This window comes from Pleurodeles waltl, chromosome 11, assembly GCF_031143425.1.
Source record: "Pleurodeles waltl isolate 20211129_DDA chromosome 11, aPleWal1.hap1.20221129, whole genome shotgun sequence".
NCBI classification, from domain to species: Eukaryota; Metazoa; Chordata; class Amphibia; order Caudata; family Salamandridae; genus Pleurodeles; species Pleurodeles waltl.
In genome coordinates, this window is record NC_090450.1 from 498930961 (window position 1) to 499003049 (window position 72089).

The window sequence follows — 72089 nt, forward strand, 5'->3', positions numbered from 1 at the left end:
TGCAATTTAAAGCAAGCCAAGATTGAAGCCAACCTGCCAATGTACCACTCCGACCGCCATGGTGGTAACAGCCACCGGGCTGGAGATATCCATCTCCAGCCGCCATTGAGCCGCCCGTGGGATTATAACCCTGCCTACCGCCATGGTTTTCATGGCGTTCGTGACGGAACGGAATTTGTTCCCTGTCACTGATAGGTGCCCCCTACCTTTCCAAAGACACCACCACTCCCCCTACCTCCCAATACATCCACGCCCCCCCTTCACACACACACACATGCAGACACACACTCAGTCACACATACATACACGCATGCATTCATTCAATCACACACACATCCGCACACACTTCCAAACATACACGCAGACATGCATTACGATTTCAAAGATACACGCACTCCTACTTCCATACATGCACATACGCAATCAGCAATCAACACTCAACACGCACCCGCATTCACGCACTCACATACATGCACACACCCTACCCCACACACACACACAACATCCCCCAACCCCTCCCCTGTCGGAGACCCGACTTACCTGGATCCAGGGGGTCTTCTGGCAGGAGACGGGACAGGACGCTGCTACCGCCAACAGAACACTGCCATGCCGTATTATTTGTCATAATATGGCTGGCGGCGGTCTACTGGTGTGGCACTGCTGGTGGTAGCAGCGCCACCTTACCGCCATCCGCCAGGATGGCCACTGCTGGATTTCCACCCTTCTTGTGGTGGGAATCCGGCTGTGGTCATAATTTGACAGCCAGACGGTAGCTGCGGCGACGGTCTTTTGACGGCCGTCACCGCGGCGGTAGGAGGTTTTTACCACCGATGTTATAATGAGGGCCATAATGTCTATTTTATATTAAATAAGATGGAATATATAGAACATCTAACATATGGGTCTCCAACTATTAGCTTGGGAGTTACTGGCAGCTCACCAACACCCTTGAAGCACAGGCAAAGCAGACAGTGAACTTTGTGAAGGGCTGGCCTGGGGGGCCCCTGCACTGCCCATGCCCCTTCACCCTGTCTCTGTCAGCCTTTTCCTGGCGAGGTTACCACCATGAAACTTCTGGCGGGGAGTGTGGTTGTGATCCAAAAACAAAGGTTTTGTTGATAACAACCCAACACTATTTGATGTGATTGTCATCAAGTGAAACTGATTGCCAATTTTTCTGTGTGCATTATTGGGATTCCATTGTGCTGTGGATTTTGTGGTCATTCTACTTGCACTAAAATGGGTGAGGCTATGTGCCAGAGAATGGAGGAGGCACGCAACTTATTTGACGAAACTGCTACTAGTGTGACACCTGGAATTTATGGGAGTAAGGATGGAGGGCCACATGAGGTGGTGCCCCTGAAACAACAATTGTAGCAGTTTGAGAGACTATGGAAGAAAGAGATCAACAGAGCTTGGGAAGTAATTTCACTGAATAACTATATTGAGGTTTGTCGGGTCCCTCGTGGTCTTAGAATACTGATCACTCCAACGCATATTAACCCACATCCCATATTGCTGGAGGAATGGTCACTCTTAATGGCATCAACATGCAAAAGCATGTTAGAACTCTTATCTAAATACACAGTGATGGAATTAACACAGACCAGTGAGGAAATTGAAAAGTTAAAGACAAACTTGGAACTGCATATGGCACAAGATGATATCAAAATTTATACGTGATAAAAATGACTATGCAAAGGGACGTATCCTCACATTCAGTAGGCGGTTTGATCAAGCAAGAAAGGACTATAGACAGGGTGAAGCCTTACGAGTCTAGTGTGGAGAACATTTCAGATATGGAAGAGGCACCGGGCCCTAGCATGTCGGCGGGGCAACCGTTCACAACCTTGGAAGAGTATCGTTTTTTACAAATGAGTCAAAGACCACAGAGAAAACCCCCGAGAGCCAGGGGAGAAGGCGGAGAAATAAAAAGACCAGGAGAGGTGGCATGTCAGCAAGAAAGCAAAAATGGATGCAAAAATATACTCAGAACAGAAGGAAGAGATAAAGAATGATGGAAAGTTGACGGTTGTCAATATCACATCCCACACATTATCTCAGGATGAACAAACAGTATTGGAACTAGGTTTATCGTTTTGCCCGACAGACAGCTTTAATTATACAAAAACACGAATTGATATTTTCCATCTAATCAGGAAATTGAATTTAATTAAAAAAATTGTGCAACAGAAAGATCTATCCACAACACAGATAGAGAAAGTGGATGACACAGATGTTGCCTTGGAATTGACGATTAGTGATATAGATGGTCTAGCTGCTCTACGTGAATTGGAAGTAGGGGAAAGAACTTGGGCAACAGATACTGAGCTATTGGATGATCTGGGTTTGCAAACAGGTAGTATGAGTGGTAGCAAGTTTAAAGTGAAATCAAGATGCAATTCAATTTTGCTGCATGACAATATTGATGCTTTTCACGAAGCAGTGATCTTTGACTTATTGAAATTGTGGAAGAAGGCAGATGATGTGTTTGCACAGAACCTAACTCCAGGTCAACGATCAGCACTAATGTCTCTAAACAAAGCAACTTCTTTTGTTATTAAGCCAGCCGATAAGGGTGGTAATGTGGTGTTGTGGGACGCACAAAAGTATCAACAGGAAGCTAAAAGACAACTGTTAAATTCAAACTGTTATGAGACATCCACTGTGTCAGCTTATCGAGAATCAATAACCAGGTTTCATGATCTACTTTCTGAAAGTGTTAACAGAGGTTTGATTTCTGAGGATGAGTTCAAGTTTTTACTGGTGCGGAAACCACTGGCACCTTGTTTTTACATGTTACCCAAGATACACAAGGACATTTACAATCCCCCAGGTCGACCTATAGTGTCAGCGAGAGGGAGTCTCTTGGAGAATGCCTCTATCTATTTAGACCATTCCCTAAGTCCTTATGTATTCAATTTGACCTCTTATTGTAGAGATACCACGGATTTTTTAACAAAAATACAAAATATCCTGTGGAAAACTAATTACATCATGGTAACCATAGATGTTGTATCATTGTATACTTGCATCCCACATGAGAAGGGAATTCAGGCATGTAGACATTTTTTCAGGGACAAAACTATTAGACTCCTGGAACATTCTGAGTTGCTTTTGAAAGTGTTAAGGTTTTGTTTGGAAAATATTTTTTTCATGTATGAAGATCAGTGGTATAGGCAAACAACCGGGACTGCGATGGGGAGTTGCTTTGCTCCAAGTTATGCCTGCCTCTTCATGGGGTGGTGGGAAACACAATTTGTGATGGTGGATGAAAATTCAAAATGATTCCAGCACATCATCTTCTTGACACAGTACATTGATGATATATTTATGATCTGGGATGGTCCTGAACCACTGTTATTTGATTTTTTTAATTAGTTACCAAAGAATAGTCTGAATTTACATTTCACGCACAAAATACACAAACAGGTCATGGAATTGTTGGATGTGGAGGTCAGGGTTGAAGCAGGCAGTTTACACACCAGATTGTTCAGAAAAACCACGGCTGGAAATAGTATCTTACATGCCTTGGGTCACCATCCATCTAGCGTTAAATGGAGCATACCCTATGGGGAATTGCTTAGAGCGAAGAGAAACTGCAGCACACCACAAAGCTTTGAAAGGGAACAAGAGGCAATGGTACAAAGGTTTAGATCTAGGGGATACCCAAACAAAATCGTTAAGAATGCCTGCCGCAAGGTAGGAGAAGTTCAGAGGGCAACGTTACTAGTCCCAAAAAAGAAAGATACTGACACGAATTTCCCGAGATTTGTGACTACTTTTAACGCGTATTCATTGAAAGTTAAAAAGATTCTAACTAAATATTGGCATTTAATCAAGGCTGATAAGGTGATTGGACAGTTAGTTAGTCCTCTTCCAATGATAACTTACAAGAGAAGTAGCTCCCTGAGAGACATCCTGGTAAACAGTTATGCAAGCAAAATGAAGGGAACCTTTTTGGATAAACAACAAGGTTTCTATAAATGTGCCAAGTGTAAAGCATGGAGACATAGTACAAGTCGGAAGCATTATATGTTACCTACAGGGAAAAAAGAGAGCATTAAGAAATTCTTGAGTTGTACTTCAGATTTCGCTATTTATGTAATTGTGTGCCCATGTGGGCTACAATATGTGGGGAGTACGATTTTTCCCCTCAAGAAACGGATTCTTGAGAATTGGAGAGCAATAGTGAGCAAGGATGCAACATACCCAGTAGCTCGCCACTGTAACTTGGCACATGGAGGGAAGATGGAAGAGATGACATTTTTTGGCATTGATAGGGTGTTGGGAACCCTGAGGGGAGGTGACAGAGAGAGACAACTAAGAAAGATGGAATCGGAGGAACTTTTTGTTCACATTGGCTAGTCAGGTTTTGGAGATATGAGAGAGTTAATTTGTTTAGGGTTTTAGATTAATTTGTATTTTAATCTTATTTGATAGCATTCCATGTGGTCATCCAATCAGCTAAGTAAGCAATGTTGAGGATATGTTGATATTATGTTTAATGGGATAGGTGAGTTTAGAAGTACAGAATAAGAGAAGAAAACAGATAGTAATTAAGGCAGGGGATAAGAATAAGTTCAGAGACATAATACAAGTAGAATACAATATAAAAAAGTTAAAAAAAAAAAAAAAAAAGGATTTCTTCTATGTCCATGATGTGGGGTAGCTGTTATATTGGAAATAGGAGGGGCCACAAGGTTTGTGCACTTTTGTTTTATTTTTTGTGGGCCAAGGAAGAAGACTGTGATGGTTGAAAGGCGTCTTGTTTCTGTGTCATGATGAATTCTTTGATATGAAATGGATTCCTGGATGTGAATAAAGAACAGTAACTGCATGGAGGGCCAGCGTATGAATAATATGTGATGGTTCATATCAAATGGGTCCTGCGCCCATTTTTTGAGCACCAACCTCGATAGGCGAGCGCAGGAAGAACAGCAAGACTTCTTCTCAGTGATTTATATATATATATATATATATATATAGTGGTAGCACTAGGTAGTTATTGTTAGGACCTATTTTCTATAGAAAAAATGTTTTCTGTTTTTGCTAGTAACTTTAGTGCCTTTTTTATGAATCTTCGCTCACTTCAGTTGCTGTCTGGAAAGTTTTGAGGTGATCGATCAAGTAGGGGGCCAGGAAAAAGGGAGTTCCAAAACACTTTTTCCCCATACATTTTTCCATAGTGATTTTGAACTGGAATAGCAGTTGAACCACTGGAAGGATTCACACCAAATTTGACAGAAAGGAGGCAATTGGTCCAGAAAGCACCCTTTTGTTGTTGTTTGGTGTAAATCTTCAATAGTTTTCGAAAAATTGGAGAAAAAACAAATTTGTATTTATAGAGATGTGATGGCTTCACGGACTGATCTCCTGCTGAGATCTGATTGGTTGCCAACACTTCAACAAGGAAGTGAATGAAATGAATCCAGGGGTCTTGCTCAGCCTCCCCCCACAGCTTAAGACAAGTGAATGCAGGGGGCCACATGCCCCCCAGACAGAACTGGGGTCTGCCACCTCCCCAGTGCTTAATTCACAGTGAATGCAGGGGGGGGCATGCAGACCCCTGTCTGGGACTGCAATGCCGGATCCTACAGGTGTCAGAGAGCTGGCTGGGGCCTCGGGGACCTTCAGGCTTTCACCATGGTCCCCAGAGGTGGTGACTGGGTGCCCTAGAGGACACTCAGGTGACAAGGCCAGGCCCGAGGAGATGGGGTCCTCAGGGCCAAAATTAGCCAGGGAAAGGGGTTGTGTGGCCCACTCTACCCTCCAAAAAAAGTACACAGTGAGTCCGATCCCCAGGGGATGGGGTCCCCGGGACCAAAATCGACTAGGGGAAAGGGCTGCATGACCCCATTTGACCCCGAAAAATAGTACACAGTGAGGCCAGGCCCCAGGGGATGGGGTCCCCGAGGCCTAAATTGGCTAGGGAGGTGGCCGAATTACCCCCTTTGCCCCCCAGAAATAGTACACAGTGAGGCCGGGCCCCAGGTGATGGGGTACCCTGGGCTGAAATCAGCTGGGGGTGTGGGGGCCACATGGCACCCTTCCCCCACATTGGACATTTACCCAGCGAGGTAGCCCTTACTACCTAATTGGTACAAAGTGCTCCAGTTGGGTAGACATTTGTAGAAACTGGGGCCGAATGTTGAATAAATGAGCAGATGAGCTTCCGTTCTGGCCTAGATACGCATTTGACAGAAATTAAACCTCAACAGGAAGCACTTACAAATAAAAATGTAGCAGGTGCCCCAGTTAAAGCTGGGGTTGGGTGGTTTTAGGGGGTTGCATGATATGCATTGCCAAAGGCCATGCATTGCGGTAGTTGCATTAACATATAGTAATGAAAATTACTTTTCATTTAAAACAACATAGAAATTCAATGAATGAATCGAAGGTTACGAGGACATTATATTTAGGTTCTGAATTTACTCGCACAAAACCATAGAAATTCAGCAGTTATAGTTATGTTTAACTCAAGTACCTATAACTCATGCCCTAAGGTAACTATAGGTCACACCCGGCCAAGGTTACATGGACGCTATAGTTAGGCTCACATTTCAAATGTACCAAGCCATAGAAATTCACCTGCTACAGTTAGGGTTATCTCAAGTAACTCATGCCCTAAGGTAACTATAACTTGCGACCTCACCATGCACTGCTAATTACCCCACAAATTACAGTACTCATGATGTCTTTGGTAACAGCATTGACAACATCAAATCTAATATTTGCAATAACATTTTTGACGAAATAAACGTGAATGGCCGGGCTATGAATATATAAACACAAATATATACTTTTACATTTACATATATGCACTATATATATACATATATGCACTATATATATACATATATAACCTAGTGACAGTTGTCCCTTGGTATAGTTAGGGTCTAGTTTCTATAGAAAATAGTTTTTTTATTTACCTGTAATCTTTGGCGCCACTTGACAAATCTTCACGAAATTTTCCCAAAGAATTTGACACTCACATGAGCTACTGCTGGTAAAGTTTCGGGGCAATCCATCAAGTGGGGGCCAAAAAAAATTGGGGGACCCAAAATGCTTTTTCGCCATTCATTTTGACATAGTGAATTTCAGTGAATTTCTATGTTTTTTTAACGTTTAGTAATTGTGATTAATATACATTAATCCAATCACTGCCTTGCATGAACCAAAGGCCTGCGACCAGGCCCAGATGCCAACCCCCTATAAGCACCCAACCTTGCACTGTGCACAGCCTTCGCCCGTGCATGGCAGGGGTTGCCCACAAGGCCTGGCTTGCAGCCAGACCCAGAGGCCAACTCCCCTAACCACCCTACACTGCACACAGTCCTTTGGCCATGTGCAGCGGGAGTTGGTTGCAGCCTTTCTCTCTGGTTGTGAGAATAGGTGTCAGAAGGTGTATCTGGGGATGAGAGTGGCTGTGAGAATCTCTATCTGGGAGTGAGAGTGCATGCATCAGTGTCTTAGTGGGTGCGTCAGTGTCTGCACAGGTCTGTGAGTGGGTGCATGAGGGCGTCAGTGAGTCTGTGAGTGGGTTTGAGAGTATCTGAGTGGGTCTGTGAGTGGGTGCATGAGGGCTTGAGTCAGGCTGTTAATGGGTAAACAAGGGTCTGGGTGGGTCCGTGAGTGGGTGCAAAAGGGTCTGGGTGGGTGTGTGAGTGGGAGAAAGAGCTTGAAAAAGAGAGAGAGAGAGATAAAGAGAGGGAGAGGGAGAGAGACAGAGAGTTTTTATGCTTTGATTGATGTTATAATTAGCATGAGATATTTCTGAGCAAATTGAAAAGACACATTTATTTTTTCAATGAAAGAGTGAGATCACCTTTGAGTATGAACCTTAAACTTTTCAAGTTTTGAAGAAATAAAAGGAGGAAAATGATCACAGACACACCTGCAGTAGAACCCTCAACTGTCAGTGTGAGGGTCTGAGACCTTAACTATTTGGCCATAGGTGACTCGTTATTGTGTTTTCTTCAGACATAACTATGACAATCAGCCCACTCACGTAGAGAGGCAAGAGACATGATGAGATGGAAGAGAGAGAGAGAGAGAGAGAGAGATAGAGAGAGTGACAGGCCCCCACTCTCCTAGCTGGCTCCCCACATTCTGCAGGAGCTGTCATTGCTCCCTGAAGCAGGGAGTTGCTTTTAGTAGTAGCTCCCTGCTTTTGAGAGCATTGTTTTCATTTGTCTTCCCTCACGCATATTTGCGTACATAAATGACAGATGAAAACTCTGCTGACTGTCACCTACAGGGAGGTGATGGTCCCCTGGGCTGCAGGGGAACTGGGCAGCCCCCTTGCATTGTTTGTCTTCAGTGCCCAGGGGAGGTGGTGGTCCCTTGGGCTGTGGGGGGCTGCCCTACACCACCACATCACAGTTCTGTAAAGCCCCGGGGAGGTGGTTGTCCCCGGGGCTGCAGGGGGCCATATGGCCCCCACAGTCAAAATGATAAAAGCCCTGGGGAGGTGGACGTCCGTGGGGCTGGGGGGGGGTGGAGTCGGCCCCCCTGCATTAAATTAACAATGCCCCTGGGACTTGGTCCACCCAGGGGCTTTAGAATAAAAATGCGCAGGAGCCTACTTTGTTTTTTTTTTGTATTTTCACCGGATCTGCAAATCCACAGTGAATTGCTGTGAAATTTCTTGTAAAAATGCTTTTTAGCTCTGAGGTGGGGTGGTCCACCAGCACTAAGGGGTCAGGGTGATTCTACACTGGCCCTTTGTTTTTTGTCTTTTACTTTTTTTGTGGGACTCGGCTGAAGCCGAGTCCCAAGATGGCTGGCATCACTTCCTGGTTTGAAGTTTTCACAGCCAATCAGAGCTGTGCATTTCCCTGCACAAGCTCGTCTATTTTCACAAAGTCGTCACGGCCAGAGATATACAAATTTATTTTTCCTTTAATATCTCAAAAACTACAGAACGAATTTACACCAAATAACCAAAACCACAATCTACCTACCAAAAGATAGCTTTCTGCCAAATTTAGTTCCGTCTAGTGGTTCGGGCTGTAGTCGTGTCTAATGGCCCTATGGGAATTAATATGGGAAATGTACCTCAGCCCCCGGTTGACGGATCACCCTGAAATTTTCAGTGTGCAAATGGAATCACCGGCACTCTTCTTTTTAGAAAATTTCATGAAGATTCATCAAACAATGCCAAAGATATAGGCACGTCAGCAAACAATTTTTCTATGGAAACATAGTCCTAACTATAACTACCTTTTGGCCACTGAAAGCAAAAAAGAAAGAAAAAAAACAAAAATATATATATATATATTGAACTGACACGAAGAAAACCAAGGCACCAATCCATGTGAATCTGAGCATTTATTCAGGCTATAAAGCAGTATATTTGTCCATTTCCCTAACGCGTTTCGGCATACATTGCCTTGTTCACAGGTGAGTAGAGGCAAACATTTTTTCACCAGTGCTTTTAAATTCTCAGTCATGTGACTTCATAGTTAGAATACAATTCCCACAATGCACTATTCAATACCTATGTCTCTGTTTCCGGAATGCTTAATCTCAATAACGTTAAAATAACATCACAGGCACCCCAGTCACAGTAATATTTGGTCGTAAAGCAAATGTCTCTAATTAGTATTCCACATACTTGTACTGGTGCTGCTCAACTTAATTACTGCCGCTGCCACAGACTCCGTGAAAAGCTGGAAGAGAGGAAAAATGCCTCTATCCCATCCCTTGCTCACTTCTATCGTTATTTTGGATAAATGCCATTTTTCCCGGGAGTGAACGAATCGGGCCCTTGCAGGTTTAAATCCAAGTTCATCTACTTCACACAAGGGCCACAGATCCTACAGGGCGGCCTTGGTTACAGGGGTGAAGCTTCCCATTGAAATATTGAACTGACACGAAGAAAACCAAGGCACCAATCCACGTGAATCTGAGCATTTATTCAGGCTATAAAGCAGTATATTTGTCCATTTCCCTAACGCGTTTCGGCATACATTGCCTTGTTCACAGGTGAGTAGAGGCAAACATTTTTTCACCAGTGCTTTTAAATTCTCAGTCATGTGACTTCATAGTTAGAATACAATTCCCACAATGCACTATTCAATACCTATGTCTCTGTTTCCGGAATGCTTAATCTCAATAACGTTAAAATAACATCACAGGCACCCCAGTCACAGTAATATTTGGTCGTAAAGCAAATGTCTCTAATTAGTATTCCACATACTTGTATATATATATATATAGAGAGAGAGAGGGAGAGAGTATGAAGATGATGCAGCAAGATGAAGACTCCTAGAGAGCCTGTGTTCATCACTGAGCTGAGCGCCACCACCTGCGGTATTCCTCAACTGAAAGTTGGAAATAAGTCAGAGGAATAGAAATGCAGGCTTCCACGCTCAGTAGGATCGCAAAGACAATTAGGAGGATGCCATAAAGAATGTACTGTTCATGCTCCCACACTGTGGCAAAAATGTATCTGAGCTCCTCGGAGATGGCTCTGAAAGGCAGAAAGCCAACAATGGCCATTTGCACAAGAATAGAGTTGTACAATGGTTGGTGAGGGATAGCACGGACTATATTCTTGGTGCGGCAAGAAGCATGAAAGCTGCCTCCAGCATATATATTTATATACCCATACACACTCCACCCAGTGGCAAGCTAGCGACCCTCCCCCCAAAAAAATAACTACATTTTTGGGGGGCTGGGGTAATCCCCTAAACACTCTTCTTTTTTAATCCACTATCCTTCCCTTACCTCTAACTTCTTATTCCGCTGAAGTTTAGGAACCCTTTACACCCCATTCCCTCTACTCGCCCCTGAACCCTAAACAATCCTTACCTCACTTTACCTCTATCTGCTCTGAACCCTACAAAACCTTTATCCCATTACTTAGAAAATTCAAGTATGGGGCCATCATTTCTATTATTTGAATAATCTGACAGAAAAGACAGTGTACAGGGTTGTGACAAATGGGAGCCCTTTGTCTCACGCCCACCAAACCAGGCGGGACATTGAAAACTGTTACAGAATTATTCATGGGTGATTATAGAGACATTAAAAACTGCAATTTGCTGGTCAGATGTGTTATGTAAGCAAGTTGCATGAGGAGGTATTTGTTTGATCTTAAGAGGTCCTACTAGGGTAAAATTTTTGGTACGGTGCCGGTTGCTCCGACTACATCCACCACTTCTTACACACCCTTCACCTTCTAGGCTGCTAGAACAAACAAAGAAAAATTGTAGTGCTCATCATCCAGAGAAGTCAGGAACAGGACTACGAAGTTGGCCAGTGTTGAACATATGTAATTAGGTTGAAGGAACATGAGACTCATTTTCAGTTACAGTTCTATTTAAAAGTTTGTATTTTATATTTGCTTTTTCCCTAGCCCTCTGAACGTTCTTTTATCTAGTTTCTTTGGTGATACCTAGAAAAAAGCTAACAAATGAAGATTAGAGTGTTAAACAGAAAACGTCTTCAAGTTATGATTGGAAAACATGCAGATAATATAATTAGTAAGCCTAAACTGAGAAAGAACAAAATGTCATTTAGAAATGGAGTTCTAGTAATCCTGCCGTGAAGCATAATCTGCAAATACATAATTTAAGTGTGTCCCATTCAGAAATTTTGGGGACGAAACTGAAAGTGTCAGCGGGGTACCATCTTCTTTGTACCCTGCCTCATGGAGCCCTCACAGTCCCAGAGTTCTGCTTTGCCCCCTTGGAGAACTTTATTGTTAGAAATGGGGTTTCTGGTTGGCTAGGGTATGCACCTCAGCCAGGCAGAACTTACCCACTCTAGTCAGGGCAAGGGAGTTACACGTCCAAGATAACCCCTTGGTAGCTTGGCACGAGCAGTCAGGCTTAACCCGGAGGCAATGTGTAAAGCGTTTGCACAACACACACACACATGTGACGCAATATCCCCACCACAAAGGAAACACAACACCATATTATATGAAAATATACTGTATTGTACACAACGTAATTATCAGACCAACATCACATAACAGTACTATCCTGCTACCTTAGCAGCTTGTCAGAACGTTACACATTAGTTACTCTGCAAACTAGCAGTAGTCACACATAACACACAGGTTACTCAGTATTCTGCAACATAAGCAGTAGTCAGGAAACACGTTATCACATTAGAACACTTGTCATAAGAATATCATAAAACGCCCATAGTAGGAACATTAGAAAACCTATGGCAAGTTAGGGAAACATATTAGCAAGTCATGCCCATAAAAGGAACATGTGCACACATATGTAAAAGCATCATAGAACAGGTAGGCAATATATTATAATTAGTAAAGTCTGTAGAAAGAACTTCAATTATAACTCTATTGGTCCATTTAAAAGTACCTGGTTGATGAGGGGGCACTTCCAGTGCCTAAAACTAATAATGGGGACCCTGGCGCTCTTCTGCGCAAAACGGGGGCCTCCCTGGTCTCCTGGAGTTAGGGGAGGGCGGCACGCACCTCCTCCGTAACAAAAATGGGCCCCTCTGGGGACCGTGAACACTGGGGGCCCCCCTAGGCCTCCACCGGCCCTCTCGAGGGGGGCCCAGGTCTGGGAAACCTTTAACAGGGGAGGGGGGCGCCTCGCACCCCCTCCAAATTGAAACACGGGCCCCTCCGGGGGACCCGCTAACTTCTGGGGTCTCCCTGGGCCTCCGTGGCCCTTCCTCGAAGGGAGACCCCTAAATTAAATACTCCTGGCCCACGAGGGGGCCAACAAGAGAGCCGGGGGCCAGGGCGAGCCTCCGGCGAGGCTGCCGCCCGGCCCGAGGTAACAGGGGAGTCCTCCGGGACTCCTGCATGCGAGGGAGAGGCGTCCTCCTCTCCCTCGCCGACCAGATGACGTCGCGGCACAAGGTGGGGCCTGCTGGTGTCCCGGGGGCGCTCCTCGGAGCGATCCCTACCCCGGGGGCACCGCTAGGAGCAGGCTTGCTCCTGATTCCTTAAAGGTGGTTTCTCTCGTGCCCCGGGGGCACAGAGCTGAGCGCGATCCTCGCGCTCGGAAATAAACAAATAACCCGGCTGCGGCGGTGATCCGGGGGCTCAAAATACAGCGCTTTTCACAGCGCTAAGGTAAAATCTGCAGCCTGGGCTGCGGCGGTGATTCTTCCTTTGGCAAAAGAAAAGCGCTTTTCAAAGCGCTAGGAACCATCTAAAGCCCGGGCTGCAGCGGTGATTTCTTTGGGCAAAAGAAAAGATCGTTGCAGGGGTCAGGGGCCACAGCACCCTGCCACTGGGAACAATAATCAAGGAGAAGGTACAGGGCTGGTGGGTCCAGCTACAGGCCAGCACAAGGGGTGCAGTTGGTGGCAGATCCTCCTAGTGACCAGGCAGGTCACAGGTCAGCACAGCAGCAGCAGTCCATGGCGGTTTCCTGGTGAGTCCATTCATCATCGTTCTGTGTCCAGTTTCAAGTTCCAAGAATGTTCAAATTGTGGGGGAAATTCCCCTGTACTTATAGTCCTGTTTTTACAGTGTTTTACAATGGTAGGGAGAGGAGGTTCCAGCCAGTTACAACTGGTTCTGGGAGTGCCCCCTCTCTCCTTTCAGCACAGGCTCCAAACATCAGTGGGGGGTTAACGACCCTATTGTGTGAGGCCAGGGCACAGCCTTTACAAATGTAGGTGTGCCCCGCCTCTCCCTTCTCTCAGCCCAGGAAGACTATTCAGTATGCAGATGCACCTTGGTGACACCTCCACCCTCCCTGTGTACAGGCTGTCTGAAAAGTATGCACAAAGCCCCAACTGTCACTCTGCCCAGACGTGGATTGGAGTCAAGCTGCAAAACACCAGAATCATAAGCACAGTTAAATGCGCACTTTCTAGAAGTGGCATTTCTGTGATAGTAATAAAAAATACACCCACACCAGTAAGCAGTATTTATTATCACCATCACAACCATACCAAACACGCCTACGCTACCCCTCATAAGTCAGACAATACCCTTTACACATAAGGCAGGGCATTTCTAATGCAATCCTATGAGAAGGCAGCACTCACAGCAGTGAGACACCAAGTTAGGCTGTTTGTCACTACCAGGACAAGCCATGCAATATGGCACATATCCTGCCTTTCTACATACATGGCACCCTGCCCATAGGGCTAGGTAGGGCATACTTTAGGGGTGACTTACATGTAGTAAAAGGGGAGTTCTGGGCCTGACAAGTAAATTTAGATGCCAGGTCCCTGTGGCAGAAAACTGCGCACACAGGCCCTGCGCTAGCAGGCCTGAGACAGGTTTGAAAGTCTACTTCAGTGGGTGGCGCAAGCAGCGCTGCAGGCCCACTAGTAGTATTTAATTTACAGGCCCTGGGTATAGAGATACCACTGTACAAGGGACTTATAGGTAAATTAAATATGCCGATTAGGTATAAGCCAATCATACCAACTTTAGATGGGAGAGCACCTGCACTTTAGCACTGGTCAGCAGGGATAAAGTGCTCAGAGTCCTAGAGCCAACAGCGAGAGGTCAGAAAAACCAGGAGGAAGGAGGCAAAAAGACTAGGGATGACCATGCGTATGGCCAAAAGTCCAACACAACCCCCTACCAGCCAAAAGCCAGGGGAGAACAATCAATACCTTGATGTACTTCCCTGATTGGGGCGATAGAACAAGGACCCAGGCCCACAACAGCAGGGGCATGTTCCAGTTCTACGCCTTCCTGACTCCACTGGGATCTCTCTGTCAATGCGTCCCAGGCAGCCTAGACCAACCCACGGGGATTCTCTAGCTGCCAATGGCCAGAACCAGGCCCCAGGCCATCTAGGAGCCTCTGGTCTCTGAAACCATAATGAGTGGGGGGCGGTAGCCCCAGGTGCAAAGCAGCCTGTCTCCACTCTCTTTCCGATCAGTTCAGGGTCTCTACCCTGCCACTGATCCACCAACCTAGGGTCCGCACCCATAGATTCTACAGGGGCTAGAGGCGAGGCTCTCCTCCCTCTACCCCTCCTTCTAGGATCCCGCCCTCCTCTCCTAGGAGGGGTATCACCAGAATCCACACTTGCCAGGGTGCTGGGTACAGCAGCCCTGCACAACTTTCTCACCAGCCCAGGATCACTACCTGGCGACTGACCACCCAACCTAGGGACGACACCCTTGGGTTGCACCGGGGTCCGGGGCGGGCTTTCCCCTCCCTGAACCCCACTTCCAGAGTCCTGCGTCTCCCCACCTCGGGAGAAGCCACCAGAAGTTTCACACGGGGGGTGAGCACACTAACCGCCCCCCCAACCAGATCAGAGTTTACCCCCTGAACCTGTCTATCTAGTCCAGGGACGACACCCTTAGACTGGACCATTGCCCAGCGAACCAGGACTTCCTTGGGAGCACACCTACCCCCTACCAGATCAGAGCTTACCCCCTGAATCTGGCAATCCAACCCAGAGTCACTACCCTGCGGTTGAACCACTGCCTGGCGCACCAGGACTTCCTTGGAAGCACACGTACTCCCCATCAGGTCAGAGTTTACCCCCTGAACCTGATCATCCAACCCAGAGTCACCACCCTGCGGTTGAATCATTGCCTGGCGAACCAGGACTTCCTGGGGGGCACACCTACCCCCCACCAGGGAAACACTTTCCCCAAGGGCCACACAAGAGTCTGGCTGGCGCAGGTCTCCTGACCTCTGCCCATCGGACAGAGTCTGGATTCCTCCCAGCCCAGAAATGGTCTCACCAAGGTCATTCCTGGGGGGCTCTGCACTCAGAGCTGACCCCTGACCCTCCAGGTTCTCCACTGGGGCCCGCAGCCCCCTCTCAACCCTATGCCTGGATTTCCGCCTCCTCCGCTGTAGAGCGAGACTACCAGACACCAGGACCGGCGGAACGCTATCACCAGCCACCCGCCTAAGTCCTAATGACAAAATGGGATCCTTCTGAACAGCTGGCCCTACGGCACAGGTTAGTCTCACCTCCTGGCGTTCACTCATGGAACCTTCCAGGACCTGGGACGGTATCTTGGGCACCTTGGGCCTCAGCCCAGCCCCATTCCCTCTCCTCGGAGACGGGACATGGGGTCCCTCACCCATCCCAGTCCACTGGGACCTACCTGGGACACTCCATTCCTTTCCCACCACACCTTGTTGGGAAACACCTAGACCACTCTCATTAGGAACACCCCCTAATGCCACACCAGACCCTCTGGTACGCAACCAGAAGTCTGCCTCCTTTGCGAGCTCCCTGGGGTCAGAGAGCTCACACACTGACAAGTGTTGGCGTAACTCTGAAAAACAACAACGAAACAGGTGCTCTCTGAGAATCAGATTAAACAGCCCTTCAAAATTGTTTACTGTGCTACCCTTCACCCATCCATCTAGTGCAATGCAGCAATCCTCCACAAACTCCTCCCAAGACTGGTGGGACAGTTTCTTACCACCCCTAAACCTTTTTCTGTATTCCTCAGGGGAAAACCATACTTCACAATCAGTGCGTTCTTCACAGCGGAGTACCCCTCCCTGTCACTCTCTTCTAGAGTCAGTAGGGCATCCCTCCCCTCCTCAGGAATAAAACTCCCTAGGCCAGTTCCCCAATCCTTCTCAGGGATACTGCGCTCTACCAGAGCCTTCTCATATTCCTTTAACCACTGACCTATGTCACCCCCCTCTTGGAACCTAGGTACCAGATCTATGGGTATGTGAGGAACATCTTTGCTACAGCACTGTACATTGCTGCCACCACTGGACTCCACCTGCAGCGCTGGTGAGTCCAGAACCTTCAGACTGCTCTCTAGAGCGAGTCTTTCTCTGGCAAAGGCCCTCTCTGCCTCTGCTATTCTCTCCTGTACTAAGGCCTTCTCTACCTCAGCCCTTCTCTCCTCAACAGCTAGGCGCGCTAACTGCAACTTCAGGTCCCTCTCTTCCCACCTATCTCTTAGCTCATCAGGCGTCAAGGAATTGAGAGGTAGCCCTGCTTCTTACACTGGACCCAGCAAGGGACTCCCTATCACTGGGGCCCTCCCTGTCAACTGGCGTCCCCAACCGGTCATTCTCACCCTCCTGATCAGTCTCTCTACCACTCTCTAGGGATGAGGTCTGGGAGCCCTCCCATTGGGAACCCTTGCTACACTCAGGATCCTCTGGGTACCCCCTAAGCACACTCCCTCCCTGGGTAAATGTCACAAACCTTTCAAAGAAATTCAGAGATCTCCTGAGGTCCCCTTCTACAGGCAGCCCTCTCTCTCTACAGAACCCCTCTAATTCCCCCTGCGTGTAAAACGGCAGGTCCTCTAAATCAAAGGTAAGCCCCATCTTGAAAAGGTACAAATAACTCAACTGTGACAACCACAATACCCAAGCGTGAGAACTGAAAACAGGAAAAATGACCAAAGAGAGAAAGTTAAGAGAAGCCAAACATGTGATGGTCTAAACGCAATCCTTGTAGTGAAATAATGAGTCACAATGGTATTGTGCAAGCGCAAGTCCTATCCTCACCGCTGACAACCAGTGTTAGAAATGGGGTTTCTGGTTGGCTAGGGTATGCACCTCAGCCAGGCAGAACTTACCCACTCTGGTCAGTGCAAGGGAGTTACACGTCCAAGATAACCCCTGCTCACCCCCTTGGTAGCTTGGCACGAGCAGTCAGGCTTAACTCGGAGGCAATGTGTAAAGCGTTTGCACAACACACACATACATGTGTCGCAATATCCCCACCACAAAGGAAACACAACACCAGATTATATGAAAATATACTGTATTGTACACAACGTAATTATCAGACCAACATCACATAACAGTACTATCCTGCTACCTTAGCAGTTGTCAGAACGTTACACATTAGTTACTCTGCAAACTAGCAGTAGTCACACATAACACACAGGTTACTCAGTATTCTGCAACATAAGCAGTAGTCAGGAAACACGTTATCACATTAGAACACTTGTCATAAGAATATCATAAAACGCCCATAGTAGGAACATTAGAAAACCTATGGCAAGTTAGGGAAACATATTAGCAAGTCATGCCCATAAAAGGAACATGTGCACACATATGTAAAAGCATCATAGAACAGGTAGGCAATATATTATAATTAGTAAAGTCTGTAGAAAGAACTTCAATTATAACTCTATTGGTCCATTTAAAAGTACCTGGTTGATGAGGGGGCACTTCCAGTGCCTAAAACTAATAATGGGGCCCCTGGCGCTCTTCTACGCAAAACGGGGGCCTCCCTGGTCTCCTGGAGTTAGGGGAGGGCGGCACGCACCTCCTTCATAACAAAAATGGGCCCCTCTGGGGACCGTGAACACTGGGGGCCCCCCTAGGCCTCCACCGGCCCTCTCGAGGGGGGCCCAGGTCTGGGAAACCTTTAACAGGGGAGGGGGGCGCCTCGCACCCCCTCCAAATTGAAACACGGGCCCCTCCGGGGGACCCGCTAACTTCTGGGGTCTCCCTGGACCTCCGTGGCCCTTCCTCGAAGGGAGACCCCTAAATTAAATACTCCTGGCCCACGAGGGGGCCAACAAGAGAGCCGGGGGCCAGTGCGAGCCTCCGGCGAGGCTGCCGCCCGGCCCGAGGTAACAGGGGAGTCCTCCGGGACTCCTGCACGCGAGGGAAAGGCGTCCTCCTCTCCCTCGCCGACCAGATGACGTCGCGGCCCAAGGTGGGGCCTGCTGGTGCCCCGGGGGCGCTCCTCGGAGCGATCCCTACCCCGGGGACACCGCTAGGAGCAGGCTTGCTCCTGATTCCTTAAAGGTGGTTTCTCTCGTGCCCCGGGGGCACAGAGCTGAGCGCGATCCTCGTGCTCGGAAATAAACAAATAACCCGGCTGCGGCGGTGATCCGGGGGCTCAAAATACAGCGCTTTTCACAGCGCTAAGTTAAAATCTGCAGCCTGGGCTGCGGCGGTGATTCTTCCTTTGGCAAAAGAAAAGCGCTTTTCAAAGCGCTAGGAACCATCTAAAGCCCGGGCTGCGGCGGTGATTTCTTTGGGCAAAAGAAAAGATCGTTGCAGGGGTCAGGGGCCACAGCACCCTGCCCCTGGGAACAATAATCAAGGAGAAGGTACAGGGCTGGTGGGTCCAGCTACAGGCCAGCACAAGGGGTGCAGTTGGTGGCAGTTCCTCCTAGTGACCAGGCAGGTCACAGGTCAGCACAGCAGCAGCAGTCCATGGCGGTTTCCTGGTGAGTCCATTCATCAGCGTTCTGTGTCCAGTTTCAAGTTCCAAGAATGTTCAAATTGTGGGGAAAATTCCCCTGTTCTTATAGTCCTGTTTTTACAGTGTTTTACAATGGTAGGGAGAGGAGGTTCCAGCCAGTTACAACTGGTTCTGGGAGTGCCCCCTCTCTCCTTTCAGCACAGGCTCCAAACATCAGTGGGGGGTTAACGACCCTATTGTGTGAGGCCAGGGCACAGCCTTTACAAATGTAGGTGTGCCCTGCCTCTCCCTTCTCTCAGCCCAGGAAGACTATTCAGTATGCAGATGCACCTTGGTGACACCTCCACCCTCCCTGTGTACAGGCTGTCTGAAAAGTATGCACAAAGCCCCAACTGTCACTCTGCCCAGACGTGGATTGGAGTCAAGCTGCAAAACACCAGAATCATAAGCACAGATAAATGCGCACTTTCTAGAAGTGGCATTTCTGTGATAGTAATAAAAAATACACCCACACCAGTAAGCAGTATTTATTATCACCATCACAACCATACCAAACACGCCTACGCTACCCCTCATAAATCAGACAATACCCTTTACACATAAGGCAGGGCATTTCTAATGCAATCCTATGAGAAGGCAGCACTCACAGCAGTGAGACACCAAGTTAGGCTGTTTGTCACTACCAGGACAGGCCATGCAATATGGCACATGTCCTGCCTTTCTACATACATGGCACCCTGCCCATAGGGCTAGCTAGGGTGTACTTTAGGGGTGACTTACATGTAGTAAAAGGGAAGTTCTGGGCCTGGCAAGTAAATTTAGATGCCAGGTCCCTGTGGCAGAAAACTGCGCACACAGGCCCTGCGCTAGCAGGCCTGAGACAGGTTTGAAAGTCTACTTCAGTGGGTGGCGCAAGCAGCGCTGCAGGCCCACTAGTAGTATTTAATTTACAGGCCCTGGGTATAGAGATACCACTGTACAAGGGACTTATAGGTAAATTAAATATGCCGATTAGGTATAAGCCAATCATACCAACTTTAGATGGGAGAGCACCTGCACTTTAGCACTGGTCAGCAGGGATAAAGTGCTCAAAGTCCTAGAGCCAACAGCGAGAGGTCAGAAAAACCAGGAGGAAGGAGGCAAAAAGACTAGGGATGTCCATGCGTATGGCCAAAAGTCCAACATTTATCTTAATGTGATACACTAAATTCAGTGATAAAATTGTTCACTGGGATGAAGCATTGCGTTTTTTTATTGGTGCTCCATCGTAGTAGGTCTCAAAATTAACCCTGTACTGGTCAAATGTTCCTCTCATACTGTCATTGAGTTTCGCCTTCCCATTATTTGTCACAGTGGCAGGTGTAAGTCTAGGATTTCTCACTAAATAGTTAACTAACTTATTTTTGATCTCTCCCAGTGAATACCAAGCAATATTCTCTCAAAAAACGTATACACCCTGTGCCTGTAGTAATCAGCAGTCAGCACAGTTGTAGACGGGGCACATATGAATTGCCTTTCCTCCCGAGCACGTGTGACATATTGCTTAAATAACTAGTTAGCAATTCATGTAACTTGATGCAGACAAACGCTGATATGCTTTTCTGCATAATAGACCTGATTATTCACACAACGTTCACAGTTGGTTAGTTATCATTGTTGTTAGAAGCTGCGTTTTGTTTCTGAAGGTGCTATGTTGTTTTCTAGAATTTAATTTTGAATGTATTATATTTTATCTCTTTTGGGTACATGGTGCGCGGATACGTACCAGCAGTCTCCTCTGTACAACTTCTTTCCCAATGCCAGTCTGTTTGGTGCATTTATACAAGACTGTCTTTATCTTCACTGACTCTAATGTGAGTGGTCAGCTTTGTTGCATTGTTTGGAGAACTGATCGGTGCAGTTGCAGCTACTGTTCAACACCATAAGCCAAGTAAAGAGTCACCGTGTGTGGTATGGAAAAATCCGGACAAGGACCCTGAGGCTGCTTGCCATAGGGATTAGAGATCGCCTCACCAATAGCTCTAAACATTTGAGGGGCTGCTTGCGTTGGCACTTTCACATGAACATGGCAAAGTGGTTTGATTGTCCCTTCTGTGATGAGGCCAAGACTAATTTGCATATGATTGGTTGAAGTCTATAATATCAAGGATAAGCTAAAAAGTGACAGTAGAGTTCGTGATTGGTTCATTTTGCAGTGATGTTGTTTCTACATTACTTTGCAAGCTCAGGTGTAAGTGCATTTTGTCTGTTTTTTTAAGTCGAGCAAACCAGCGTGCAAGCGTTGCTCTTTTCGACATGTTGTAATCTATTCTGTGGGATTTGACCACGCCCATCTCACGCCCATCACTTTCATTCGTTCCTTGCCCTGGTTTCAAAAAATCCCTTGATTTTGTTGGTAAATGCTTTATGTTTGTCCCGCCTTGAGGCTGTTTTGTTACACCTTGCACACTGACCCTGTTACATGGATCATTGCACGATTGGCCATATACTTTCGTATGTGCACGCTACTTTTTTTTGTCTGTCCCCTTCGCGCTCCACTGCGGCCATGGTGCTTTGAAGTTTCATATAGCGCAAACTCGATCAGAGGTATTCTTGGAAGCTTGTGTGTTGTGCACTCCTACAACACTACTTGTCTCTTTTGTTCCTGCATTATTTCCTTTGGTTTTCATCACTATTGTTTGCCTCCCTCCTTTCATTCTCTTTCCCTCGTGTGCATTTCATACAATTTTTTTTACTCATTTTCTTTAATACTCAAGGTTTCCATTTAGCCCTCTCATTTAAAACATCTAATTATCTTGAGACTTTCGCTGCAAGCAGTAAGAACAGGTGGCATGGTAAACAAACCCATTTGTTCCACGCTTTAGAGAGCCTGGTTGAGGTTATCTATTAGGACAGTGATGGGTGTATTTCTAGTAGTATTGCTGCGGTTTCAGCTAGGGTCTTCGTGAGGCATAGCTAATGTGTCCTTCTTCTGTAGTCATTACAGTGCAGAGACAGCAGGAGAACAGGCAGATGCACGTTTTCGGTGGGTTACTAAATATTATTTCTCAACGTCAGAATCACTTCGGACCTGCCACTTTATCAAAAGTGGCTACTTGGCTGCATAGTGCTGGGGTGTCGGTCCACTAGCAGTTGCACCACCACTTCCAGAGCAGTGGATCGGCGTCTTTTGGTGCAACAGAAGGGACGCATTCTGCAGGGATTAGGTAGGCCGTCCTTTCCACAGCAGGACATTTATTCTAACCAATAGGAGAATTCAGTGGCACCACTATCTACATGCTGTGGTGCCTCACATGTCAATCGGCATGAAGCTTGGTTTCGATTTCCATTCTCTGCTTGCCTTCTATTGAAGTTTGGCAGTCGAAGCAGTATTACTAGTTTAGAGGCCAATGGATTTTTGACATTTTGGCAAAATGTAATGACCGAGCCTGAGAACCTCACGCTTGGGTTGAGCAGTTTGGGATATGGACGAGGGAAGTCTATTTCCTTGAAACGTTGAAGAACAAACCACCAGGACAGCCCTAGTGGAGTCAAAACAACATGGGTTCAGTACCGCTGCTGCAGGAAGCCATTGGCAAGACCTAATCGTTTACTATGCCACTCCGGCGGGGACACAGGCCGTAACTGTGTGGTGTAACCGCAAACGGGGATACTCCACAACCAGAGTATTAACCAGCATTAGTGAGGAGTCCCCTCTCCCCGGCCTCCGGAGATTGCAGAGGTTGGTACCTTGTCTGTACCTTAAACGTGACTTGTCCATTTATTATTGTGTAAGGACATGTACTGTTTTTATTTGCAAAATTGTCTTAGTCTGTGCTAAAGCTGCTTCAAATAATTGAACCGTACTGTCCATTTATATAGGGTACACCATCTGAGATATAAGGTGTGTTCAGAGTGAGTATAGCTATATACCTGTTTTAGCAGCACTGAAAATGTCACTAGCAGTCCCTCACACATCACCCACATTAACAATAAAGAGAAAACAGTACTAAAACAATCTAAGAAATTTTCAAGGTCATTAGGGCAAGACTATGCAGTAAATTGAGGTGTTTTAGTTATATGCAGGGCCACTGGAATTTTGGTATAGAGAGGACTAAATTATGCGGCAGGGTTGACCAATTTATGTGGCAAGAAAAGTTATGGATTTACAACGCCAATAGCTCTAACTCAAGCAAATGCGAGACGTATTAATTGCAAATGCTTGTTTTAGATACGTCCTTCAGCGCTTGTTACACTGGCATGTACAATATGTGAACTAGTTTTGTGAAACATAGATGTGCAAATAATGATGAATGAATTGCTGTTTGTTCGCAATTGACTGACTTTTAAGCTTAAAGACTTCTCTTTTCAGACCTAACTCCCTAGTTGGAACAGCTCCTCATTCTCACTATGTCCCATCAACCACTACATTTTAATTATCCTATCATATTCCCTCACTTTATTCTTGATGTGTACTCTCTCTTGTGTATTTGTGTTCTCTGACGGATAGATTGTAAAGTGACTTCCCCAAGATTGTTAAGTGGCTTTATCCTTAAAAGCATTGAAGTTAACTATAGTCCTTGATCCTAGGATAATAATACAATTATTTTGGCAAAACAGGGATAAAAGTAATATTTTTAAAGCATGCTCATTTTGAAACATTTTTCTGCAGACATTTCAACACAGTCACTGAACATGTTTGCCTCTGCACACATACTTGGAAGACTCAACAAAGGTTTCCTGTATGTCAGCTGGCACTTTGATGAAGTATGTTAAAGCCTAGTAATACCCTGGAAGAAAAATCATAATTAGTTTCAGTTATGAGGAGATTCGGAGCCTGCACTTCAAACATGAAACAGTGAATAGTTCAGGGTTGGAGATTCCGTAACGCTGGCTGGATTTCTCGGCCTTAAACTGAACTCAGCAGATTAGAGTGGTTTTGAAATTGGTTTAACATAAAAGCCCCCAGGTTAGGTTCGCTTAGGGAGAGCTTTGCATTTTCTCGCCTTGACGAAAGATATTCATTTTTAAGAGGCGGAGTATTAGGTTGATGCCTGCGTCCTCCTGCCCGCACAGGAACCAGGTTCTCCTATTTAGGTAGGGGTCACGTGCAGCGTAGGTTGCATAACATTGGTGATGGGTGTTCTCAAGGGGCGAAACATCAGTCTTATAACTAGGCAGGTAGGAGTAACAAGGAAATGTGCTAAAGAGGCATGGTAACTAAACGTTGCATGGGAGAGAGTGGCTGGGAACCAGAAGTAGACATCATGGCAAAACAAAATAAAACTGAACGTGAAGACGTTCACAGTGTCAGTTATTAGGGCTTTAGAATAGTCAAAAATGTTTGCAATCTTGCATAGTACACAATTAAGTGAACTAGTTACCAGATGCACAGTTCCCACATGGTAGAAGATCACGCTGGTGCTGTCCATGTTTTTCCATGTTGAAGGCTCGTAAGGCTTTGTGAATATCTTTTCACTTTGTAAAATCAAAACAATGGGGGCTTGGGGGGAGCCAAGGTTTTAACCTGGTCTCCCCCTGGGCTTATCGGGCGGTTGGAACGGGCCACGGGGGGATCGGGATAGCCATTGGGTAATTGGACAGGGTGGGGTGGGTCTTTGGGGTGGGTCTTTGGGGTGGGTATATAGTGGGTGGGCTGGGTGTGGGCGGCCTCTTTGGCCATTGTTCACACCCAGGAGGCGGTACTGTTTTTTGGGGCGTTTTTTAGGTCAGGAGTTAATCTAATGTAATTAGAGGAGTTAGGTTGTTTGGGCTGTTGTCATGGAGTCAAATAGTGTGGTGCAGGCGTTGCGTGTATTACAGGAAGCTGGAAGGGAGGACTTGATAAAAGAGGGCGTTCTTGAGCAAGCGTGGGTGGGGCTGAAGCGACCGAAGAGGTCGTCAGCAGAGCGTGTGTCTGCAGCCGTGTTGGCATGCAAGTCGCCCGATAGCCCCAAAAAATTCCAAAAGTTTAAAACAAAGAGTGTGGCAGGTAGCAAGGTTTCGGTTTCGCCGGAGCGTCTAGATTTAATTGAGGAAATACCAGTACAATTACCTGGTGCGAGCGGTGTGCGTGGAGGTGGCACGCGTTTGTTGAGGAGGTCTGGGTCGTCCTTAAGGCAGCGTGTGGCTGCAGCTGGTAGAGGTTCCTCCGCTGAACTTGCGGTGTGATTGGGTCGCCGTAAGGTGGCGAGTGGGGTTCGGGCGCGCGCGCCCAATGTAATGCATGCGGTGAGCTCTGGGAGCCAGATGGTGGCGTGTGGGAATAGCGAGCGCACGTTTAAACGTGTGCGTGCGCACAGAAAAGCATGTAGACAAGCCGCACTCCCTTTAGAAAGCGGTGGGGAGCGCAGTGATGTTTTTTATGAGGAAAGCACCTTAGGAGGGGCGGCCAAGATGGTGCGCCCTCGGGAGACATAGTTTCAGGCTCCGTGGGGGAAAATGGTGCTAATTTCGTTGTCGAGCAAGAGGGAAGGGGAGAATTTTTTGGATCAGGAAATTGTCATTTTGGATTCAGAGGAGGAAGGTGAGATTGAGGAGGTTGAGGGCGGGGGGGAAGGGTATTATTCAGTGGTCTGAGGCAGGTATTAGTGCAAGTGGTAGTAGATCTTTACAGTGGGTGCCCCGGGTGGTTAGTTCCATGGTGCGTAGAGTGCAGGAGTGGGAGGTGGCCAATCAGTCAGTTTTTAGAGCAGAGGAGCAGATTGAGTTTGTGGATGAACATGGTTCTGTGCTGCGGGGTACTATTTCAGGGGTGACCAGAGAGCATGGTAGTGCAGGTTCTGTGCAGGTGCGGTTATATTGTTGGCAGCAAGATTCAAGGGCGTACCATTCTGGGTGTAAAGCTGCCCATGTTCATGAGATCGGCAGATCAGCGGCTCGGGCGGCCAGCTGGTTTTCGGGTATCGGTGGAGGTCAGGGCGCCTCCGGTACATCGGTTTGAAGAGAGGGCGCAATCTGGAGCGGGTCGCCCGACTTCGAGGGAAATACCATCTCAAGAAAGGGGATCTTCGGATCCTATTTTGCGCATCACGCAGACGATTCCTGCTAGCCGGAGCGCTATTTCAGGTCTAGTCACTGACGAGGAGGAGTTGGATTATGAGGACGAAGTTCCGGTTTTGGGTGTGCGGGCTGCGGCGGCCCAGAAGGCAACATCGAGTGGGCGGGCGGTCCAGGGCGATCGTCTGTCATCACGTCGAGAATTGGCTGGCAGTTTACGTAGAGGTGAGGTCTCAAAGGAGACAAGTTTGGCAATGTGGGGGAGACTCAATCTTGGTGGGGCTCAATTAAAAGAATGTGGAGGTGGCTATTCAGGTGGAAACAGGGGACGGGGTAACTGAGAGTAAGCCGGAAGGTTCGCTTAGTTCTACTCAAGTGGCTACAGGTAAGTCAGTAGAGGGTCATGTGAGTATGGGGGAGTCGGGTGCGGTTTGACAAGGTGGTTCTAAAGGAAAGAAGCTACCATATATGGGAGTGTCGATGCCTTTGGGGGCGCATCTCACTCAAAGTTTAAAGGAAAAAATTTGGAAAGGTGAATTCATTGATGTTTTTAAATTACTCAATAGGGAAGTACAGGCAAAGGAAGGATCTAAGGAAGAAGAGTGGGAGTTGGCACGTAGACCGAAGGTGCCAACGAATATAGAGAATTGGACGTCTGTCTTTTTGATTTATGCAAGTGTCTTGTGTGAATGTTTTCCGGATAATTGTGTGGCTCTGTTCAAGTATATGGATGTAGTGAGAAGGGCTCAGATGGATTATGGGGGTTTTGGCTGGTTTCGTTATGATGAGGAGTTTCGAGCCCGTAAAGCTATTTATCCAGAGAAGGTTTGGGGGGAGATTGACAACGAATTATGGATGCAGTGGTTAAGAACTGCCAGGAATGCACCTACCACACATACGGCTAGTGGCTTACCGGTTCAATATAAGCCCTTTCAGGGCCATCCCACCCAATTTGGGATGGGTTTTGGACAAAGAGGTCAGTTCCCCCATAATGGGGCATGCTGGTCATTTAACAGTGGATTGTGTACTAGGCAACAGTGCAGATTTAGACACGATTGTGCCAATTGTGGAGGCGGGCACCCGGCATACCAATGTTTTGGCGGATTTAATTGGGCAGGACAAGGGATGCAGGGCAGAGGCACGGATAGAGGGAGGGCTCACGGGCAACCGTTGGCAGGTAAAGGGCCCTACTCCTATTAATTTAGAGGTGGTAGGCTATTGGTTGCAATTTTATCCGCATTTGGAAGAGGCAAAGACTTTGTTAAGAGGTTTTCAGGAAGGATTTAAACTTTGTTACCAAGGTCCGAGAGTGAGGAGATGGGCTAATAATTTTAAGTCAGCAAAGCAGTTCCCGGATGTGGTGAGGGCAAAACTACAGAAGGAATTGGGTTTAGGTAGGATTGTAGGTCCCTTTCACAGTTGGCTATAACTAATTTAACGATTTCACCTCTTGGCGTGGTACCTAAGAAACAGAAAGGGGAATTTCGCCTCATTCATCATTTGTCCCGGCCTGCCAGAGCGTCCGTAAATGATTTTATCGCGCCGGAAGATGCGGTGGGTCACTATGCATCAGTGGATTATGCAATTTCTTTGGTGAGAAGATGTGGGCAGGGTTCTGAAATGGCTAAATCAGATATTCAGTTGGCTTTTCGACTTTTGCCTGTGCACCCAGAGGATTTTTCATTGTTGGGTATGCAGTTTGAGGATGCCATTTATGTTGACAGGATGTTACCAATGGGTTGCTCGGTACCTTGTTCTCTTTTTGAAATGTTTAGCACATTTTTGCAATGGTTTACGCAAGGTCAGTGCGGGGCGAAGTTTGTTACTCATTACCTGGATGATTTCTTATTTGTGGTCAGACCTCAGTTTGGTGAATGTGGCAAGGTGCTGGCAGTTTTTGAAAGGGCTATGGCTCAGTTTGGTGTTCCTTTAGCTCGAGAAAAGACTGAAGGGCCTTCAACTTGCCTGAGTTTTCTGGTAATCGAATTTGACTCGGTTAAGATGGAAGTGAGGTTGCCACGAGAGAAAGTTCAGCTGTTGAGATCTTTGTTGGAGGAAGTGGTAAGGAAGCTAAAATTGGAGTTACGTCAGGCTCAGAGTATCCAGGGCCATTTTAATTTTGCTTGTAAAGTTATTCGGGTTGGCAGAGCTTTTTGTAGGCATTTAGGATTTGCGTTGAGAGGGGCAGTACTGCCTCACCATCATATTCGGCTTCGGGCGAGTGTCAGAGAGGATTTGAGGATGTGGATTGGTTTTTTGCAGCAGTTTAACGGTGTTACCATGTTGGTTGATTATGTAGATTGGATTTGGCAGATTCAAGTTTTTTCGGATGCATCTGGAGCCCATGGTTTCGGGCTATTTTGGGACGATCATTGGGCTGCAAAGAGTTGGCCTTTGAGCTGGAAGAAGGCTAAGCATAGCATTGCCTTTTTGGAATTCTTTCCTTTAGTTGTTGCTCTATCTGTGTGGGGTTCTACCTTTGCGAACAGGAATGTGTTGTTCAATGTGGACAATCAGTCAGTGGTTAATTTAGTCAATTCACAGAGGGCAAGGGATGAGAAGGTTCTTAGGCTTCTGAGAGTCTTTTTGCTAAAATGTTTGCAATTTAATGTGATGTTCAAGGCAAAATATGTTCCGGGTGTGAATAATGATTTGGCTGATGCGTTGTCTCGTTTCCAGTGGCAGAGATTCCATGGGCTGGCACCGGGAGTGGATGTGCTGAAGACGGCGGTTCCCAGGGAGTTATGGGAATTAGGAGAGTGAGGATGCTGGAGCTGGTTCAGCAGTCCATAGCTCCATCCACTCGGAGGAGTTATGAGCAGGCCTGGTTGGAGTTTTTAAAGTCAGGTGCAGTAAAACAGGAGGGGGGCGTTGAGGCTTGTGAGATACAGAGGGAGGATGCAATCCATTTTATAATGCAGCAAATTGAGTTTGGCTTGTCAGCGGTTACTATATCAGGTAAGTTGTCTGGTATTTCTTTTTATGGGAAGTATTTTTGGGGTTATGATCCTGTTGAGGGAGAGCTTTGTAGAAGATTGATTTCGGGTTGGGCCAGGGAAGGGGGGGCACAGAGGGATCGTAGGCGGCCTATTACATCGCATATTATGCAGGGTTTGCTGGGGGTTTTGCGTGAGGTTTGTTTTTCTCATTGGGAGGTTAAATTGTTATCGCTCTGTATGCCTTGACTTTTTCACGGAGCGTTACGGGTGTCAGAGCTTTTGGGGCTGAAAGGACATGAAGGTATTTTACAGTCCGATGTGCAGGTAGGACAAGGGGCTGTTGTTGTTTGGCTGCACGCATCTGAGACTGATCAATTGGGGAGGGGACAGGAAGTAGTTTTATGGGGTAATGGGTCTTCCATCTGTCCTGTTAGGTTGTGGTGGTGTTTTGTAGGGTTTTTGCCAAAGTCATCAAGGTTGGTGTTCATTCATGAGGATGGTTCAAGTTTAATGTCTAATCAATTTCTGGTTGTTTTGAGAAGGTCATTGGTTTTTTTGGGCTTAGATCCGCGGTGCTATGGTACAAATTCATTTCGGATTGGAGCTGCCACAGAAGCCAAAGCTTTGGGTAAATCTGGTGGTTTTATTATGGGTTTGGGGAGGTGGAAATCACAACGTTTGAAGCGCTTCGTTCGTTAGTCTTAATAAAGGTAGGTTTTATTGGGGTGGTTAGTTCTTCAATGGGTTAAGTAAGTTGCTGTGTTTTTGGTAATTCTTGTTTCCTTCTGTTCCTAATTTCTTTACTGCCTGTTGTTTTTCTTTTGCTTCTTTCTCAATCTGGTAATGGAGGGTTTTTTCATGTGTGTTTTTTCGCTGTTCTCTTGTAGGTTGTGTCGGGGGACCCGATGGAGGCTGTTCCGTATGGATAGTTGGGCACTCTTTTGTGCGGTGGGCGGAGAAGCAAGTGGCATCCAGGCATTTTGGAACACAATTGGGTTTAGATGGAGCGAGAATTAGGATTAATTGGGTTGGTAAGAGCGGCAAGAGATGGGGTGAGCTGTTGTCGGTTCTTTCGAGAAGGATGGAAAGAGAGATTTTCCCAGACTTGTTAGTTATTCACCTTGTGGAGAATGATTTAGTTTCCTTGTCAGGTATAGGACTGTTGAAGACAATGAAAATTGATCTGGTACGGATTAAGGAGCGTTGGGCCGGTAGGCACATAGTTTGGACTGGTATGGTTCCTCGGAGGGTGTGGAGAGGAGCGTATTCTTTTTCAGGCATAGAGAAACAAAGGAGAAAGGTGAATAGGGAGATGAGAAAATGTTGTCAAGAAAAAGGGTTTTCCTTTTTGTTGCATGAGAATTTGGTTGCATCGGCGGTCGAGTTGTTTCGGCAGGATGGAGTTCATTTGACTTTCATGGGTAACAAGCTCTACTTATTGGATCTCAGGATTATGATCGCGGATTTGTTGGGGGAGAAGCTTTGGGATCGCAAATTCGTGGGGTTGGGCAGGAAAACGCCTGGCGGGTTTTCCTGGGTGGCGGGGGATTTACACAGATAGGCTTTGGGGGGAAGGGGATGATGTGAAAGATTTGAGGGCAGGGAGGTTTTAGCAAGGGTCACAAGGGAGGAAAGGCAAGGGTAACTACAGAAGGTGGGCAGCAGGACAGATGGGGAAGGGATTGATCAAGGGCGATTTGGGGAGTGGAAAGTTTAGAGGGTGGGGGAGGGGTTAGGAGGGAAATATTTTATAGTGAGGTTTGTAGTTTTGAGAGGCTAAAAGCCAAGGTTATTGTTTTATACCAGACCTGTTCAATTAAAGCGGCCTTTTATCCCTTATGACGAGCGTCTGTGGTTTGTTCCCCTTTTCTGCCTGATTAACATTATCTGAGAGGGGTCGAGACCGTCTGCGGTCACACGGGGAGGTTAGGATATGATGAAGGTGGTCAAGTGCACCATATGGCGAGGCGGAGGCTCCAAGTGTAATGTGCATCGTCCAGTGGTGGGAGTTGTGTCGAAACATTGGGGCGGGTTTATAGTCCCAGGGAGTAGCAGCCCTGACTCCGGATAGGAACAGTGAATGCTCCAGGTTGAAGCGGTGGGAGAGATAACAAAAGGATGTGACACAGGACTGAAAGTTGAAAAAAATGAGATAAGTGGGCAAGGAGAGGGACCAGAGAACAAATAAACTCAAGCTGTACCTGCACTCCGTGCTGATGTCTATCTATAGTGCCAAAATATTGCACAGGTTAACTTCTTGTAAGAACATCTACATTCATGTGTTATCCAAAACTAGGGGCGGCTCCTCCGCCCCCACCCCGCCAGCAACAGCAGCAGCTGCAAACCCTTTAATACAAAACGATAAGAAGCTATGTTTATGATTGTTTTGTTTTAAAAGTGGCAGAGCCACAGACTGTAATGAGCACTGAGGGGAGTACACTGTGAACTCCCCTCAGAGCACATGTGTGTTTGGCCAGCCGTCTCGGGCCGGCCAAACACACATGCACAGTGTGCTCTATCCAGCCCAGCACCATGTTGCCAGGCTGGAGAGAGCTTGCACAGGCTCCCAGTCTGCCTGGGAGCGCCCTGGTTGGGCGCTTCCAGCCAATCCTGAAGCTGCTCTGAGCAGCGTCAAGGTTGGCCGCAGGGCAGGTTTGGAGCCTGTGCCTGCAGTCAACTCAAGGACGGAGGAGGGGAGCAGCACAGAGAGAAATTAAGGTACGTTTAAAAAATATATATTTTATTTTATTTCTCCCCTCTCCCCCACCATGCGCCGCGCCGCCCCTTTTACCACCCACAACCGCCACTGGCCAAAACGTTTGTTGCAAAATGGCAAATTATGTTTTTTGGTCTGGCGTTAGCCAGTAAGTCTGATTTTAAAAGAATTATGTATAATATACTTACTTAAAGGACCTCTGAGACCGCTCTCTTCATCCATTGGACGGTTGTGTCATTCTTGTTTTGCTTACATTCACTACAGCATACAGCAACGGCTAGTTGGTCAGCCTACTTCAGCCATCAGCAAACGTAATTTTGAGAGACTGCATTTTGCTCTTTCACAAGACCTACTTTAGGGCTGCCTTTCTGTTTACAGCTTGTTTATATTTGGCATGCAAGCATTAGGACTCAGTTTGTATCTCTTTACATAGGTCTAAATAATGTTTGCCTACTGTGCATCTTACATTTTTGTGAACGTGTAAATCACAGAAATTTCTCTTAATCATTTGTGAAAAGCATTTACCCATGAATTCAAAGGCAAGTCTGGCAACACCTGTTCGTGCCTGGACCCTTCCCAGTGCCAGGAACCTTGGTTCTTTCAACCCCTGCAGCTACACCACCGGAAACCACAGAGGCCTGGATACAAGGTGCATTTACAACAACTACTGCTGCTGCACATCCCCACGCACCACCAGAGGACCGTTCTCCTGCCAGCACTGCCACTTCACCTGCAACACAGATGAAAATGCCAGAGACACCGCAAGCATGACCACATCCCCCATGCCAACCGAGATCACCATAGCACAACTCCAGTGCAATCTACTCAATGCACTATGGCTTGGCAAACATAGCACAGAGATCTGGAACACAATCTCATCCCTCACCTTGGACGTCATCTTCCTCACAGCTACCTTGCTGAACCCCGCCTCCATACCAGGCATCGAAATCGCCACACCCGGAGACTGCAAGATAACATATTGGGACTAAACAAACAAACACAGAGGTAGAATTTCCATCATCTACAAGGACACCATCCTCTGCACAACCCTCACAGACAACGCAATCCCGATAATGGAGCATTTAAATTTCCAATTTCACACAGATGGAAAACTCCATCAGAGTCTCCCTCACATACAGACCACTAGGAACAGGCCCCACCTTATTCAACACCATCTCTGACCTCATCACCTCCATTGCCATCCACTCCAAGCACTATATATGCCTACGGATCTTAACTTCCACGTCAACCACCACATTGACACCAACACAACCAAACTCTTGGAAAGCATGAGAAACCTCGGCCTCAAGCAATTGGTCACTGACCCCACCCACATTTCAGGACACACATTCAACCCCATTTTAACATCTAGTGACAGAGTCAAGTACAACCACATCTCATAACTCACCTGGACCAACCAATACAGCATCCACTTCACCATTTCAGGAGCTACCAACACTGGCACCACACCTCTAGCTCCCTGTGCAGAACCTGGAAAAATATATCAGAAGACCAGTGGAACAACACCCTCAACTCCTACCTCCCAGACACAACATCCAACCCAGAACAGGCTGCAAAGAACTTCTCCCAGTGGATCACAGAATGTGCCACCATAATCACCCCTGCCAAGCCAGCCAAACCCAAAGGACCCGCCAGCTGGTTCATTGTGGAACTGAAATCCACCAAACACAACTGCCGGCAACTAGAAAGGAAGTGGCATACCAGCAAGATTACATAACACCATGCCACCTTCAAGACAGCACTCAGCCAGTACCACCACCTCCTGAGAAAAAAAAAAAGAACTCCCTAGAAGACCGCATAGAAGTCAGTACAAACCACAGCAAGGAGCTCTTCACCATCATGAAGGAGTTCTCCAACCCCACAGCCACCGAGAGCCACATCAACCCCTTCCAAGAACTGTGTGACACCCTGGTGGAGTTCTTCCACAATAAAATCTGAGCCATCTGTGAAAACTTCAAATCCCAACCCCTCCACTGATAGCATCAGCCTGCTCACACCTACAAATGCAACCCAGAACACCCACTCACCCAGTGGGGCCCTCTCACTACTCAAGCCACAATCTCCATCATGAACTTCATGCAATGGGAGCACCCACGGACCCCTTCCCCCACCACATCTTCAACCTCGAAAGCAAGACAATTGGAAATGAACTTAAGAAAGTACTGAATGCCTCCACCACCTCGGCCTCCAACTCTGTGGACATCAGGGCCTTCCAGTACCACGGATAAATGGCAGCCTGGACTTGGTTCTTCAACACCATCTCCCATCACATCTTGATCAACAGATGCCATCACATTGGAATCCAGGGAGAACCACTCTAATGGAGTGCCTCATCCCTCACTGGAGGAAGTCAGAGAATCCATCTCCCACCATTCAACTAAGAAACCCAAGAATATCATCTGTGGGGTTCTCCACGGATCATTCCTTAGCCCCACCCTCTTACACACGCACATGACCCCCCTTGCCAGCACCGTCAGATCTCAATGACTCAACATCATCTCCTGCACCAAAGACACCCAGCTCATCTTCTTGCAGTCAGAAGACCCCTCCACCATCTCAGCCAACTGTATGATGAACATCGCCGATGGATGAAGGACAACTGGCTCAAGCTCAACACGGAAAAGACAAAAGTCCTAATCTTTGTGAACAACACCTCACCATGGAACAACGGATGATAACCTGCTGAACTCAGCCCATTCCCCACCTGACAGACCACACCTTCAACCACAAAATCATCTTTGGCAGCAAGGTATCCATGAAGAAACAGGTAAAAACAGTCTCATCCACCTGCTTATACACTCTACGTGTGCTCCGCAAGATCTTCAAGTGGCTCCCAGTCAACACTAGAAGGACTGTCACACAGTCCCTAATCTACAGCAGGCTGGACTACGGAAACACACTCTACATAGGAATCACTACACACCTCCTGAAGAGACTACAGACATTACAAAGCTCAGTAGCAAGACACATCCTCAACCTCCCTAGAGGGACCCACAATACACCACACCTCAAGAAGCTACACTGGCTCCCGCTTCAGAAGAGATGCCAGTTCAGGATGCTGACCCATGCATACAAAGCCATGGATAATGAAGGACCAGTATACATCGACAAACCTCTACCAGCCAACCAGAAACCTGTGATCCACCTCCCTTGTCCTCACAGTCACTCCCCGAATCTGCTGAGCCAAAACTGGAGGACACTCCTTCCTTCACCTGGTGGCCAAAGCATGGAACAACCTTCCCCTGCAGCGTACGATCACCTTATCACTCTGGGAACTCAGGAAGGGACTCAAGACTTGTCTTTTCGAATGAGAAGAGCACCACAAACCAGCTAGCAACTCCAGTGCCTTAAGACCCTCACTGGTGATTTGCCGCACTGCATAAAATTCTGATTGATTGACTGACTGATTGATAGCGTTGCTTCCTCCTCCTAAAGATGTTGTGAATTTGCCACCCTATCTATCTATCTTCCTACTTACCTACCTAACTCTCTTGCTATCTACAAATCTATTTGTTCCTCCGTGTATCTATCTACCAGTCTAACAATCTATCTATCTATCTATCTATCTATCTATCTATCTATCTATCTATCTATCTATCTATCTATCTATCTATCTATTCAACACTCTGTCTTTCTTTGTGAGTGCCTCTATCTGCTTTACGAGTCTTTCTATTTATCTATCTTTGCAACCTTCTCTATCTATTTGAAATAAACGTTTACAAAAATATTCCCCAAAAACATTAGCAAAGGCAAGAATCTGGCACATGGTGCTGTACATGGATGCCTCACGCTGAAGCTCTGTCTCTAATCGGGCCCAGCCTCATCTATCCTGCGAGGCTTCCACCTGCTGCATGCTAAAATCATTTGTCACTGTCCCCTCTCTAATAGGGGATGGCGCATCAATGTTGGTGGCCTGATTTGAGGTCCCATATCACACAGAAGCCAGGGATGGTGCTTGCAGCCTAGGAGCCTCAGCTGTCGGGCACCACAGCCATGCCTCAGACATGACCAGAAGGAACGGAGAGAGACGTGCTCACACAGCTCTAGAGTAGTCTGATGGAGGCCTCCTCTCACACCACAGCAATCAACTGTTTGCCAGCTGTGTGGCTCTTTGGGAGGAGCGGCCCTGGGTCCTTGGGCCTACGTGCCAACAGGGCTGCGCCTCTCTAGAATTGTGGGCCCTACAACCGCTCAGAGTTGTGTCTGCAGGCCATCTGCTCCAGCCTGACTATGTGAAGATTTCCAAGGAGACTATGAGCTGTTATTGTCTGGGTGCTGGGGCCATTTAACAGATCTCTGATTCAGTGCTGTTTGAATTACAGTGGCCTTTCAACTTATACAGCCCACCATCACTGCACAGTGAACAGAGCTAATGCATTGACACATGACCTGCCTAGTGGCTTGAAGGTATGTGAGACCCATTACCCGTGACATATGTTCACTCTGCAAATGTGCATATCCCTTCAGGCCTCACAGTGCACCCTTGGGACAGGGAGCAGCTATCATCTGTGTGCTATATGTGCAGAGAAGAAGTCTAGCTTAGTGCTGGCCCACCAGAGGAGGTCTACAGCTGTCTACAACCCAGCTGCACCATGTGGCCCATGTGACCGGTGCACGGACGCAGGGACCAGCTCCACTTCTAAAGGTCTGGGGGGACCCTATAGAATTGCACGTACAGAGCTGCTGACTGATGGGGTGTCCTGGTCGGGGGGCATCTGTCTTCCAACTCGGACTTTCAGTGGTGCCCCTTGCCTCTGTGGTGACTGAGTGAGTTCCAACTGTTCTCCTCCCTGCCGGAGACAGAGTGTGATTTAGCACCAATGTGTGTCCTCCTGACTGCACCTGATGTGATTGGGGAGCTATGGATTGCGCAGTAACTGAGGCTGCATAGCTGGTGACATAGGGGCATGGTTCATCCCAAGACTTCCAAACACTTGCCCCAGAAAATAGATCATGGACATGCTGGCGGCGACCCCAACGCAGGCAGACCCAATTTGTCAACTGGAAAGTAGACTGGAGAAACATACAGGGATGTTTGATAAAATTCTGCAAGCCCTTCAGGAGTCCAAAACTGCTATGAAGGCACAGTTGGGGGTGATTCAAGCGAAGACTGGATTGTTACAGGCTGACTACGCTAAATTTGCTGAACGAGTCGATGAAACAGGGTCCTCTCTCATGTCGCTCCCACTATCCATGTCGTACATGCAAGATCAAATGAAGACTTTGTAGGGCGAAGTATGGACACTACAGGCATGGGCTGGCGAGGGCAAAGGGGCACCCCCACTGCAATAACATCTGTTTTTTAGGCTTCCTGCAAGAAACGTGAGACTATTGTTTCCTTCAGATCACTTTTCAGGATTCTTCGGGCTTCCCAGTAATCCCTTATACCCTCCTACTTGCCGACTGGGATTAATATATTATAGCAATAAGTATCTGGGGCAGAATAACAAGAAATGATCTTCTAATTCTACTTCCTGTGGGCAATATGGGCACTGCACTGGGGAACAGTCTAATTTGGCCCATTTTGCTGTAAATAATCTTAAGGGTAATCTACCTCTTCTAATAGTATGTTTAAGGACTTTGCTTCGAAGAAATAAATTCCAACTATGTATAGTACACAGTGGGGGTGAGCATTTACGGCTCAAAAACTGTCCAATTTGACTCCCCTCCTTATGGTCAGACCAGATTAACACCATGACATTACACATTTTTTAGTTCCTGAATAGCACGTTTAACCATTTTTGCTGGAGAATTTCACAGTTTCTTCAATTTTAGTACCTCACACTGATTCTTGACATGGTTCAGCCATGTAGTGTGGACTTGTCTGTCACAGGAGATTAAGGGGGTCATTACAACATTGGCGGTAAAAGCCGCTTACCGCCGTGCAAAAGACCGCCAACACACCGCCGCGGTCGCGGTAAACCGCCACGGTCATTATGACCCACAACTCGGAAACCGCCAAAATACAGACACCCACAGAAGTCCGCCACACCAAAGGCCAGTGATAAACTGGCGATAACCAAACCGATACTGTCACGCCAACAGAAATTCGCCCACACTATCACAACACACGAATCCACACTGCGGTCTTTCAACCGCGGTATCCCATTGGCGGTACATACTGCCGCGCTCAAAATACACACACTCCTACAAAACACAGCCACATTGGACAATTCCAAATACACACACCTGATACACATACAAACACCACTCCCACACACCCAATACAATATAAAACACACACCCACATCACCCACAAACCCCCATCACAAAAAAATTGGGACGACGCACAGAGAGAGAGACCATATAGAAGAATCGAGCACCCAGACGCACATATTACCATCACCCACACAAATCCCACGCACTTCACACAACACACCAATACACATCACCACACTTATCACCACACATTCCACCCCACACATCACCAACACCACCCAATGGCACCGCAAAGACACCCCAGGTTTTCGGAGGAGGAACTCAGGGTCATGGTGGAGGAAATCATCCGGGTAGAGCCACAGCTATTCGGAGCACAGGTGCAGCAGACGTCCATTGCAAGGAAGATGGAGCTATGGAGCAGAATAGTCGACAGGGTCAACACAGTGGGACAGCACCCAAGAAATCGGGATGACATCAGGAAGAGGTGAAACGACCTACGGGGGAAGGTGCGTTCTGTGGTATCTAGACACCGGATTGCAGTGCAGAAGACTGGCGGCGGACCCCCACCTCCTCCCCCAGAATTTACGACATGGGAGGAGCAGGTCTTGGCGATCCTGCATCCTGAGGGCCTTGGCGGAGTATCTGGAGGAATGGACTCTGGTAAGTCACATCTTCACTACTTCATCCCCCCCACCCCACCTCCATGCCAACACATACCCCCACCCTCAGCCTCACCCCCATCACTCCTACTCCTTGCAAATGTCCCACCATCACAACCCACCCATCCCAACACCAAGCTCTGCATGCGACCACAAAGCATGGACACCCATCACCAAAGCATGCCCACTGCACATACCCCTACCCCCCCCAAACCACAGACACAAAAGCCCTCACACAGGAATGCAAGCACTGGGGGACACGGGCACCCACCCATTGCACACCATTCCACACACAGATGCAATAATCATGCTTTTATACCCCTGCAGGACCCCTACGCAACGTCACCGTACAGGAGGGTCCACAAATGTCCACCCTCCCAGAAGAGGCCCACAGTGATGACTGCAGCTCTGTAGACCTGGATCTAGATGACCAGCCTAGCCCATCGGGGACCTCGGGACAGTCGGTTCCCCTCACACAGCCACAGGCCACTGCAGACCTACCCCCCTCTGGAAACACCAGCACAGCACCCACCCAGCGGGCCCACACCTCTGTCTCCAGGACACGTCAAGCAGCAGTGTGTTCACCACTACAAGGCACCCAGGTTAACCCACCAACCCAACAACAACAGGGACCTGGGGACAGTGACAGTGGGCACACGATCCAGGGGACACAGGCCCAGGGAAACAGGGGAACTAGGAGGGCTGCTGTGCATCAGGGTGGGGACAGGCCCAGGGAACCCACTCTCCACGAGGCCCTCTCCTCCATCATGGGAGCATACCACCACTCCCAGGAGACGATGGCTACGGTACTGGCCAAGTTTCAGGAGACCCAGCGCATGCAGGAGGAACAGTATTTGGGCTTCAGGGAGGAACTCAGAACCATCAGCTCCGCCCTGGGCACCATCGTAGGGGTGCTGAATCTGGTAGTGATCACTTTGAGGGACACTGTGGCACCACAAAGGGCCCCTGACACTAGCATGGACCAAGAACTGCACACCACCTCCGCCGGCGCTAGTGGACAGGAGGCACCGACACTGGACCAACAGGCCACCAGCACCCCACCCCCTGCAGAAGGAGAACCACCCGCAAGCGGTCCCTGAGATCCAGGAAGAGGACAGAGTAAGATGCCAAGACCCCCGCCAAGAAAGGATACCACCCTGATAGTCATCCCACTGTTCCACTTTGACACCCTGTCCATCCTTAAACTGCCCCAGCTCCACTTCCCAGACCCATTTGGACAATGCACCTGTGAGACTAATAGACTGGACTCTGCCATGGACATTCCTCCACCATCACCCCTCACCAATTTACAACCCCCCTCCAATAATTTGCACCTTAATAAACACCGTTCTTGCACAACACAATCAGGAGTCTGTCTGTGAATGTGAATATAGTTATCTGTAATTACAGTGCCAAAATGCTTATTTACATTGTGATGCCAACATACCAATGTCACACAGCTGTAGTCCATGGGGAAACAAAGCAGATGTCACACTGTGGGACCCAGATCTCTGAAATCGTAAGGGAAAGTGACAACTCAGTTACCATACACTGGGTGAAAAGGACAGACAGTACAGAGGTAGTAGTGTTTAAGTACATGTAGTAAGCCGGTTTGTATTCTTACCTCTGTTCATTGGAAATATTGCAGTATCACCGTGTTCCTGTTGTCTATGTCGTCTTCTTCGTCTTCCTCCTCTTCACTCTTCACAGGCTCCACAGCTGCTACAACACCACCGTCTGGACCATCCTCCTGCAGAAAAGGCACCTGGAGACGCAAAGCCAGGTTGTGAAGCATACAGCAGGCCACTATGATTTGGCACACCTTCTTTGGTGAGTAGAATAGGGATCCACCTGTCATATGGAGGCACCTGAACCTGGCCTTCAGGAGGCCGAAGGTCCGCTCAATCACCCTCCTAGTTCGCCCATGGGCCTCATTGTAGCGTTCCTCTGCCCTAGTCCTGGGATTCCTCACTGGGGTCAGTAGCCATGACAGGTTGGGGTAGCCAGAGTCACCAATTAGCCACACACGGTGCCTCTGGAGCTGACCCATCACATAAGGGATGCTGCTATTCTGCAGGAAGTAGGCGTCATGCACTGAGCCAGGGAACATGGCATTCACATGGCAGATGTACTGGTCTGCCAAACATACCATCTGGACATTCATGGAATGATAATTCTTCCGGTTTCTGTGCACCTGTTCACTCCTGTGGGGGGGGGGGGGCAGAGCCACATGGGCCCATCAATGGCACCTATGATGTTGGGGATATGTCCAAGGGCATAGAAGTCACCTTTCACTGTAGCCAAATCCTCCACCTCAGGGAAAACGATGTAGCTCCGCATGTGTTTCAGCAGGGCAGACAACACTCTGGACAACACGTTGGAAAACATAGGCTGGGACATCCCTGATGCTATGGCCACTGTTGTTTGAAATGACCCACTTGCTAGGAAAAGGAGTACTGACATCACCTGCACTTGAGGGGGGATTCCTGTGGGATGGCGGATAGGTGACATCAGGTCTGGCTCCAGCTGGGCACACAGTTCCAGAATAGTGGCATGGTCAAGCCTGTATGTCAGGATGAGATGTCTCTCCTCCATTGTCGACAGGTCCACCGGCGGTCTGTACACCGGAGGATGCTGCCATCTCCTCACATGTCCCAGCGGACGGTGCCTATGAAGGACAACAGGGAGCACAGAGTCAAACATCCCAGAGGTACGTAACCCCAGCTTTAAAAAAACACAGATCTTAACCCATCGAATGGCTTGTATGAGTGTGGATGCAAGGCCTAGGTATGTGTGACGCAGTACAAAAAGTAAGGCATGTGGGCCCCTGAAATGGCTGCTGCCTGAGCTGTAAAGTGTGACAATGGGTTGTGAGGTAACTGCGCTGGCGTTGCACACCGTGGCGGTAGGCGGTCGAAGACCGCAGCGCAATGCTGCATTGGTTAACATTGGACCCTATGGGTCTCAGGAGCCAATGATGATGTGCGCCGGCGTTCGCGGTACGCACCGCCGCGGACGTGACCGCCATTTTCTCTCTGTTAATTCACTTGATACCTGATCTTCAACAGGAGAGGACCTACACTGCAAGTGCTGCTGGGACCTCGGTCTGGAAGGGACAATGGCTCATGCGACTGGGGAAAGGGCCCCTGCCTTCACATCAGAGGAGTTGGAGAAGCTTGTGGATGGGGTCCTCCCCCGGTACGCGCTACTCTACAGTCCTCCAGCCAAACAGGTAAATACACTGGGAGCATGCTGTATGGGCTATGCCTGTGATGAGTGGGGTGGATGAAAGATGGGGGGGGAGAGATTGAGGCATGCTTGAAACGACAGTGAGTGCATGTGCCACATGGCAAGGGTAGGGATGGGGGGCCACTCACATTGATGGTGCAGAAGGTAATTACTTTTCTTCTCCACCTGTACATTTCATATAGGTCAGCGCCCACCAGAAAACGGATATATGGCATGCCATCCCCAAGGAAGTCCGGACCCTGGGAGTCCACCACAGACGGGGCACCCACTGCCGGAAGAGATGGGAGGACATTCGCTGCTGGAGCAGGAAGACGGCGGAGGCTCAGCTGGGGATGGCCTCCCATCGTGGGAGGGGTGCCCGTCGGACCTTGACCCCCCTGATGTTCCGGATTCTGGCGGTGGCCTACCCCGAGTTGGATGGGTACGTGAGGGCATCACAGCAGACACAAGGGGGTGAGTACACTCACAATCTGCTAACTTTGCGCGCTGTGGAGGTGTCTGGGTGGGGGAGGAGGGCTGTGGGTATCCCTAGGCCAGGGCGAGTTCCGTAGGCTAGGCCCCTCCGTAAGGCACGGCCCTGTGCCCCCGCTCCCCACCTCTGTAGGGTGCCAAGTACAGCTATTTATGGCCCTGTGTCACCTATGTGTGCAGATGTCGTCCATAGCCTTGTAGGCCATGTCCCAGGGATTGCAAAGTGGACCCCAAGTGCGCGGCGTAGTGCAGGGGGCTTCTGTGTCTGTGCTGTCTGCCAACGGTAGCGGGAATGCATGCACTCAACATGTCTTTCTTCTGTTCCCCCTTCCCCTTTTCGTGGTATTCCTGTTCATGTGTGCATTAGCATCATCAGGCGGAGAAGCAGTGGCACCAGAGCTCGAGGGAGCTGCATCCCACATGGCCATGGAGGGCTACACTACCGACTCTGAATTCGCCAGTGGGACGGAGGGTGAGGGGAGCTCCATGGCGGGGACACGAGCGGACATTAGTGGATCGGACTCGTCCTCTGATGGGAGCTCCCTTGTGGTGGCGGCAACATCTCTGCCCCCCGCAACAACAGGTACAGCCGCCACCCCCGCACCAGCACCGCCCTCCCAGCAGCCCCTCAGCGTTTGCCCCGTGCCCGCTCAACCAGGAAGGTGGGCATCTCCTTCGCCCCAGGCACCTCAGGCCCTGCCCCTGTCACCCCTGCTGCCCTCAGTGAGGAGGTCATTGACCTCCTCAGGTCGCTCACTGTTGGGCAGTCTACCATTTTGAATGCCATCCAGGGTGTAGAAAGGGAAGTGCACCAAAGTAATGCATACCTGGAGGGCATTCATTCTGGTCAGGCTGCCCTTCATCGAACCCTGCAATCTCTGACCTCAGCACTGATGGCAGCCATTGTCCCTGTGTCTAGCCTCCCCCCTCCAACTTCCTACACCCAGACCCAATCCCCTGTACCTCTGCCTATCCCAAGCACACCATCAGACCAGCCTGCACACACCTCAACACCCAAGGGCAGCTCACGCAGACATGAGCACCACACATCCCACAGGCAGTCACACAAGCAACATCCACATACAGACATACCAACATCCACTGCCTCCACTGTGTCCCCCTCCTCCACGTCTCCCTCCTCCCTGCCAGTCTTGTCTCCACTCACACCTGCATGCACAGCATCTTCAGCCACTACGTCCCTCAGCAGCACACACACCAGAACACCCCGCACACGTGCACTCACCACCCCCACTGCCATTTACACATCCCCTGTGTCCTCTCCCAGTGTGTCTGTGCCGCCCCTTCCCAAGATACACAAACGCAGGCAGCCACCCACCCAACAGCCATCCACCTCACGACAGCCTACAGCCCAGGCACCTGCACCCAAAGCCACCCCACTTACACCTCCTACAACCACAACCTCTTCCTCCACTCCCATACCCACTACACCCACCCGTCCCACTGCTCCCCAAAAAATTTTCCTCTCCAAACTTAACCTCTTTCCCTCAACTCCCCCACCCCGTCCATGTCATAGGCCCAGAGCTAGCACCTCAGCCACTACATCACCGGGCCCGGTGGTGTATGACGTACATGGTCACTGGAGTGCACCGCCCACCAGGGCAGCCAGTCTGGTACGGAGCCACAGCACAGCCAGCCCCCCCCCCCCCCCCTCAGAAACATCCAAAAATTGACAGTGCACGACGGCAGAGGGTCAAGACACCAGGGACAAAAACCCCTACCAGGGCTCCCGGCGGGAGTGTCGAGGCAGCTGGGACACCGGTCAAGGTGGGGAAGGGCCACAGGAGAGCAGGAAAGGCTGGGAAGGACAGCACGCCCGACAACACCGCCATCAGCCCAGCTGGCCAGGAGGGCCCCGCAAGCCCCATCCCAGCTGGCCAGGAGGACACCAAAAGCCCCAGCACAGCTGCCCAGGAGGGCCCCGGCACCCACAGGACAGGTGGGCAGGAGGGCCCCGCCAGGCCCAGGCCAGATGGCACATGAGCACCCCGGCATGGGCAGCAACGCTGAACAGGGGACCGCCATCTGAAGCACCGCTGAACAGGTCACGGCTATCCCAAGCACCGCTGAACAGGGGACCGCCATCTGAAGCACCGCTGAACAGGGCACGGCTATCCCAAGCACCGCTGAACAGGGGACCGCCATCTGAAGCACCACTGAACAGGGGACTGCCATCTGAAGCACCGCTGAACAGGGCACGGCTATCCCAAGCACCGCTGAACAGGGGACCGCCATCTGAAGCACCGCTGAACAGGGGACCGCCATCTGAAGCACCGATGAACAGGGCACGGCTATCCCAAGCACCGCTGAACAGGGGACCGCCATCTCACGCCGCGCTGGCCCATGAGCGGCAGGGGCAGTGCCGCATCTGTGTCAGACAGGGCTGCACGATGCACTCTGGGCACCAGGCCCCCTCCAGAACCAGTGGAGACATGCATCCACTACCTCATTCCTGCACAGGAAGAAGCACTCTGGCCAACAGGCACCCTCCAGAACCAGTGGAGACTGTTATCCACTTGAGAGACTGTGGCTTTGCACTCCCCAGGATGGAACAGTGGGCAACCCACCCACTGTAGAGACGTGTGAGACTGTGGCTTTGCACTCCCCAGGATGGAACAGTGGGCAACCCACCCACTGTAGAGACTTGTGAGACTGTGGCTTTGCACTCCCCAAGATGGAACAGTGGGAAACCCACCCACTGTAGAGACTTGTGAGACTGTGGCTTTGCACTCCCCAGGAAGGAACAGTGGGAAACCCACCCACTGTAGAAACTTGTGAGACTGTGGCTTTGCACTCCCAGGATGGAACAGTGGGCAACCCACCCACTGTAGAGACTTGTGAGACTGTGGCTTTGCACTCCCCAGGATGGAACAATGGGAAACCCACCCACTGTAGAGACTTGAGAGACTGTGGCTTTGCACTCCCCAGGATGGAACAGTGGGCATGGAGCCCCCTCGTGGATCTGGCGTTGTGCACTCATCCGGCTGAGGTGCCCCCCCTTCCCTTCCCCCTGAGGTGCCTGTAGTTTTGCTATCTGATGCCCCTGCAGTGTTCTCTCCATTTTGGTCAGGTATCCGGTGTGGGCTTTGCCCATGTTTTTTGGGCCCAGTGGTCCACGGACAATGCCTGGTACAATGCCTGGACTTGTAAATTTGGTGTATATAACAGTTTTTAGTGTGTATATATTTTTGATTGCTGTATTTCAATATATTTCAATGGTTACAGTCATTTCCTTTTGTCTTTGCATTCTTCCAGGGCGTCTGGGGGATGTAACTGTGATGTTTAGATTTGTATTAGTGTGTGTGTTGTAGTGGGTGAGGGTGGGGGTGGGGGTGTTGCGTGTGTGTGTCACTGTTTTTTCCCTCCCCCCTTCCCTATGTCGTAGGTGCAGTACTCACCGTTGTCTTCTGCGCCGGCGTACGTGCTCCTGGTAGAGGAGCAGGAAGACTATGGCTGGGAGGATTTGGAGTTCCGGGTCCATGGTGTCCTCGTTCCTCATAGGGTGTGTAGAGGTGAGCGTTTTCCCTTCGAAATGCCTGTTTTCGCCGTGTTTTTATTAGCGGTGAATCCGGCCCGGAAAAAGTGGCGGATTGGACTGTTGTGATACTGTGGGCGGTACTTTGACTCCCGCCTGTCTGTTGGCGGTGACCGCCGCGCTGTTTGTTTGTACCGCCATGGCGGTCGGAGTGTTAAAGTGGCTGTCTTTGTTGGCGGTTTCCGCCACGGTCGTGATTCCATTTTTCATCCCGCCGGCCTGTTGGCGGTTTTACCGCCGCTTTAGCACCGACCGCCAGGGTTGTAATGACCGCCTAAATCTACTAAAGATTCCCTATTGGGAGTTATCTCGGTGTTGATCAAATTCTGACCCAATGTGTCAATGACATTAGAAAGGACACTGTATGGATACAATTTAGAGCTAAGTCCAACCTCAAAGAGATGAGGAGAGTGCTCAGCTGTAGATTGAAAAAGGCCTCTAATAAATGTTTTCTCTACTTTGTTAAGTATGGTTGCGTCAGCGTACCCCCAAATCTCTGCACCATAGGTGGCCGCCGCCACCACCGTAGCTCTATAGATTTTTATAGCTGGTAACACCGCACTGCCTCCGATTGCCTTATAATTCCTTCCAATTAGTGATGCTCTCTGATTGAGGGCTGTTTTACTCTTCCTCATTTGCATCTCCCAGTTCAAGGTATCAATCACTCTTATGCCATAGTAATCAAAGTGTTTGAAATGCTTTAACGCGAAACCTTCGATCCTCATTCTGTCTCTGAAGGACCGATGTGGGTTGATGCCCATATATTTTGTTTTCAATGGATTTATTTCTAGGACCCTTATTTTACAGAAGGCGGCAAAAGCATCTAATTCTGTCTGTAAACCTATAGGGGTTTTCAAGATTGATAGGGTGTTGTCCACAAACATTAAAGTCGCAATACATACTCCAGCATTGTGTTTACATTTGGCTAACCCTTGGTCTAGGTGTCACCCAGGCATGGCCCATGTGGGACCCACGCTGCGGGATGATAAAACGCGCTACATAGTACTGTGTAATGTGTTCAGGTGATTGTCATTTCCAAGGACCACCTCCTGGGATCCTGGAGATTCTGCTCGCTGGAGTCCTGCCACAAGGGTTGCGTTGGTTAGCCCACTCTGTAGGACGGTGAGACGTCTGTATAGCACCATGTGATGTGTCCAGGTGATACTCCATTCCATGGATCATCACCTGGTGCCCTGGGGATGCTGGTCACTGGAGCTCTGCCCCAAGGTCACTTTGGTTAGCCCACGCTGCGGGGGCGGTGAGGCGTGCTATATAGTGCTGTTGTGATATGCCCAGGTGATTCTCAATTCCAGGGACCGCCTCCTGGGGCCCTGGGGGTTCTGGTTGCTGGAGTCCTGCACAAGGTCACATTGGTTAACCCCACCACCAGTGGCTTCCGCAAGGACATGTTTTTGTTGCAGATAAGTGTTATTTGCCAGTTCCTGTGTTTGGGGTGTCTTGGCACGGTGCTGATGAACATTCAAGCCTGGGGTAGGGAGGTTGTTTCTCAGTTTCTTTTGTCAATTGTTCTTACTTGGAGGCAAGTGCCCTGGGTGGGAAGGGATGTGTGGTGTCAAATGATGAGAGGCGGGGACAGACTGGGTGATGGTGATCGTGAGGTGCTGGCTAACACCTTTAATGCCCTGACCTGGAACATCCGGGGCATGGCAACCAATGCTGGATCACACAGAATCTATGATTATCTCAGATGCAGGCATATTCATCTTGCATGCTTACAGGAGACACATGGCAGAAAGGGAGAAGTAGAGAAGGTCTGCAAGCGCTGGAGCAGCCAGACTGTTGAGACCTGCTACTCTGAGTATGAATAGGGGGTCTTGATTTGGATAGCACCATGTCTGCCTTTGTGAAGACTAGGCTTGTTGTTGATGAGGAAGGCCGATATGTGGCCTTGGCGGGACTCTGTTTGGATGCCCCATTTCAATAGTATTCCTATATGTGCCTGTTAGTCAGCAGGGTGAGTTTTTGGACACACTGTCACCATCCCTGCTGCACAATCCCAGTGTCCCAGGACTGTGGGGGGTGAGATTTCAACTGCATACATGACACAGATCTAGACTGCTCTTTACCTCCTCTCCTGGACACACAAGGGACTCAGGCAGTGAAGTGCTTCCAGTGCTAGTCCATGTTTACCCTCCCACATAATATTTGGCGTTTGGGACATCTTGGGATGGCAGAATACTCATTTTATGCCTCAGCTCACCAGGTGCATACCCGGTTAGAATATTCTTTCTGTAACACTGATTGTTGGCCCCTGGTACGTAGCTCTGAATACTTGTGCAGAAGCTTGTTTGATCATAACCCTCTGATGGTCATGCTGTAATAGGGGGGGCCCGGGCCTCTGACCCTACAAGGAGGCTCAGGCCAGATGCACTGCATGATACACAATGCTAGGATGCCAGTGCCATGCAACTCCAACATTACTTTGTTTAGGCATGACATGGGGGGCTAATGTGTCCCTCACACAGACTTTTGTGGACCTAGAGACACGTATACAGTGAATGAAGGTTGAGCCAATGACACTACCCGATGCTCAGCCACATCTGACAGACCTATGCTGCAAATAGAGTGAGGCGGTTGGACGGCTATGTGACCTGGAGTATAGGGCTTACCTTGCTTGCCAACATTTAGATGGGGATAAGCCAGGATGGATGCTGGCATGGTTTTTGTGCTTGGTGGTCCCTAAGACAACAAATGAGTGCTCTTTGAGACAACAGAAGATGGGTGGTTAGCACTCAGTGCTGTGGGTACACTAGCATGTCCAAGAGCTCAATTACAGTACGATGCTGTTGTTTGAAACATTCAGACTTTTTTGGGTAAATTCATTACATCCTTGATGATCAAGTCTACAATAACCAATGCTTGTTAAATGTTTCATTTATTATACCCAATGCTTGTTGATTATGCACATTGTATCCCACCATGTGCTCTTCACTATGTGATCTGTATTGAACATGTGCCACAACCAGAATGATAATTGTTAATTTCCTTAACAAGCAAAAAACTGCCTTTCCACCAGCTCCAACAGTAACTGCCAAAACATGTGCTCTTCACAATGTGATCTGTATTTAACATGTGCCACAATCAGGAGGATAATTGTTCCTTTTTTTAACAAGCAATCAACTGCTAAAAGGCACATGTGCCCATTTGATTATTTAAGGGTGCTTGTGAGTCTGAGGCCTTGCCTGGCCTCGTCCCTATTGCTCTGCTCACCTATTTCCAGTCAAGTCAAGTTCCTTGTCCTCCAGCCTGTCTCCAGTCAAGTTCCAGTGCAAGTCAAGTTCCTTGTTCTCCAGTTTTCCTCCAGTTGAGTTCCAGTGTTCCTCGTTCTCTGACCAGCTTCCAGTCGAGTTCCATCATTTCCCGTCCTTCAGATAGCCTCCATTTGAGTTCTGGCGATCCTCGCCCCCTGGACGTCTTTCTGTGGGGTCCCAGCTCTCCTTTTCCATCTTCTGCTGATGACCCCTTATTTCCTGTAAAAGAGAAAAAATAAGAAAGGTGAAAATACTCAGTTTGGGTTCTTCTGAAATATTCAAGCAAGCAACTTAATTTCAAGGTAAAGAAAGATTAATCACTTAAATGAAACAAAACAGAGCTCTGACTTTAAAATAATTTATGGCAATAAGAACTGTGTGATTTATCATTTGAGTGGGAATTCAAGATATCACTAAACAGACATTAAGGAAAGATGTGTTTCCTGTAACAAGTGCTCCCCTGAGAATAAGGACATTGGAAATAGAGCAAATTTAGCAAAACTATCTTTGGCTAGAGATTACACCAGAACACAAAGAAGCCCTTTAGTCAAGTTGATTGTTTATGACTTTGGTCATTGCTTCAGAGACTCTGAAGGTATTGTAAATAGAGAAAGAGACTTGTTCAGCCTTAAACAAATATATGCACAATGTGTCAACAATAACAGACATTATGCTATTTACAATAGTTTATGCAACTTCAATGTATGAATGAAGTAACTCTTCTGCAGTCCAGAATCCTAAAAACCAAGAACCAAGTATTTTGAAAAATCTGAAGTCCTGACACCCAGCACGACACACAGTCCAGGGTCCAGCAGTCCAATTATGCAGTCCATGAAGCAGAAGCTGGTATTTTCTCTTTTTCTCTTTCCAAAACCCCCTTCCCTTTGAGGACTTGAGAGAAGGCAATGTAATCTTCATCACGGTCATGTTAGTCTTCACTGGGATTGAGGAATGGTCATCGCCTCATTGGAACGACTGGAATTCAGGTGAGTGGCTTGCACAGAATACTCAGGCAGACATCAGTGCCGTGTTTGCTCAATATTATGAGCATATGTATTCTCCTCCACCAGAGCATCGTACTGGCCTGATAGGAAGTGACCCTTCCCCACCTAACCTCGCTACAATTGTTTGGGCTGGAGCAACCCCTCCTAATGGAAGTAATCCAAACAGTGATACAACAGATGGTCTGAGGTAAAACCCCAGGCACAGATGGATTCCCTGTGGAGTTTTATGCAACGTTTAGGCCTATCCTGGCTCCAAAATTGCTGGCCATATATCATGAGGTGCATGACTGGCATATTCCAGGACTCACTCCGAGAAGCCTGCATAGTGGTTTTACCAAAGCCGATAAGAGACAGGCTTCAGGTGGGCTCTTGAGGTCTGTTATCAGTGCTCAACATTGATTATAAAATATTAAGTAAAGTCCTTGCAAACTGATTATTACCATTGCTTGCAAAGTTGATTCACCCTGACTAATGTGGCTTCATTACACAATGAGCGATGTGCTATAACTGCCATCGCCTTGGTCATATAATGGCAGTGTTTCTGACATGACTGACCTTCCAGTAGCTGTAGCACTGGATTTTGAGAAAATGTTTGAGACACTTGGCTAGTCATCCTTTCTTCGGGTGTTGGAGGTTGTGGGGATGGGCCCTGTAGTCCTCATTGGGTCCGGTTACTATACACGGACCTGCGAGCCAGGGTTGCACCGGATGGCATGTTTTGCATGCCCCTAGGAGCTTCTTTGCAAATGGTAGGAAAAGACTGGCATACCTTGTCTCTGTATATGGATGACTTCATGCAAATACTTTTGAGATCATGCTAACTCTCTGGCAGACCTTTGTGCATTGCTCGATTGATTAGGCAACCTGACTGGTCTAAGGGTCAACTGGGGTGTATCCTGTTTGTTCCCCCCACAGTGGGCGGCCCAAGGGTGTAGGGATGCTATACAACAATAGTGCCTCCCTTGAAACCTCAAGACCTTTCATTATCTTTGTGTAAATGTTTACCACTCTGACAAAGACCTCCTTGATGGGAATCACAGCCAGGCCCTGACCTCAATCTGAGAATCTATGCACTTTTAGATGTGACTGCCTCTCTCACCGATGGGCCGTGCATCTGTTGCTAAGAAGCTAGTCCTTCTTTGACTTCTCTACTTTTTTACAGCACTACCGGTAATGCCACCTAGGTAATACTTCAGAACCCTGAAAGGGCTGGAGTCTGATCTCATTTGAGAAACTGCTCTGAAGCGAGTTTTGGTTTCCATGCTCCAGTACCATATGCTCGAGGATGGCCCCGGTGCTCCAGACTTGGAGTTGTACTTTGCAGCTGCACAATTGTACTGGCCCATGGATAGTTGGGGATCGGATGGATGAAAGTAAGCTGGCGAAGGCAGATATTGGAGTCTTAGATAAATTAGACTGGCTTCTCTTGCCGGGGGGGACTGGCTAGAGAGATGGGCAGACTGGCATGGGTAGGAAGCAAGTCCCTGATATAATCTAAAGAATTTATTTTTTCTTATGTTATTTTCCATGTTTCCCTTTCCCTCCCTCCTGACCTAAAGTCCTACGGGCTACATGGGATGTAGCAACTTGTGTACACCCACAGAAGCTCTGCTAGGTTGAGTTAGTGAACACATTAAGGGGCAAGCCCAGATGGCGCCACTGGATCATTTTAGTCAGGCTGTGTATTGTTAGAACTTCCTGGGTCTGCCCACAAGATACTTTGGTTGATGCTTATTTACTTCTTGTGCTATCTCTTTGTCTCAAGTGCTTATTACTTTCTACTTGACCGATATCACTGAGTTACAGTCCTATAGACTGTGTATTTGTTACTAACAAAATGGCAATAAATATAGGTTATAAACAGATTTGAAGGCAGGCACCATTGGTCAGAGCTCATAATCATTTTGACAAAAATGTCCACTGGGTGTGTGTCTCCATTAGGTGGTGTCACTCATATCTGATACCCAAAAATGTAGGGGTAGCATTTGAAGGCTAAAACATACTTCTTCAGTATTTGACAAAAAACTATTCAAGTAGAGAGATGCCCAGGCAATCTTACCTATCCAAATGGCTAACCTTTACTAAACACCAAACATATAACTGTTACCCCAAATGTCTATATTTTTTTTAAATCAGACTCCTTCCAATATTTTCTCAGAAAATGAATCTATGAAGCCTCTATCAGGTTTCAGCTGTTTTTAGGTTCTCTCCTACCTTGCGTCCCCATACTGTTGTAGCCCTCTGAAAGCCATGTGTCATGCAACAGTATTCCTAGTAAAATGAGGAAATCAACCCATATCAACCTCATTCTGAAGGATCTTGAATGGCTTGCTCATGAAGCCAGAGTTTACTTCAAAATAGTGTGTATCCCCAATGTAATACTTCATCTTGACCTAGAAATGAATCTGAAAGACAATGTGCACATTAAAGGATGAGTAGAGATACAAGAACCAAATCACTCTGTGTCATTCAGCTCTCTTTAGCAAAAATGTCTGAAGCAATGAATAAAACCAAAAGATTTTGGAACTGCTTTCTTGTAAGCCTCTGGCTTAACACCAACTTGCTTTCTTTCTAGAAGGGCTGAAAAACTGCCTTATTCATGGAGTTACATTAAAGACTAACATTGAACCCCTATCCAATGTAGAATTGTTACCAATTCCATAAAATCATTAGTGGATACATTCATTGAGGCTATGCTTATTCACGCTGTCCAGAACTAGAAGTAGAAGCTGATTTCAATCTCACACCATCACAACCTTGTCCACAACATAGCCTGTTATTATGCACCCAGTCAGGCCACAACATATCCTGTTATTATGCACCCATTCAGGCCACAAAAATAAATCTGGCATATATCTTAGTATCATATCTGTGCCCTAGAGCCCTCAGTGCACCTTTCTCTAACACAGTAATTTTCAGTTCCAGGCAAATTGTCCATAAATTAGGTACTGCTCCAAGACAATATTGAGGCCTGATTATGGGTCCAAACCAATCTAATGGCTTCCTCAACAGAACCCCAAATGTCACTTTCCTCTCCTAGTGCAAAGAATGGTTCCTCATCATGCATCTCAGAGACTATAGTCACATTTTCAAAGCCATTATAATTCTCAAGGGCCCCCATCATGTCATCCAGCTAAAGAATCCCTTTCAAGCACTAGTACCCCAATTATTAAGCTTACCACTGAAGGATGGGGAGGATGGTCTTGGTTCCCCTCATGGATTCCCAACTCAGTTGCACAGAACTCATGACTCCTGCTCCAAATAAATGGAAGGACCAAACTGGCATCCTGCACAAAGTTGGCCCTTTGTACCCCGCCCAGCTGTCACAACCCAAAGCCACTATAAATCCTACAATGTCAATCAAGAAGGGGCAGCAGGAAGAGTTCACAATCAAGGCAACATACATATACTGCCAATTAAATTATGCTACATTTAAAAAGCTTCAGTGTACATCAGTCAGATACATTAGTGCCCAATACAACACCTCATTCAGCACCACTTTAAATTTTAGCACTCCGAGTCGCTTAGTCATGACCTTGAGGAAAGCCAAAGACAACTGTAGTGATGCTCAAATACTGCATTAATTACCACAACTAGGACCACTGATGTCCTCTCCCAAAGTAAAGGTACACTTGTCATTCTGCTGGCCCTGTGGTCTTATTTCACATAATTTTATGGTCTGAATCTGCACTCTTATCTGGCTCTGCTGGCCACTATTATTGTCTCACAGGCAGCCTGGTGTCATTTATCCACCATGGTAAACAGGCTAACAGGGGGAATGAATGCTTCACAGGGAGCCACATGTTGTGCTCACCTTCCTGAAGACTGCAGATCCCACAACTGTTGTCCTGGCAATCACCTCCCACCCACTTGTTTCAGAGATACACTCTTTGAAGTCTACCAGTCATGGAGGAGAAGGGATTCTGTAGTTTTATGGAGTTACCTTACATTGATCTGCTTTCATAGTGTTCATGGCCATACCCCACACATATACTTTTTGGCTGGCATTCGATTATGAATTTTGAAGTTACCACATAGTTGTTTGAGGGAGGCCATTAAGTAAATGGTCCAGAAAATTGATCAAAATAAATCTTCATGATGTTTATGTCTTCTTTCTCTTAGGCCTCAAAGTAGCCATCTTATGAAAATGGTGACCTTCATGTAGGTTTTCAGGTTTTCTTTGTAGATTGATGCACTGCTATCTGTGGTAAACTCCTTAGGTTTGTTTCCTTTCCCACAATCTGGCTTAGAAATAATTAAGTCTATGTACAAATTAACTGAGAATGCCAACGAGCACTGGGAAAGAATAGCTTATCTTGATGTGGTTCAACCTGGTTTGGAGGAGAAGGTGAATCAGAGCAGTGAATCAGAAGGCTATAATGTCTCCTGAAGAGTGTGAGTATCTCCAGGATTATTATGTTACTATTTCTTTGAACAATACTATCTAAGCTGTGGCTATATCTATTTTATTTTTTTATTAATTTTAGAATGATGATGGGCTGCCAGTTGCCTTTGATGAGCGGATCATAGATGAATCAATAGCAAAATAGTGCTAATTGGAATTAGGTCCACTAGAAGGACTTTTCCCAAGTCTAATGTGCTCTCTAGCATCAGGTAAGATATGTAGGCCAGTAATATGGAGGTACAACAACAATTTGGTAATCTAGAAGGCAACCAAAATGCATTTTTTTCTTTGAGCAGAGACAAGTATTATTACATAATGTTCTCAAACAGAGAATAATTACAAATTGAGAATAGTAGACATATATCAATAATGTCCAAACCCTTGTATGTGTTTATTTGGTTATGAATTGTAGTTTCCATCTAATATCAATTCACTTTAATTAATTAACAAATTAGTTCTGTTTAAATACATACATTTCGATTGTGTTGCCGCTTCAGTTGTTCGCTGTTTCCTTGATTTTCAAGTGCAGTACTCACTTTAAAATATGCACTCCCTTTACTTAATCATGGAGTTCATTTTTGAATATGATGGTAAAAAGCATAAAGGCCACTACACATTGAACCAAAGATCTGATAACTTCACCCAGATGGAAACTAGGGGCATCATTACGAGACTGGTGGGCTGGCTGTTGCCCCACCAGCCCCTTAGAGAGGAGACCGTTGTTGAGCTGGCGGTCTCCCGCCCAGGCCCATTACAGTGTTTCCACTGGGCTGACTGGCAGAATCCTCCATATTAAGAGGTGTCTGCTGGTCAGCCCAGTGGAAACAGTGTGGCGGCATTGGCCTCGGCTCCTAATGGAGCCGAGGCCAATGCTGTCACACAGACTGTGCTCTGAGCACCCTCGGAATACACACTGTCAGCCGGAGCAGACAGTGTACATTCCGAGAGTGCCTGTCAGGGGTGCCTCTGAACTATCTAGGACATGGTTGTGGGCAGTGCAGGGCCCCTCTGTGGCCCCCAGAACTGCCTTTCAACTAGCCTTTTCATGGTAGGGACTATACAATGAAAATGCTGGCAGAAGGTGGACTCGTGATCAGCTCTGCAGTGCTGAACTCAGTGATACTGTGGCTGAGCACGTCTGCGACCTCCGCCACCCCCAGGCTGTCTGACTGCCAGGGTCATAATTTGGCGGTTGGACTGCCAGAAGTGCGGCGGTCCAACCACCACCATGAGTCAGGCGGTCTTAACACCGCCAAACTCGTAATGAGGCCCTAAATCAAAAATGTGTACTAAGAATGTGGGTGAAAGTCAGCAACTGCTTTATAGAGCATAGAAATGCCTGCAATGCAGAATGATGGTCTATGAAAAATAAGTTGGTTTTACTATTTAAACAACTTATTATGATAAATTGAGAGCCTTCATCTTTAACAATGTGACAGTGCATCTCAGGCCATAGTCATTTAGAACCAGATGTACAAAATGAATTCTGGTCCCAAGTCATGCAAATTACAAAACGACACTATTTGCAACCGTGAAATGGCATTTTGCTATGTACTAAGCCCTTTCTGCAATTCTGAATACCCTTTCAAATTGCAAAGCAGGTTTAACTTCAAATTCTGAATTGGAACTAGGAAGGGTATGAAAGGGCCATCCCATTCTAGTTAAACATTGCAATGAGATGTATCAGTGCTGTGTGATCACAATGACAGTTGCAAAATATTATTAAGTCCCAGAATCCTCAAAGAAGGTGGTAACCCATTTGCAAAAGGAAACTGCTCTGAGTGCATTGTGCCAGGTAGCCTGAGGTGGACTTGACAGTGGTGTGTGTTGTGTTTCCAAATGAGAAACATTTTTGAAATGGTGCAGCCATCCTACTTTAAGGAGCCTTGGCTGCTTTAAAGATGTTTCCTGTTTGAGAATGCAACCACAGAAACTGTGGTCTACTATTCCTTGCATACCACATCCCTGTGTTTGTATCCAATCACAAGGGGTTCACAAATAGCAACCTTTCTAATTAATTCTCAGTTGGCATTTCGTTATGTGACCCTCTGCAACTAGAGATTTTTCATAGCGGCATATTTGTGCATAAGTGGCACAACATCAGTGCCCAAATTGCAACCGCTACCTGCCAATGGATCTTGCTCTTACAATGATTTATGGCCCAAGTCTACTTAGTTGAATAATAATTGTGCATACATTGTGTTGGACTTTTTTGCTTATGCATGGTCATCCCCAGTCTTTTTGTCTCCTGCCTCCTATTTTTTCAGACCTGTTGCTGTTGGCTTTTGAACTCTGAGCCCTTTACCACTGTAACCGGCGCTAAAGTGCATATGCTCTCTGTGTAAATTGTAATGTTGATTGGTTTATCCATGATTGGCATATTTGATTTACTAGTAAGTCCCTAGGAAGGTGCACTAGAGGTGCCAGGGCCTGTAAATCAAATGCTACTAGTGGGCCTGCAACACTGGTTGTGCCACCCACATAAGAAGCTCTGTAATCATGTCTCAGACCTGCCACTGCAGTGTCTGTGTGTGCCGTTTTAACTGTAAATTCGACTTGGCAAGTGTACCCACTTGCCAGGCCTAAACCTTCCCGTTTCTTACATGTCAGACACCCCTAAGGTAGGCCCTAGGTAGCCCCAAGGGCAGGGTGCAGTGTATGGTTAAGGTAGGACATATAGTAATGTGTTTTATATGTCCTGACAGTGAAATATTGCTAAATTCGTTTTTCACTGTTGCAAGGCCTGTCCCTCTCATAGGTTAACATGGGGGCTACCTTTAAATCTGATTATAGTGTAGATTCCCTTTGGGAGCGGATGGACATGTGGAGTTTGGGGTCTCTGAGCTCACAATTTAAAAATACATCTTTTAGTAAAGTTGATTTTAAGATTGTGTGTTTGAAAATGCCACTTTTAGAAAGTGAGCATTTTCTTGCTTATACCATTTCTGTGACTGCCTGTTTGGGGATTCCCTGTCTGGGTCAGTTTGACAGTTGGGCTGGTTGCACCTCACACTAGACAGTGACACAAAGGGAGCTGGGGTGTAGCCTGCATATCCTGATGAGTCATCTGTGCTATGAGGGAGGGGAGGAGTGGTCACTCACACCTGAAAGGGCTGTGCCTGCCCTCACACAATGCAGTCTCCAACCCCCTGGTGAGTGTCTGGGGCCTGGCCTGGGCAAGGCAGGATTTCACATTCCAAAGAGGCTTTACTTTGAAGTAGGCCTACTTCAAAGGAGAAATTGGGTATAAAACGGGTACCCAAAACCACAGACTTTAGAAACACTTCTGGAACCAAGAGGAACCTCTGCCTGGAGAAGAGCTGAATAGCTGAGGAATAAGAGCTGCCCTGCCTGTGACTGTGCTTTGTGGAGCTATCCTGCAGTTGCTGCTTCTGCCAGAGTAAGAGGGCAAAGACTGGACTTTGTGTGCCTTCCATCTTGAGAAGAAATCTCCAAGGGCTCTAGAGCTTGCCTCCTGGTGTTTGAAGTCTCAGGGACAGCAAAGACTTCTCTCTGCCAGCACCTGGAGTCTCTCTCTGCCCTGTGGTGCCCATCTAGTTCCTGGGACCCTGAAAGGAGAAGCTGTCAGCCTTTAGACAAGAAAATCCACGCACAGAGACCGTGCGGGGAAAAGATTGACGCAACTCCGATCTGCGGCTGATAAAACAACGCACCACCGGCTCCGCAGCTGAGAAAATGACGCTCGCAGGAAACGCGACCGAAGAATCGACGGAGCAGGAGAAACGGCACGCAGCTTCGCTGACGGAGGCTGGGAGATCACAACCTGCGCTGCTGGGATTTTGGATCATCGTGCGACTGGATTTCTGACTCACGTACCGTCGTGCAGAGTTATTTTTGACGCACACCCGCCCGTGCGGGGTTATTTTTGACGCACAACAGGTACATTTTAACGCTAGCAGCGCTAGTGTGTGTTTAAAACTACTTAAAGACTCTTTTTGCATTTTTATTGATAATTTGACTTGTGTATGGTGGATTTTTGTCATTTTGGTCTTGTTTTGTTTAGATAAATATTTCCTATTGTTCTAAACTGGTGTTGTGTCATTTTGTAGTGTTTTAATTAAGTTACCGTGTGTGTTGTTACAAATACTTTACACCTGGCACTCTGCTCTGCCAAGCTACCAAGAGGGTAAGCAGGGGTTAGCTGAGGGTGATTCTCTTTTACCCTGACTAGAGTGAGGGTCCTTGCTTGAACAGGGGGTAACCGGACTGTCAACCAAAGACCCCATTTCTAACACATTTAAACTGTAATTCTCAAATCAGCATACATGAAAATGAACCTGGGACATTCTCTCATTTGAACATATTCTCATCATTGAATTAGCAAGCTGCAATTAGAAACAGGCAGAAGGTTGCAAACAGGAAATTATCAGAGCAGCAAGGGCTAATAGCATAGTAATTTCAAACATTGTACAGAAGCAGAGAACGACAGCAGTGACAACTGAAGGATAAGGGTGTTATTTTGCCCTGCACAAACCTGGCGCAAATTCAAATCTCCATTATGTGTACCTGGATGGGCCTTGATCTAAAACTGAGGCCCATATTTATACATTTTTTGCACCACATTTGCGTCATTTTTTTACGCAAAAGCGGTGCAAGCATACAAAACATACAAAATACAATTATATTTTGGAAGTTTGCACCGCTTCTGCATCAAAAAATGAAGCAAATGCAGCGCACAAAAAAGCATAAATATGGGCCTGAGAATTTAAATCATCAATTCAGCAATGTACCAATGGCAGTGAAGCAGATTTGCCCACATTGATGACAGGCAAAATTTGCAAACCATCAAGGTTAATTAACAAATTAGTAAAATTAAAATCTCAATTCAAATCAGTTTAATCATAAATTGATAATCACCTAAATTCAGCATGTGTGAATGTAATTCAGGCAGGTCAAATAGCAAATGTGAAAAAGAGTTAATAAAGGACAGCAAATGTCCATAAATTCTGTTCCCTGGAAAGAGAAATTCTCTAATGCTAAGGTAAGATTTTAGGAAAATCACAGAATTTAGATGCAGCAGGTGTCAGAGAATATAGTATTGCAAATAGAACCAAATGAAGGTTCGATCACGAAAAGGAGGTGTGCTTGCTCTAGAAAGTAACTTTATGAGCATTGGGTCTCAGAAGGGGAAAATAAATGTCCGCTTCCAAAGGTTTCACACATTAAAAATATGGAATTACCTTTTCACTGAGCATGGTGTTAGCCCGTTTTACATGGTAAAGGCAAACAAGCAGCTCCAATCCTACAGACTTCGGAGATATCAGACTAAGGGAGACCGTCTTCTCCTTGACTCCTTTCTTCCCTAGGTTCAGAAAACTAACATTCAAATAATTAAGTTGCGAGAAACTACCCTCACTGACAGTTTTAACAACATTTCAAACTAACGAAATGACGGTAGCTCTTGGTGTCTGAAACTAGGGACACATTGTGCAGAGCAAGCAAGAAAACAGCATTTCATTCAAATGGAGTTGGTCATTCTGAGGCCTTTCACGGCTCCCACTTTATTAATGTGAACACACTTCAGCAATAGTTAATAGTTTAGGTAAAACTCACCAATCATCCTCAATCAAATTGTAAATATTCATGTGCGTATGAATAAACATTGATTATGTGTGTTAGGTGTTACCTTGTTATAAATTGCAAGCGAAAAATAGTTACCCTATGTCACCGCAGTACATAGGAGTCTAGCAACTCAGAACAAATAGAGCACTGCTCAGAAAATTCTAATGGTTAGTGATTAGTGAGAGTCAGAGAACAAAGACGTTCTCTGATATGGAGTAGTGACAGCTTATTAGGAAGGAATCATTAGAAGTACTTGAAGTCTGATTAGGGAAATATGGCAGAGGATACGAATCTGAGTTAAATTGATTGGAGAAAAAAGTTCTACACAAGGGCTCAAGAAAGATTATTTGATGTAGGGAAGCTTGCTTAAGAGAGGCTGGTTGGACATCTAGAGGTGATCTTTGGGGCATGAGGAGGACGCTACATTTAACCCTTGCCAACACCATTGACGCAGATCAATGAGAGCACCATCTCACGGAAGTCACCAAATGACACATTTGCAGAATGTGTTGTGTCAGCACTGCAAACAGATATCCTAACTCCTCAACGCATAATGTACATGTTAGAAAAAGTAAAGCCTGACATAGGGAAGTCATAGTTGACACTTACAAAAGTTCCAACCAGGAGGATTCAATAATGAGTTGACCATATAATCTCTCATCTATCAAAACCACCTGCCCATGCACTGAAATAGTGTGACAGTCCCAAATGAAATGACCTAGGGTACCCTTAAATGTCTAACTTCCAGTTAACACCACTGAACCGACTTTGTGCATTTGTACTGGAGTTCAAAATTATCGAAAATAGTTTTGCAGAACTTCCATAGAATTAAACTTCTTTTTCAGTTTACTTAATTACAAACAGATAGCTGCCATGAATAAATCTGACATGTCAGCAGAAAATGTCCTTTTCAAGAAAGTCAAATTTTCATCATTAAGAAAGAATCACTACTTTCAATGTAGTAAGTGAAAAATAGGAACACAGAAATATAATGTAAATTGTTTTTACATTCTAAAATCTCCAATGTAAAGATTTGTCAAACTTCTTGATATAATTCTAACTCTAGAATTATATTCTTTTGCTTTTAAGATTTAAATTACGTTTAAGAAAACTAAACAATTTGATTGAATTTAGCCAATGTCTTTGGTTTAATTTCACCAGTAATTCTACATCTTCACCATAAACGTTGCTGTTATTCATAGAGGTGGTTTACCTCATAAAAGAATATTGACATGGGTGTAAAATTGCTCACCTATAGAGAACAACACTTTGAGCCAGGTTACAAGTGGTCGGGAAATATTCCCATTACTTTGCAAGTATTCTTGACAATTAATTTGCATGTCAGTTTCTGCTAGTTTATATTCATTTTGTCACATGGAAAATGTAGTGCTTTGAGCAGCCAAAATCTCTGTCGGAAAAACAAAAGCTTCTCATTTTGATGGGCCAAACAACTTCTGTTGCCCATCTCATCATAATTTAGAGGGCAAGCGTAATGAGGCCTCTTAGCCATTGTTTTAACTGTAGGAGGTTCAGTGATATCATTTAATTTCCTACTACTTCCACTCTGTGCAGAGGTGGAGGGGGGTGAGGTTCTTTAAGGTGTAACAGTCAGTATTCTACCACTCAGATTTGATAAACAAAAAATATGAGGATTGTGAAAAGAAAGCATTCTGATATGACATATTTTAAAACACCTGGGGCAAACCCACCCTTTAGAAATTGTCCCAGCAATAGTTCAATGGATATTTTAGGTTTTGTCTTTTCTCCCCACTGTGCAGTATTGCATTTAAGGCAACAATACTTTATTTGAGGATGAGCAGCAGAAACATTACTCCTTTTGGTAAAATAAACATTTGATAGCTTTAACCTCTCCTGCATTCCCTTGGCTGTGTTCAGAGCCAGGTCTGCGTGGTAACAATGCCATTTTGCAGCGAGCAGGGTCGGCGGGCTAGTCCTCTTCTGGGCTCCTTATTTAATGAACCAGGGGATATTGAATGCATGCCAAAGCCAAGCCCGTCTGCACCCATCTGCGCCAAGGCCGAGTCTAGTGACAGAACTCCTGGCCAAACTTTATCCCAAAAGTATTCCAGGGAACAGTTGCTACAGCTTAATATGGATGACCCTTTGTTCTGTAAAATTGTAAACTTAAGCTCTGCCCATTACAATATTCTTTGCAGTGATTGCAATTTGGATTGTCAGGTGGAACATATTCCATTTTAAAATAACACTGACTGTTCTGTTACCACCCATTCTTCGGATGATGTTGGCACCAGATTGAAATGCATGCTGTTGAACACTCGTTCTCTTACTAAGCACAAACTTGAATTTTTAATCATCTAGATACACGTTCCCCTGACCTGGTGTTTTCAACAGATACGTGGGTTCATGAAACTACGGACCCAGGCTTAATAACTGCATTTCCAACAGGTTATGCTATGAGTAGGATGCATAGGTTAGAGAGGTGGGGGTCTTGCATTGGTTTTCTGAGACCACCTCGAAGTGATCTGTGAACCTGTGCTTTGGAAGATAGTGAAGCCGTGTTTGTCAGTTGTAAACTAACTGATGATAATAGTTTCAAGGGTCTCCTGATTTACAGGCCACCTAGATGGTCTTGGAGATACTCTGCAGCACACACAGAAAGAGGAACATTCCATTAATGATTGTTTATGTGAAGGAAGATGTCTTCCTGCACATAAACAATCATCCCACCAACACCGGCACCCTTGCTCCATGGTGCAAGGGTGCCTGTGTTGGAACTAGGCAGCAGTTTGTGCATCAGTGTAGAGGAAAGTACAGGGATGATCATATTTCTGTTAATGCCTCACATCCCTGCACTTTCCAAATGACACAGTGCAGCAAGCTGGCATCATTTCCTGGTAACTGAGGCACTCTGACTGGTTGGTGACACTAACTACCAAATTAGCCCCTCCTTAAACTTTTAAAAATGACAGAAGTATACTGTCAGTGCCCTGATCTACTCTTCAGCTCAAGAAGCTGAAACCGAGATGCAGGAGACAGGAGAACATTTGGAGAAGAGATTATCCTCAGGAAGAAAAGGCCAAATATATCCATGAATTTAAAAAAACAGATTCTCATTTAGAAAACTAAATACTTCTTGGAGAAAATATATGCAGCACAGAATTCCATTACAGAACTTTTTTTTTAAATCAGGTTCTCTCTTCTCTAGCCACATAGTTTCTTCTTGTCAATCTTTCTACAATAAGCTAGTGGAATTCTTATTAAGTGGAGTATATATCTTAAACTAAACTACAGCATTAGGTCTCCTTCTTGGGTGTCGAATGACACAGTGGTAACCAATGGATATCATTCTTTCTCCAAATGTCCTAAGCTCACAGAGGAAAAAGTAATAGAACTTTTAGAACAAACAAAGTCTGGTGCACCATCAGATCCCTGTCCTCCAAAAATCGTTCATAACATAGCAGGAAAGGTGGCTCCTCCCTTAACCTTCCTTTTGAATACAATAATTGACTCAGGGGTCTTTCCCAGTGAGGTAAAACATGCCTCAATCCTTCCTCTGCTGAAAATACCCTTCACCAGCTCCTAAAGAAGTAAAGAACTATCAACCCTTCTCATGTCTAGCCCATCCTTCCAAGATTCTGGAGAAACATATACACAGTTCACTATCTAATTATCTAGAGAAGAATGCCATCTTAGACTCAGCACACTTTGGGTTTAGTCCTAATCATAGTGCAAAGTTGTTTCTGTTAGTTGCTACATAAGAACTGAGAAATATCCTGAACAGGGGTGGAAAGGCAGCAATGGTCCTGGTGGATCTCTCTGTTACCTACAACACTGTGACCACGTGATTATGCTGGAATGTTTGATAGAAATTAGAATTAGAGGCCCAGCTCTTGAAATACTCAGATTGTTTCTTTCAGACAGAGAGCAATCAGTCATCCTGGGGAACTTAACTTTCAAGCCTTTTTCTCTGCTGTCCGATACCTCAGGTATCATCACTGAGTCCCACACTCCTCAATATTTGTGTGGCTCCTTTGACCAGACTGATTCGCTCCTTTGGCTTTTTCCCTGTGGCCTATGCCAATGATACACAGAGGGTGGTGTCCATCCCGAACGAAGTCGATGAGACTGCACACCGTTTTAACAATTGCATCGATGCAATTGTAGGGTGGATACCTAACAACAGTCTTATGCTGAACTCAGACAAAACTGAGGTTCTCTTCCTTGGCAAAGACACAACATTTTGGGACCAATTTTGGTGTCCTCAGTTCTTTTGCCCACTTCCTTACACGGTTTCCTCAGTTAGGAACTTGGGAATCATTTTTGATTCAAGTATTTCTTTCAATGCACATATTAACAAACTCACTTCCTCCTGCTATGTTCTGCTTTCATCCCGTACAAATTGCAGAAATCATTTGTTACTGCTTTAGTCCTGTCTCAGCAGGACTATTGTAATGCCTTACACTTAGGCTTTCATCAACATTTCATAGTGAAACTTCCGGGATTGCAAAATGCAGCAGCTCCTCTGCTTAAGAAAATTCCCAAATTCAAGTCCATTTCTGAAGCATGGAATGAGCTGCATTGGCTCCATGTGAGGAAAAGAGCGCTCATTAAAGCCTTTTGTGTAGCACACAAAACCTTGCATGGCAAAGGCCCAGCTTACTTGAGAAATAATCTTTCCTGGTATATTCCCAGAAGAACCTTGTGCTCAGCACACTACAGAACAGTCAATTTCCCTAAATCCAAAAGAAGGTGCTGGGGAGGGAGGATTTTTTTCCACATCACTTCTCAGCTGTGGAATAACCTGTCCTTCCAGCTTAACACTCAGCCTAATCATCTTGGTTTTGGAAAACATCTTATAACCTGGCTTTTCTCCTATGCAATGTGAACAGATATAGGCCCTCCCTGGTGGTAATTTATGTACCTCTTGTTTGTTTTCTCTTTCTTAGATAGTAGATCCAGCAGCAAGACACCTCTGGCATTTGTGCACTCTATAAAAATTATCAAAATCAATATCAATATCAATCACCTTGTCCCCCACAAATTTAAAAGTAATCTTTTCCAGAGAAGCATATTATATTTAGGTTTGCCTACTACCAACTTGACATTTAATGTAATTATTGTTTCCACATTTCTAAACACATTTACCTCTATCTATGCCAAACAATCTCTTGTCAATTTAGTTTTCCAGTCTACAAAATGAGTTTTGAAACAGAGAAAGTGGTGCTCTCATGTGCCTGGACAAAATTATCCTTATCCGACATGCTCTATTAAGAGTGGAACCCTGTCATTTGGCTAATGCCTGGCAGAGCCTCTCAGGCTGCCTCTAGGTCCGGACTTCCAGGTTTTCACAGGCTTATTTTGTGGTATTCTTAGGTAAGGGTAACCTCTTCTCGTAGCCACATTGCTGCTGATACTAGGTAACCCCTAGAACTAGATGTGTTCCTGAAGGAGCCTGATGAAAGGAAAAAAGCCTAAAGGCAAAAACCTCCAAGATGGTGACTAGCATCTAGGGCTGGCCGTAGGAACTTGACTCAAGGATCGAAGTGGCTGACTAAAGCAAGAGAAGGAAAAGCAAGCTGTAATCCCATGAATCTCTCAGGAATCATTGAAAGGAAGCAGAGAAGTGAATATGGAGCCTAGAGGAAGGAAGGCTGAAGGATAGTAAAAAGAAATGATGAAAGTTCAGGGAAATCTCAGAAAATAGACAGGTGGGTGGGATCACAATGAAATAATACTTGAAGCATTGCGACGCAAAGAGTAGAAGGATCTTCCTCCTTTTATAGGTTGAAGTGGGAAATGATGTTAAAACCAGTTGCTCTATATCTTGCATTGGGAAGGTTCATTGAAAATGTTGAGAAATGGTGACCATCTTGGATTGGGATGAATATACCTTCCCAGACATCCCTACTAGAAGTGGGTATTAAATTTTGCTCCGCCGGTGGAGTTTGCAGAGTTTTGTCCACTCTGCGCTACACTTAATGCATCGAGTTCTGCAAGACTCCACCAACCGCTGCATGGAGGAGTTTTTTACTACGCGCTGCTTGCCAAGTGAGAACTTGTGTCCCCTAGTGTGAATTTCAGGTGCTAGAATTCCTCCTGAGATTTCTCAACACCGACAGTTGCGGCAGGTCGTGTAGAAAATTTAATTCAGCAGCAGAAAGAAGCAGCACCCTCTGGCATGTCGTGTGGTGCCATTAATGCTGATTTTACAGCACAGAAGAAGCTCCGTGCGCTAAAAGTCAGAGTGAGCAGCTTGACGTGCCTGATTCCGTCCTCCCACGGAGCTCTGCACAGTCTCACAGAGTTTTTCTGTAACTCCGTGGAATTCCATGGAGTGAAACTCCATTAGTTCCTCCCAGACATAATCCCTACACAGAAACCCTGAGAAGGAGGGAATCCAAGCTGCTAGAGATGCTGCATGCATCTCCTGGAAGTGACTTCCACATAGGGAGGAATGTCAGCACTGAAATTATACCTACAGGTCTGCTCCCAAATAGTATGTTTTATGGGAGAAGTCACTAACACGCCCTCACTGAACTCTGTGTCTGAAGGAGGGAGCATATTCTAACCACCTGAGGGTTAACAAAAGAGAATGGCAGGCTGGAATGCAGTCACTGCTGTTGCACCACAGTATGCCCCCTTCCCAAACCGCCAGGATTGTCTGGACACTGTGCCGTTGTAAAATTGGACAATGAACTGAAGTGGCATATCTTCAGGATCTTTTGCTAGTCTGTATCGTTTCCAATCAATCAGAAACTGTAGCTTCTTTCTGAAGATCTAAGAATCACGCATTCCTTCCACTTCAAAATTCTGCTAAATTGTTCAACAGGATTGGAGGAGGCAGAAAAGAATTACATTGAAAATTTAACACCGCATGAGCTTTCCAATTCAATGGCAGTTAGAGTTTGAAGGATACTGAGCTTATGATCTGAATGACCTTGATTAGTCCATAAAATGGTGGTTTAAACTTGTTCAGAGAAAGGTGAGAAGGCAGCAATATTGAAGGCAACTAGATTTTATCTCCAATTCCATAAAAAGGAGCAGGGTTATGGCAGACAATAGCACAGTGAATCATCCTCTTGAAATCATGGAGATTAGACTGAATCTTGTGTCTTAAAGTCTGTAACTCTGAAGCAAAGTTGGTGGAAACCGCACCAACTTAGATATTTGCAATCCCAAAGGAAATGTTCTTCGGTGCAGGTGTAAAGTCACAATCAAGTCAGAGGAGATACTGTTCCAATGGTCGCGAGGAACAGGTAAAGGTTGGAGAAACCAAGATGGTTGCAAACCAGAAGGCTTATTCAGGGCACAAACTGGGCAGGTTACATAAAGTGTGGCATATTTTCGAATGAATGGTCAACAACAGCAACAAAGCATTATTAAAAATTAAAATTAACCCTTCTGCATCCAGAAATAAGTGAGCAACAGAAATAGGTTATAAAACATTCTAAACACGATAATATTCAATCCTTTGGAAGGAATTAATAAGGTTTTCCCTTTAAAACAAGTCTACCTTGTTTGTGAATACTTTATAGTCTTTCCCATTTTTCTTTAGGAAATTTACAGTGTTCTGCTTGAGCCTTCTCCCAAAATTATCCTTTGAGAGGTATTCATAATATTAGTGTAGATTTGCGAAGACTCAGGATACCTTAAGGAGAGACCATCAGCAAGAACATTCTTTGACCCAGGATATGGGTAATGCCAAACTCAGATTGGCTGAAGAAATATGCCCATCAGGTCTGACAACTGTTTCTCCACTGCATGTTTGTGAGGCATTGCAGATTCCAAAGATCAGTTTGGATCTCAAATGGTTTGTGTGCCCCAATCACAGGATTTCTCTATTCAGGATAGGCCAGTTTCATTGACAGGAGTTCTATCTCAAGTACTGAGTAATTTCTGTCTGCATCCAATAAAATGTGTGCTCGATGAAAAATAGAATGTTCTAAACCAGGGTTATGCAAAGTCAGTCCTGTGGAGCCGGGTCCAATGCCAGATTTTTAGCATATCCACATTTAGAAACAAGATGTTTCAGAAATCTACATTTTTCTTAATGTGGATATGCTAAAAATCTGACATGGACCCGGCTCTCCAGGACCAACTTTCCAGAACCCTGTTCTAAGCCATCATCCTCTTGGAGCTGTAGGAGAACAATGGCCCTGTTGCAATTGTCTGCTTATGCAAAATATATTTTTGGGTTGGGCCAGCTTGCAGTAAAATTGGTCCTTGAGAGAAGGTTTATTTTAATTTGTTCAAGGATTCATTTGCTCTAGAGCCCCACTGAAAACCTTCACTGAGTATTTCCTTCCTTAAAACTTGAGTGATATTACTAGTTAGATGTATAAAGTCACTAATAAATTGCTGATAAACATTGCTGAACAGAGGAAACGTTGTGTCTCCTTGATGTTAGAAGGAACTACAGATACTAGGATTGTAGATATTATCCGAGGATCCATAGCCACACCTTGGATGTTAAACCAGAAACCCAATTATTCAACCTCAGATAAGTCAAATTCACATTTTTCTGGCTTGCAGTAGAGTTGATCCTACCGAAGTCTGTCCAGTGTTGGCAATCTTGTGAGTAACTCAGTTTTGGATCCTAAGACGAAATCAAAATACTATAATACTAATGTCGAATATGTTTCAGTGTCACACTTGCTATATTTAAACATTGGCGAAATTAAGTTGGTCTCTCTACCATGTAGTGTGCAGGTGGTAGCCACTCTGGATTGCTTTGCCCATATCCTGGTTAAATTGAACAGTTTTGGGGGTATAGTAGCCACACAAAGGAATGACACATACATAATGGGTTGTATCAAATACAGACATATGTATGTAACTCATTGTCTGGTAAACATGTTTACGTGTTTTATAGCTGATAAGTGGTAAGTGCTATTGAAAGCCATAATAGTCTGATAATGGCATATTAAGGCTGTGTTAGGTGTATGATAAACATGTTTTCTTGACGTGTGCTGTTGTAAAGTGGTGTGTGGCATTTATTTGTAGGCGTTGCTTTTTTAGCTTGTATACACCCAGCTACATACCATCTCTGTGCTGCCTCATAATATTTTTAAAGAGTCCTGTACAATGTGTGCTGTGGAAGGTAATGCAATTGTTGAGTGCTGTTGCGATTCAATGGCAGACATTGAAGTCGTCTTAGGGCTGTGCTAGATGTATGTGCTATGTTTTGTTGTGAGTGTGGCGTTGGGCTAAACCGTAGAGCATTTCAAGGAAGGATATTGGTAGTTTTCCAATGAAATGTAAAACATTACGAACATTAGTCGATACATTAAGGTCCGGCTCTTATTCGACAATACTGTGAGCAAAGGATGACGAGCTCCCATGGCTTCTGGCAATGCCACAGTACTGCAGTTCTTCAACTCTATGACAGCTCAGATTTAAAATCAGCGAGCAACAAGATGACTGTGGAATAAAAGGTCACGACTTCTGGAATTACTTCATGTAGTTTATTTATAACGCTTGATTGCTGGTGATTTTGAAACCAATGCAGCTTTCGTGGCCAAAAGCCACAATGGTACTATCAATTCCGTACATGTTCTTAAAATTGGCACACCGTATATAAAAACTATTAAATATTTACTGAACTGTTTTTTCTTACTGAAGACGTTACCGTATGTAGAATTCATTTCCATAAAAGAAGCATTTTTTTGTGATAACACAATACATTTGAAGAAATGGTTAAACTGAAAAGCAAACTAGGGAAATATGAAAAACAATAGTGTATAAATTATTGAAACATCTAACATATAAGTATCGTGAAAGCTATTTAAGTTTGAAAATGGCATCAGTATATTTTAGAAAGGAATATAAATAATAGATTGAGATGTGAAAATAATGCTGATTTTATTTGTAGAATTAGAAATTATGAGAAGAGGAAATTCGGCATACTGCACTTGAAATCTCTCCTCATCTCTAATCTATCCCATGCTGCAGTAAAAAATCTGCTCCTTTCTGCATACGTTTGCATACTTTACAGGAACAGCTGAAGGAATATTAGCAGTGGAGTTAACAGAATTGTACTTGCTAGGGCCCAGCCTTATGGTATATAAAAAGTGCCTACAAAGTTCGTCCAATGATTGCCAGACCTGCCAACTTAAAAAAGTATTTCATCGTGTGGGGAGGGGGTGGGTGCTTGGAGGTGATGGCCAATTGTTCCCAGACCTACCTAAGATGGACTTCTGTCCCCTCTTCCCACCAATACCATCGAACATAAAAAAAAGCTTTTTGAGGCTGGCACCGATGTCCTAGGATCTTTTCATACCCGATAATGAACATAATGGATATCAGTTGTAGGGTGCCCCCACAGCGATTAAAACCATCTCTCTGCAGGGGGTTCATGCTTGTCTTCCCTGCCACTGTTTGATATTTACTCCTCACCGAGTTACCGTGTGAAGCGAGCCAATATCATGTGACACACTGTGGCTAAGCGTGAGTTGGAATGTCGACCTTCATCTGTTTATTTGTTTCCAGAAAGCTCCCTGCTTACAATGTGAGGGCTTCTGTACGGTGCTTTGAGGCTATTTTGTATTAAATAGAGCTGTTCGCACTGCATGAAGTAACTTGGTGACTGGGTCAAATGTAGTAATATCTCACGCAAGACACTGCAGCAACCTTCCTCAATAAGATGTATTTTTTTTTTTTGGGGGTGGGGGGGCAAAGTCCTGTTTACAAATGATAGTAGATAGGGCTTTGTTTTAAAACCGCACATGGACATCCCTTTGAAATAAAGTAACACACCGCAAGTTGCGCGCTAGAAGTACATTTAAATAAATGGACATTTTGAGCATACATGTTGAGTGGTGCTGCCGGAGTCCCATATGTAGAGCTCGGGCACTAACTGGAATTCGTATCTGGCATGACATTACCTAGCCACGGCAAATTATTTGAACTCAGATGCACATCGCTTTACAGCACCTGCAAATGCAGAATGGTCACGATGTAAAAAGTTAAATAAAGGAGTGGCATTTGTGTATGTGTCTTTCTTTCCGAAAATTACTTTGTCCCGTAGATAGATCAATCTTTTACTGCTAATGTGCAGATGGCAAAATCTGAAAACGTCAGTTTTGTGTAGAAGCAGGAAATGTTTCATGCATGCCAACTATGTGTGCATAACCATTCTGTATACTTTCTTCTCCAGTAGTAACAAAATGTATCAGAAAGACTAAACCCTTCCACGGAACACTGGTAAATTAAGATGATGGCAATTAGGACTATTGGAAGGAGGATGGTGGACAGGATGAATGTAAAAGGTGCATTAAAATAAGATTGATGAGAGGGCCAGACAAACTATGAGCAGGTTGGGAGGAGTTGTATGGGATCTCTGCCTATGGCAGGGGACTCAGATCATGGGACTGTTTTTGTGTTGGTTTAAAGGCACTCAAGCATGGTATTAGGTGGATGGCTGTTGAGTAGTACCAGCCCCCATCCCCTGTTGATCTGAGCAACTCCGTTTTATATTGTTTACAATATGAAAACCTATATTTTGCATACCTTCCTTTAGATGACATAGGATTATTTGGAGTTGTGTGTGCCGAAAAGCTTTGTAACTTGACCTATTCATGCTTTGGGCTTCTGCACATTCATTTCTTGAACTCGTGGGAACACACCTCTTATGTATGTCGTTTTTGTGAGTTGTGCTCTGTCCAGCAGCACGTGATGAAGACAGAACAAATCCTAGATAAAATTTGCATAAAGATCCTTTCTACATTTATGCACACTTTTGCACATCATTATGATGTTTAACCTACAAGATTAATGCACTGAAATATGCATTGGCAATACCAATAGGTCTCATCTTGCAATGATGCCACTGACGTCTTGACTACACTGATGTTTGCCAATGCTCTTCTGCGTTAGCAAAAAGAAAATAAATGCTTGCTTGTCAATGCGGAACATCAATGGCACAAAAAAGCTGCTGCAGCTAAATGAGGTATAGGCGCAAATGCATCACCACACAGGCACAATTATGCAATATGACGTGGTGGCCATATTCTTAACATTT